Source organism: Scleropages formosus, chromosome 9 (genome assembly GCF_900964775.1).
Source record: "Scleropages formosus chromosome 9, fSclFor1.1, whole genome shotgun sequence".
Classification (NCBI taxonomy): domain Eukaryota; kingdom Metazoa; phylum Chordata; class Actinopteri; order Osteoglossiformes; family Osteoglossidae; genus Scleropages; species Scleropages formosus.
In genome coordinates, this window is record NC_041814.1 from 23,657,490 (window position 1) to 23,729,578 (window position 72,089).

General features: G+C 43.0%; 2 protein-coding genes across 2 annotated transcripts; both read left to right on the forward strand.

Moving 5' to 3' along the window:
- The first annotated feature begins 10,123 nt into the window (after positions 1-10,123).
- Positions 10,124-37,092, forward strand: trpa1b (transient receptor potential cation channel, subfamily A, member 1b). The gene is made up of 27 exons (XM_029255039.1): positions 10,124-10,219; positions 10,994-11,164; positions 11,888-12,097; positions 12,297-12,404; positions 12,832-12,940; positions 13,354-13,499; positions 15,622-15,758; positions 20,403-20,451; positions 22,963-23,062; positions 23,225-23,325; positions 24,057-24,226; positions 24,931-25,095; positions 26,412-26,526; positions 27,380-27,546; positions 27,900-27,990; positions 28,088-28,147; positions 28,278-28,376; positions 28,683-28,753; positions 29,317-29,470; positions 29,847-29,936; positions 30,756-30,925; positions 31,058-31,187; positions 32,545-32,727; positions 32,829-32,897; positions 33,056-33,160; positions 34,478-34,593; positions 36,900-37,092. The coding sequence occupies exons 1-27, from the start codon at positions 10,124-10,126 to the stop codon at positions 37,090-37,092; spliced, it is 3,375 nt and encodes a 1,124-aa protein (XP_029110872.1).
- Positions 37,093-51,106: 14,014 nt separating this feature from the next.
- On the forward strand, positions 51,107-52,962 carry msc (musculin (activated B-cell factor-1)). Its single transcript, XM_029254853.1, has 2 exons — positions 51,107-51,538; positions 52,758-52,962. Exons 1-2 carry the CDS (start codon positions 51,107-51,109, stop codon positions 52,842-52,844), a joined length of 519 nt encoding a protein of 172 aa, XP_029110686.1. The 3' UTR covers positions 52,845-52,962.
- The last annotated feature ends 19,127 nt before the right edge of the window (positions 52,963-72,089 follow it).

Consider the following 72,089-nt stretch of genomic DNA (forward strand, 5'->3'; position numbering starts at 1 on the left):
TGGCCACTATGTAACCTGCCACCCAATATATTTGGAAAGAACACGTTAACATTTACAGATACAAAAATGTAATGTCGTAATTTACAGCGTCCAACATTCATGATGCATGGATGGCAAGCACTTTTTGTGCTGTAGTCTTTGTCTTCATTTCTAAACGTTTTTTTTTTCTTTCCAACCCCAGTTGCCTTGTTAGTAAGAAGTATTTTAACATCACTGAGCTTACAGTCAACGCACTTTGCAACTAGCTGGTAAGCGATTCATCGAGGTGATGGCAGTATGCATCTGCCCGGCCTCGTGGCTTTTCTCGAGACTGCCGTTTTCGTACGCTTCACAGAGCCTCACTGCCATGCAATCACTTCCCCGCATGACTGAAAACATGTTCTCGCGCTGTAATTTTGATAGCTACACACAGCAGCACCCCCCATGACAAAACATTTTTATATGCTTTTTAAATTTTCCTTCGTTGCACTTTTGAGGCTGGAATCAGGGAGCTGCATGTAGTACAGGACTTAAAAATACATCCTTGAAACCTGGTGGTTGCCAGTTTGAGTCCTAGGTTGGGTCCCACTGTCAAACTCTATACATCCGTCCCTCCAACCTCTTGTCTAGAGCGGGATGGCTTTGGCTCAAAGCCTATTGTGGAAGCATTAGGTACAAGGCAGGGTACACCCTGGATAGCACATCAGTCCATCACGGAGCAACGACACACTCGTTCACTCACACATAGACACGCATCCAAACCCACAGCCCAAGAGGTGTGAGGCACCAGTGCTACCTGCTAAGCCTGGTCACACCCAACTCTCAGTAAAACAGTCCTCTGTTTAAATGGTTAACTCCATAGTTTGCAATGGATAAAAGCCTTAGCTAAGGAGTGAAATCATAGCTTACGTGGAAAGAGTGGGAGCGCATGACTGGGGTCTCTGTACAAAGTTGTGGGAAAAATGAAGCTCATATCATAATGGATGCAGACAAATAGACCACTTGTCTCATTACAGCTGCCATTAATGACAAAATATTATCATCAATAAGTAACCATGTTTGCTCCCTCTACACTTAAGTGGTGGTGCCACAGAAACTTGGAATCTCTCTCCTAAGAGCATCTGCGTTTGAAGTAGCTGGTAGGAATGTGACCACTATGTTCGCCACCCTCACCCATTTGTCTAAGCAAAATTTTTTATGGCAAACAGCTGTCTGAGGACACTGATGTTTTACATCCTTGTTTTACTCATATCTCTACCAAGTCTTGTTGACTCATAGACTGGTCTGTCTTTGAGCAGCAGTTTCCTTATGTCACCATGTGCTGCATTTGACGAACATCTCTTTGATTTCTGTACATGCGGTGGGGCACTCAGTTCATTGCTCTCCAAAGCATTACCAGATCTTCAGCATCATGAATTCTGCATGCTGTCAATTACGACAATGTCATGCCAGCTGCAGTCGAACCATGTTCATATTTTCTCTGTGACATCAATGATTTCTCGCAAGTGGAGAATGCTCTCTTTCTGTAGGACCAAATCAGTCACCTCTGGTTACATGACCATTTCCTCACTGTGGGACTACTCTGAGCTCCTAGCCCTCCACCCTGAGACCTCACTGGTGAAATAAACTTACTGACACCGGGCGGGAGCAATAAACCTGGGCATCCTCACTAGTCTTTACACTGAAGAATCTGAAGCATAAGCCCCTTCTTAATTATTATTATTATTATTATTATTATTATAGATTTTTACCCAGTCATACAGTTAATTGCTTTTTTTTTTTAAACCAAAGCTATTCATGATATATGTGTTACTCAGAGACACTGAAGTACTCATGGGGGTGGGTTTCTCAGCAGCTTTTAAGTTACAAACTATTTTCATAACCTCTACATTAGATGGCTCCCTATCTACTATCATGGAGGGGAAACTGGATACTGGAGTGTATTACTCCCGTTCTTTTATTTTGCAGTTTTTTTTCTGTATGTTTCTGGTATTGTTTCATGCTGTTGTTCACTTGAGATCAGTACATTTTTACCTTTTTAGCAATCTTTTATCCTGTGACCACAAATTCAGCGGAATAAATACAAGTGTGCTGAAGGATTAGAAATATAAAATGACATTTTATGGTCATAGGGCTTCTGCTGCGAAGAGCACATATAATTCACAAATGTGTATATTTGTAATGTGTCTTCACAGTTAGGATTCAAGCTTCCTTAGTGGTTTAAAACAGTACAACATTAAAACCCTTCGTATCAAATGAACACCTCTATCTCTCTTACAGAAATACAGAACTCCTGGTGCTGTGATGCCTAATCTGTTTCACTTCCTTGCAATCCACACTCAGTTTTTGGCTTACAGTTACATTTTATTTATTTATCTGAAGCTATTATCTACAGTGAGTTGCATACCCACGTTGGAAGGAAGCAATAAGTGAGAAAAAAGAAAAAAATTAGACTGAAACAATATCTGCCCTGCTCGTTTTGAGCTAAATAGACACATTAGTGGATTGTTTCGGGAGGCAAAGTGTTGTAGATGTATGTCAGTAAGAGCTACGCACAGTTTCTACAAGACTAATAGTGCTGATCAGATGTTGCTCGGCACTCTGGAGAGTAGAACCAAACTTCCGAAGGACAAAGGGGCTGTGGAAGGGTGTAGGCTGTGCTGTGATTAAGCAGCGACGCACTCCTCTAGCACAAAAGAACATTTCAATGAGATCCGTAAAATCTTTAATGCTACTATTATGTATTATGTGTCTTTCTGTTTTTCTTGTTTTGACTGCAGGTTGAACTGCCTTAAGAAGGTTACAGAAGAAGCCAGAAAGCTTCAAGGTAGAGGTCTATGTCCTTAACCACCTTGGTACCTTCTGCTTCTATTATGGACTCTATGCCTGTCCTCCTGGACTAGATAAAGTTCTCATAACCATCTCCTCCCATAAGTTTCTGCATGAAGATCCATCGTTACGCAAACTGAACTGCCAGCATCTTGCAGTAACTTTTGACAAGGGCCCTTCAGTGTCTTTTCAAGTACATTATGGCTTTAATAGCTTTCATTATGTGTACTGGATTTTCCCTGGAGATTAACCACTCCAACAGAAGAAGAAACAACAATGATGTGTATCACTGTAACTTTGCTTTTGGATCAACTATTTGCAAAACTTTTCCAAAATCAATTCATAAAATAAAGATTCATGTTGCTACCCAGGCTATTACTCTGTACTGTCTTGCCTGACATACTTTACAGTAAAGACACACCACTTGGCTACAGTATGGAACCTGACAGAAACAAATCCTTTCCTGCGTACTGCTGTCTTTCTGTCACTGCGATACGTACATACCGAACATAAATCCTGCATTTCATTGTTTTATACAGACATCAGGTTTTGTGAGCCGGTAATCTTGTTTTGTCTCTCCCATTGCTATTAGATTAGTGGGTCTTCTGGGAAGAGTAGTAGTCATTTTTATGGAGGAAATCAACCCTTTTCATGCTCCTGTACCTACTCTTCCATTCTGTGAGTCCACTTCAACACAGGCAACCTCAGGCAATAGGGCAGTATTTATCATTTACACCTATCAGCCTATCAGCATATTAAAATATAATGCATATATGCTTTTGGTGGTTTATTTAATGATGATATTTAGTGACTGAACCCTACTGGTGATATAAATCAAGTGTTCACTTATATTACCTTTCATCGTTGTATTGCTGATTATGGTCTATAACCAACGCTTTCTTGTGATTGGTGTACTTAGGGTATTTTACATGTTTATTTGTGGCACCACATCCATTATAGCCATTTTTCAGCTCTATTCCTTTAACTGTCCACTGGGCACTGCATATTGCATGTCATTCTACATATTGCAAAGGTTTGTTAAATAAATAAATGGATGGTAAACAGAGATAAAAGCCCACAGTCAATGAACTGGCATGAATGTTAAATATTAGTGTAAAAATATCAGATCTTCTGCTGCAATTGTCCCAGATGCTTTCAATGGCAGGTATGAGCTGCTGCCAACTTGAAGTATCGATGATTAACGATGAGTCAATAAACAGATCACGTGTAAAACACGACAAAGGATGAGTGGAAACTGAAGGCTGACAAACATTGGCTAAGAGAGCTGGCCAGTGCTGGGGAGGCAGGTGTGGGATGAATGAGACAAATGACAAATGGGTTAAACAGGCGGGGGAGCTGCATGACACATTTTTTCATGGATGTGAGCTACAATACAGATGTTTAACAAATTCATTCAGGGATGCAGGATAACAGAACTGTTGAGCAGTCCAACAAAATGAAGTAAGAAACAAGAAACCTTGAAATTCTCTAAAAAAAAAACTAAATTTGTTGAAATTCCTCTTCAGTTTTGATTTTAATTTTAAAATGTTTTATATTTGGGGGCACGGTGGCGCAGTGGGTTGGACCGGGTCCTGCTCTCCAGCGGGTCTGGGGTTTGAGTCCCGCTCGGGGTGCCTTGTGACGGACTGGCGTCCCGTCCTGGGTGTGTCCCCTCCCCCTCTGGCCTTACGCCCTGTGTTGCCGGGTAGGCTCCGGTTCCCCGTGACCCCGTATGGGACAAGCGGTTCAGACAGTGTGTGTGTGTGTGTGTGTGTGTGTGTGTGTGTGTGTTTGTGTGTTTGTTTTATATTTTGAAAATAAAAATTTTATTGTAAGCATCTGGACTCGTGTGTAAAACAAATACTATGCTTTAAATGAGGGACAGTAGGACGAAGCACAAGGAACATCCATAATAGAGAAGGTTAACAAGTTCATGCAGAGATCTAAGGGACCAAAACCATGGATAAAACAAAAATGAGGTAACAAACAGAAATCTTAAACTATTGTTTAAAAAAAGTATTTATTTTGATGTCAATAAATTTTAAATATTATAATTAAAAAAAAAAACATTATTGTAAACATGAGGACTAAGAAATGTAAATCAAAAATGGTTTAAAATGGGAACAGTAGCAAATTTAATAACCATGTCGCCCTTTGTAAAGTCAATTATAATTTAATTCCAGTAAGAATAATGATATTACCTCCTGATACAGAAGCTATCTGTCAAAATCAGACCACAGCATCTAGAATGTAAACTTTGCCCATGAAACGGCAGATTACTACAAGAGATTACATCAGGCATTGTATGTTCTTAGCTTTTGTTGTATTTATACGCTAGATTTTTGTGAACATCATAGACTCACACAAAATGAAAGAACTTGTTAAAATGAAAGAAGAAAATATACACAGCCATACAACTTAATCCAGAGAAAGTGTTTGAGCTGACAATCAAAAGATAGCACTATTAGTGCGTGTGTGTGTGTACCCAAGGAAGACTGCATCAAATGCTTTTTCATCAATGTACAAATCTACAAAGGCTTACGGAGCATAACAGAAAAAAATCACCAGTTATTGAGATACAATATGTATGAAGAAGGATTTTTGTGCAACTATTAATATTAATCCCTTTGTTAGTCTTGTTAAGCATGGGAACATGCATACGAGGATGAAGTCCATTAACAGACATGAATTATTGATGGATGTTTCAACTTGGGGGGGAATGAAACTTGCTTGAGGTGTTGTAGGAAGCAGGTTCCTGTTCTGGGAAAAAGAAGGAACCTATTTAATTCTCGAGGTGGAACTGGACCTGCAATTGCAAGCAGATGTAAAGCTTGGAAAGCAGGTAGCAAATTTGATTGAGGACAAGAAGGGAGGGGCTCTACTGTTGTACCCTAGAAATGGCACTTTCATTTTAAGATGCAAAATACCCTGCCGTTTAAATTAGTAAAATTTGAAATCACTTTGGATGAAAGTGTCAACTAAGCAAAACCTTAATAATTGTGAAATGGTACAAAAAAGAAAAACGAGGTTTTACACATTTTTTAAGCTAATATATTAATGTTACTCGTAAGGGAATCGTTATTTTTAATTATACTGATTGGTGAAAAATTTTTTGAAAAGTGCAGAAGATCTCAGATGATCCTTACCACAGATTAAGATATGAAATGAAAGAATGAGAGGTGAGGAAAAACTGCCTGATATTTTAATTAATGATACCCCCCACCTGGTCCCACTGCTTGAAAGCATATGCCATCTCATTCAATATTTTGCACACCCTACCAGCAGAAACTGTATGCTGAAGTACATCTTCACTTGATCTTGTGTCAATGCACTCATTTGTAAGCAGCACAGGAACAGAAGGGACTCACAGTTACTGAATATGTGCGGAAATGAAGCTTCATCCTATTGCCTGCTACAAGTATTGGGAGTTAATTAACATTACAGAGACACCGAACATGAAAAAAGTTAGGTTCATTAGTACAGGAGGATAATGAATTATCATGTTAAAAACAGAATTTGTTCGGGAAAAGGGGTCAAAACATAACTGAAACCGAACTCGGATTATCATTTCCAGATATGACAAACAGTTTACGCTTTACAGTCATGACAAGATGGTGATTATGTTTAGTACAGCTACTGTTGTCATATCAAACACTTTTAAGTGCTAATACCTTTTGAGTGCTTTTTCTTTTATTGGGGCTCTTGATGGGTCCAAACAATGTGACTCTCGAAAAAAACTCATGACTATATATTGCGAGACACAAAACAGCTCTGGAAAAAAATTGTCCTGATATAGTGATTAAATTATAGGGCGGAGAGGAAGCATTGTAAGGACAAATGAAGACACATCACGTGGTGCAGTTGCATGAGAGCGCATTACTATGTGTTTGTGAGGCAGGACTGCTTTCCCTGCGAGGCTGGATTTTCTACATCTGTGGTGGAGGTCGGGGGGGTGGGGGCACCGGTAAGATGTACATACTAACCCCAGTGCGTCTGCCTGAGAGCTGCTGTAATTGGATGCCTTTGACCACTCGCACTATATAAACTGCATCTCACGATGAGGCTCTCGAAGTGTCAGAGCGACTCGGTGAAGCGGCCCCTCGGCGCACTGCCATCTGACAGGTAGGAACCACGGCGTCGTTCTCTTCACTTCTCCACCACCACAATGTGCTGTGGTCACATCTGTGCGAGTCATGAATAGGATCCGTTGCTTAGTCACTAATCATGTCGTAGCATGATCTGTAAATCAACAAGATGCAGTTGATGCATCTTTCTTTCATAACGCGCAGAGAAGAAAGCACAGACATTTAAGATTTAAAGCTGTAAGGGGGTTGGTTTTTAATTATGGTTTTAAAATCTACCGAGTCCCCAGGACTGGTTTTATATTACTGTCTGGATGCTGTGCCATTACTTGTCTATAACTGATGACAAAAGTCTAAATGAAGTTAACTAGCAGTTTTTACTTTTATCAAAGATGTAACAATTGTTTACTGTTTTGAAATATGTACTGCATTTAATTCTAATAATTCAAAAAGTAAAAAAAACTCAAACATCTGTGTAAGATTAGATTTATATGTTGTCAGCCTTATGCTAATCATGAAGTTCTGAAATGAAGGCTTTATAACTTTGATCATGGTTGTATTATCATGTAAGTTGAGAAAATATATTAAACAGATGCAAAATTAGCAATTAGCTCTAAGTAGTTTGGAATGAGTTTTGATTGAAAAATGTAAATTTAATGAAGTTACATTAAAGGCAGTTTAATTAAAATACATGACAGATTTAACACAAAATAATGTGGTTAGGGTCTTTCGTTTAGTTCATTTTTAACATCTGTTGCAATGTTTATGTTTATGACATAAAAAAATGGAAAAAAAAAGACCATAGGATGCATCTGCTCAGGTTAAATTGCTTAATATGCAACACAGTACAATTATCTGAGAAAAAAAATAGCTGCATATTCCACTGAAACGTCAATCCATTCCAAAAATCAAATTTAATGTTTAACAGCTGTCAGCAGGCATTGTGGGTTAAAAGTATTTCGGCTGCCTTCACACATAAACCCATGCATATGTAGGAAAAAGAAAAAGATTTTTATCAGTCATATTTCTTTATTCTGCTGCTCAAGAAAAAGGTCATTACTCCAGATTAACCATTATTTCATGTTGCCTTTGCATGTAACTCAAATATAGCTCAGTCATAAACACCAGTTTTGTGAAACTTCCCTGTATATCTGAGGTTGAGATACAAATGCGTTGATTAAGCTCTGTGGTAATTTTCATAGTTATTTGGTTGGTTACTTCGGTTATTATGGTTAGTTGAGTTCTCTCCTGTGGTATTTCCAGTATTTTGTGTCCCCTCACTGTTAGTTTCTTCTAATCAAAACTACTAAAGTAAGATAACTACAACCAACATAAAGGCCTTCCTGTGAGAAGTAGGTTATATACAATGTGCTATACTCATGGATGTGTCTAGAGCAATTACATAAGTGATTCCTACATGCATCGCTGGCGAATAAATAATAGGCCTTTACAGGATATCCAATAGACTTCTAATTATTAGATAATAAGAACATGATGGAAAGCACTTTGTCGACACTCTTTAATTGCTTCTTCCTGCCTTAATTGTACATTAGTGAAGTGAAAAGATGTTTCACCAAAGAAATCCAAACCACTTTTTTCTCAGGATGGAATTTCACTTTTGATTATTTTTTTAGATAACAGCCTGAACTTTTACAGCTCACCCCATGGTAAACTGTTGTTAACTGGGTAAACACAAAGTAATAAAAATATATGAAAACTTGATTGGTTAATACTGTATGCTGGTCCAAAAGACATACAGTGCATTGTAATCATTAACACTCTAGCTTTCTAAATTTGTCATTTACGGTCAATGTGAATGGAGAGCTATATGATAGTTATTACAATGGTTGGTCTATGACTTGCTTATTAGTCACAGTTGTCTCCACAGTCACCAGGCAACAACGTTGACAGGTTGTTAGGAATAAGAAATGACTTCCGGTGATCTTATGAGATCCCAAACAGATGCAGCACCCCTAGCTCTTTGTATCTGAGACCCTGCGTGGGTGACAAAAGGCTTGCAGTCACATCAGACGAAATGAGACATCTAGCAAATGACCATGTGCTTCTAGTTCTGCATCACACATGAGAAGGAAAATATTGCATAGCCAATTAGCAAAGTTGTACAATTACCTATTTGTTGACTAAAACAACTTGATGGACAATGACTTGTAGCAAAAATATTTGGAAAGGTCAGGGTAATTAAAAATATACTGATCCTAGAGCATTAACAGCAGAAGTGCTGTATTTCTCTCCTTCTGAAATTTAATTTTCAGATGACGTACGCACAGTTTATATTATGTTTTTGTTAAGGGAGCATTCAAAAAGGTAGTAAACATGATAGTATTGTCAATAATCTTAAACTAAATTAGACTATTTGAGAATTACTGTCATTATTTACTTCTCATCATTTGCAATTTATCAGCGTGAAATAAGATTAAATGTACTGTTCTGAAAGCCTGATTGGAATGGCATTAGGACCTATCCCTCTGAGCTGGTGCTAGTGACTGAACCAGAACTTGTGAATTGTTCAGTTTCCACTCTCAGGGCTGGGTGATGGAAATGGGCTTATCAGAGAATTTAAGCCTTTACCAAAGCATTGCAAGCTCCCCAAGGTGCAGGTAAAACCCTTTGGATTTAAATACAAATGACTGAAAAGTTTTGCAAGTGCAGAAGTGAACATTTTGAAACTACTTGAAGGATCACTGGACTGTTATTTAGGTAAGTTATTAAGGTTTTCAGAGAGGGAAACACAGCTGAGGCTAGAATAAAAATTTTTACAAGTCATTGCAATGGGTCCTCACAACGTTATCTCAGAGTGGGGTCCTTGGATTTGACTCACCAGCTCAGAGGAAACCCATCATCCTGTTCCGCAAAGCCGATCCCAATGGAGCACGAAACGAGTTGAAAAGGATGAGTCCCTGCAGGTCACCTAATTGCTTTTTCAACAAAGTGGCTTCAATTCAAAGGGCTTCAGTGTGCCCTTTGTTGGCTGCATAGTTTCAAATGTTCCCTCCAAGAGAGAGAATTGGCAGAGGAATTTAAATGGTGTAAAAACTTTTTCCTAACTTTATTGAACGCAATCAAGCCAAATGGCATACGCATAAACTGAAACAAACCGCACTTTGATAGAGGAAGCAATAACAGGTGTTCCTGGATTTTTCTTGTAATTCACTGCTATTTCCTTTCACTGGTTCTCTGTGTCATTGCAGGGTTCTTTGTCATAGCGAGGACTAATGCATTATACCAAGGAGCATACGAAGCAGAACAATTTCTACAAATGTGTGATAGACGAGGAGGAAACAGCCCTGGCTTCCGCTAATGTTTTCGAAGTAAGTGCAAGACGCCATCTTTTTGTGTTTGTTATGTTCGCAAATATGCATTTTTTTGGATGTGGAGGTGGTGAAGGGGGCGGAATGAGAAACTTTCATAAACATTTACCTTAAAAAAACAAAAAACAACTACAAGAAACTGCTTTACATAACAGGAAAGCAACCACAGTCTTTGAAAGGACAAGGTTCAGCATTGGATTTTTTGGAACTTTACATTTTCCACTTCAGTCTTTTGTTTTTCTAAAATGGTCAAGATTTCAGTTCCGTTAAGTTTCCAGCTGTAGTACCCTTGAGAAAGGTACTTTATCCGAATTACTCTAATAATGTTTAATAATTTCTTAACGTTTAATAATTAATTAATTAAATATGTTATTACTTATTAATTTAACTGATACTTGTCTCCCAGGCAGCTTATACAGCTAGGTTTACAAAGTGAGCTGCTTACAGTTTTTACCCCTTCGTACAGGTGGGTAAATTATACTGTATCGGCTCACACTTAGTACAGCAGAAGCAGGAATTTGAACCCCTGACTGCAAGGTGATGGCTCTAACTAAAATTCTGCCATCTTATATATCCAAATATCCCTATATAATTAAAGGTGTCAAGAGAACAACACAATTATAATAATAATGTTACATGTGCAGCAAACAGAAAATAACCTGAATTCACATTCTTTGGTCATTTTTGATTCTACCTTTAGATCCCTTAGTATTGTACAGTACTCTATTTTATCATTAAGATATCCTGCAATTCTTTTCCCCATCGTGTCACCAGGAAGCTCTCCATGGCAATGCAGCTCTGCTGGAAAGCCTCTCGAGGATACAGCCAGAGTCCCTGAGCTCTCGAGATGGGGCCGGAGCTGGTCTCCTGCACCACGCCGCATTGGGGGGAAATGCCCATGTCATACAGTTTATCGTCAATGTACTGGGCCTTGGAGGTGAAATTGTTGGACAAAAATTAGCAGTTTCACAAATTGTACCGCAAGGTTGTTGTATTGGTATCTTTGGCCTGATTGATCATTAAAGACTGATATATTTAACAACCTACAATACACCGTATACTGTCCTCTGCAGGATACATGTATCACTTGGTGAAGTACGAAAGCATGTCAGTGTCATTCACAGAGAGGTTAAAACTCCCTTTATACTATCCTGATGCATAGATATACAGTGCAGTATATGGGGAATCAGCATGTAAAAACAACACTCTTGTTGTTAAAAAATGTTCTGACCGTCACTGTTCATGACCTTATCGACTCTTTGTGCTCAGTGATTCGGTGAAGAGTAATATGCAAATAAGCGGCTCTTATGACGGAGAAACACAACCTGTGTGTACATGACGAGCTTTCACACAGATAAGGGTTTATCGCAGGTTGCTTCGTGGCATTATTGTTTGTTTGTTTACTTACCCTCCAGGAAATCCATGCATAATGACTGAGAGTGATTGAGAAGGCAATGAGGATAATTTAGAGCGAGTTGATGCAACACCATGCAGAGCTGTAATTCTTATTGCCGGATGCATAATTAAATACTTGGCACTGCTCTCTTTTCTCTCTCTAAGACACAGATACATAATACTGTATGACAAACTGGGGAGTACTTGTGGCCGCAGCAAAATCCAACCAATCTTAACCATATCTCACTGAGGCTTCAGGGGTACTGCTTTCAGTTTATGACAGGTGGATTTCATAACCCCTTTCCAGAACTGAATGCCCAAGATGATCAAGGGAACACAGCTCTTCACTGGGCTGTGAAGAAGAACCAGAAAGAGAGCTGTGCCAAGCTCCTTGAGCTGGGAGCTAACCCCAACATCCTGAACAACGCAGTCATGTCCCCCTTGCACCTGGCCGTCTCTCTGCATCACAACTCCATGGTTGACGTGAGTTATCAGAGCCGAGCGCTGACTCACTCTGACATATTAACATAACATTTGTAATCTGCACGCAGCAAACGAAGAGACACTCGGACACCCACATGTTAAACAGAATGTTCGACAGACTTGTTTTGGAAATGGAAGGAATGATAAAGTCTCCGCACGCAGACGTGATTGAATGAAAATGCCGGATGTTTTGGCGCAGCTGCTGCTGTCTCACAGCTGCACAGACGTGAACTTGGAGGGCGACCTGGGAAACACCCCAATAATACTGGCCTGCTCTGTGGACAACTGTGAGGCTATCAGTATGCTAGTGAGTACATTCATCTTAGCATGGCAGTCGCACAGGGGAAGGGAGACAATGCATGTTGACCTGTTTCTTTTACTTGGCAGAAAACAGGTTTGCTGTTCTTTGAGGTGTGGTTGAACTGTAGTGCTGCTGTTAATGGTTTTGTTATACATAGTCAATATTTGGGATTCTTTCGAGCACTAAACCTAGCATATGAAAAGTAGCACAAAGTGATTTCAAATATGTATCCAAGTCTCTCCTTCGGTTGATGTAATGCACTCTTTGTATTGTCCTCTGAGATGTACGTCACTTTGGAGAAACGTGTCTGCTAAATGAATAAATGGAAATGTAAGTAAATCTTTAAAAAAAGACTAACCAGGATTGAAATATACTTGTAAAGCCATGAAAAATCAACAAAGGACAAAGGATCCTATTTTTTTATTCATTTTAGTTCAGGTTTGGTGCCAGGTTGTGTCACCAGAACAAGCTAGGACACTTCGCCACCCACGCCGCAGCATTTGCCGGGGCCAGGAGGGCCATGGAGATGGTACTGAAAATAGGTATGTGGGCTCCACTTGTTGAGAAAGCAGAACAAATATTTACTTTTCCATGATGTTTATCCCTGTGACATACAAAGCCTTGCTGAAACTGTGCATGCAAACTGTATGTAAACTATTGCAGCTTTTTTCAATATCTATCCTTTTATCAATACATTTTTTTACTCAGATGAAAATACTTAATCTTTTTAGAAGTCATACAATGATGAAGTGAATTTGCAGTATGGAATTCACATGAAATAGCTGATAAACAGTATACATGTAACTATTTTTTTCTCACAATACAATCCAAAATTTTAATTTTGTCAGGAAATAATTGACATACTGACAGTACATTGTGTTCAGTTTTTGCTTAGCTTTACATGTGAGTTTCTAAACAAAGCTAGTTTGATATTGCCTTGTTGCATCTCATGAAGGAGAGGAGATTGGCTACTCTGTGGAAGTGCAACTCAACTATCTGGACAAGTCAAATAGCAGTCCTCTTCATCTGGCTGTTCATGGAGGAAACCTTGACGTGATAAAATTCTGTATTTCCAAAGGAGCCAAAATTGACCTGCAGCAGGTAAACCATCATTTAACTTTATTATAGCAATTTATGTACTTATACCTAAGCTATGTACAGTTTTATTTAGTTAAATTGTTACAGTGTGGTTTTCACTGTATCCCAGTTCTTCGTGGCCACATAAATATAGTGCCTGGAGAATGTTCTTTCCTCCACTCCTCTTGTTAGACTGGAGAGAGGTGCGTCATTGTAATTCTAAATGATACAGTGCATTACCATTTTTATTTCTGTATTTTTTTGAAAATATAAATGTCACTGTGACACACTGGGGCCTGTCTGGTTCAGGAAATTACCAGGCATGGGGTAGTAATGGCTGGAATTCCGTTTGTTTTTGTCAACAATTTCCATATTGACAAAATAAAACAAAATGCTGGTCAAAAAGACTGAAAAAAGAACTAGAAAAACAAAACAAATTATAAAGCAAAACTAATGCAGGACAGTCTAGTATATGAGTCTTAAGAATCTCAAAGCACACTGTAAAGTTGACAGAAGGCGGAAGGCGGAGTCCAAACTTTCATGTCATGTTATGAGTGAGTTCGCGTTGTAACAACTTCCCGCTTTTGTTGGAGGCTGAAGAAATTTTAACTCCAGCTTGCTGCTGAGAGAAGATTAACGTAACATAAAAGCAACGGTCCGCACAAGTGTGTGAACGACAATTAGTGATACGTTGCAGCATTCATACTTCGTCATTACTAATAACATTGAATAAAGTGCAATTCATCATTTCTTGTTTTTACTGATGAACCAGAATGTAATACGTTCTGTAACATTAAATGCACTTCTCGCAAATTACATTATTACAGAAATTTACAACAAAAGCAGACTGAAGTTGATATTGTGTAAATAATTAAATAGGATTTTACAAAGTTGTTTTATACGAGTACATTAACTAAACTTACTGATTACGTTGTAGATTTTGTAAAAATAAAAAGTCTAAGGTGGACTTTTATCTCACATTTGTTTTTCTTTGGCAATTTCCATGATGGACTTTAGATGTAGGATGTGAATTCTGTCCACATTTTCGGACTCTAGCCACTGAAATGCAATATCCATGGCTGCTAGAGCCTCGGTCACTTTAGGTGGTAGAGAAGCTGGAGTGAATCTTCATCACTACTATTAAAAACTCAGCTGGGACTTGAGATCTGTGTTGTACTAATCGCTATATTACATAACTTTACCTTTGGGCTTTAAGAATTGTGTATGGGAACCACCCAGATCTGAAACACATGGAAAGGAATTGACTGAAAAAAATCTGGGGTCCAAGCTCTGACTCTGTTACATGCAACCCCATGTTATATCGAGCCGCATTATATCAGGTCTACAGTGTACATATCTCACAAAATCTCTATCAACACCTCTAAAGTCTAAAACTCAGCTTATCAATAATTCTTTCCCAAAGGTCAAACTCCTCAGTTCCAAAATCCAGTCTTTTACGAGAAATCCTTAAATGATCAGTTGGTTGGTGCTCATTTCGCCCAAAAAAGGCATGGCAATATATATTGTATTCACTTTCAAAGTAATGAAAGTGTTAGCATTAAATTAGGGCATTTATGATCCAGTGAATGCAAAGAGCAGAATCGGAAACTCAGTTTAACAGCTCGTGAATTCAGTAAAAGGCTATAAGATTTGTAGCGCTATTTTCATGCTTGCTAGTAAATCTTAGTCATCCTCGGTGCCCAGGGAGCCAGTATACTATATTTTGTTAATTGGTTGCCCCCGGTAAAATACATTTGTACAAAAACATGGTTGTCTTAAAGTAAGTATGAATTTACAATTTACATGGATTTTACATGGCTTCTTATTGTACTGCACGCTTCAGGTGAAACTGCACTGACCACAAGGAAATACTTCCAGCAACTGCTGTCAGCTGGGAATATTTGTATGAGGAGTAGTGCTAGGAGATAGCTAAATTGAGACAAATCACACCCACTTATGTGCTGGAAGCAGTTGGAATAGCGACTAAGCGACTGTTCGATGTACAACATGAAGACTGGGCTTTCCAGCCGGGTTGCGTTATTATAGCGGTGATGCTCGTGTGGAGTCTGACAGGTTTCACACAATGTCTTTTCTGTGTCTTTCTCTTATTTCCCGTGGTTTCCGCATGTCGTATCTTGTTCAACAGTGCGACAAATCGACGGCCCTCCACTTCGCCTGCACCCAGGGAGCGATCGAGGAGGTCAAGCTGATGCTCGCTGCCTACAGCAGGGTGGAAGATATCATCAATATCACCGACGGTGCTAACCAGACACCCCTGCACAGGTCTGCTTCACGTCACCGCAGTTACATTTATAGTGCTAACACTGTCTCGGAGTGCAGCTGAGCACAACTAATGTTTTTTCATACACCAGCCATTAGTCACCTCATGGCTACCTCTGTGCCGTAAAACAGAATTATGAAGCGGAAACCAAATCATTTCTTTTTTACCAGCATTTACCTTTGCTTTGTATTTGTTGAGAGATCATTAGGGAAAATACTTTTCACATCACTTACATTTTGTCACCTAAAAGCCTTTTTAATGGGAAATCCATTAATGTATTTTTTTGATAAAGTAGCTTTTAATATACAAGTGTGTTGTCATAAATCAAAGATATCATATTTTATCTTCAGAAGCAAAGGCATCATAAAAGTCATTAGTCCTACAAAACCAACATGATACTATAAAAATTATTGGAAAACACAGACACACATACATAGATAATGCAGGTTTGTTTTTATAACCGTGTCTTCTGTGTGTATGTGATATGGTTTGAATTAAATTATGGGTGGCTTAAGGGCATTACCTTGACAGAGCAATTTATTATTACAACACGGTTATGTAATTTAAGACAATTACAGCTTTAAGTCACTACACAAAAAAAAACATACATGTAGGAAAGCAATTCAAAAATGTTGAGACTGAATAAAAGACTGAATGCTATACAACGAACATGTTATACTGAACCAGTACAATTTTCCATCTGGATGACAAAATACAGTAGTGAGAAATTTGTGAATTCTGTGGAATTTGCTGGATTTCCACATGAATGGCTTCTAAAATATTATCTGATCCTCATCTAAGTCTCAGGAGAGACATTAGACAATTAGATTTATTTAACAAACCAACACACAGCATTTTATGTGTATATATTTACTGGACAAGTGGTTTAAACAACCGATGTCATTGATGGAAAAAGTATGTGAACCATTATAGGATAATGAAATTTTTAAAAGCGTAAATGCAGTCAGGTTTTCAAGTCAATGACTCAGGAGTTTCACTGAGTTCAGGTGTGGGTTTGACCTACTTTACTTTTTAAAAAAAAGAACTTACAATTTTGATTACCTACTTTCCTGGACAGATTTTTTTGGAAGTCCACCATAGCCTCATTAAAAGAGATTTCAGACAATCTTAGAAAAAGAGTTGTTGAATCTAATAAGGCAGGAAAGGGTTGCAAGGGGATTTCTAAAGACTTGTGCTTCCATCAGTGTACAGTCAGGCATAGAGTTTACAAATGGAAGAAATGCAGTACCGTTGCTACTCTCCATAGAAGTTGGCGTCCTACAAGGATCAGTGCAAGGGCACAGCATTCAATCCTCAGACAAGTAGCAAAGAACCCTACAGCGACAACATCTTTTTAAAGTTTTATTTTGGAATTTTAATTTAAACAACAACAGCAACAAGAAATGTAAACCCCTCTACTCACCCCAAACCCATAGACCCCAGGCAGAACCTTAGGGGAGAGAAAAATAAGACACAAAACAGGGGTGAGGTACAGTTGAAAATAACGAAATAATTGGTAAAATATAGTTCTGAAACAAGTGTACATTAGGAAATATAAATAAATGGGACCGTGTGTGGAAATCATTAATTATATAATGTACAAGATCAGTGCAAAACAGAATGAGGCTTCAATGAAGTTCAACCAAGTCCAAGGCTCCACATTTATACCAGAAGTAGATCTAAGGCATCAAAATATTAGATAAATGAATTCCAGTTAGTGTAAAAAAAGATGTACAGATCTTTGCAAAGTGAACTTTTTTACAATCTGAGAAGGAACAAGATGTCTCTGAGCCAGAGGGAGAAAGAAGGGGATTGGGAGATTTCCATGTTAACAATATCAAATCAAAATAGAAAAATCTCCTAGCTAATAGTGAAGCAACAACAAGAATGTATGGACTGAGAACACAGCTGACCCTTGAACAACACAAGTTTGAATTGCATTGGTCCAGTTACTCGCGGATTTTTTTCAGTAAGCATATTAGAAATTTTTTTGGAGACTTGCAACAATTTGAAATAACTCGTACACGAACCGCATAAATATCGAAAAATTAAGAAAAAGTTAGGTATGTCATGAATGCATAAAATCTAGGTACTATTCTATTTTATCATTCACTACCATAAAATATACACGTAATATGTATAACATCTACAGTGTTTTGTATCATTTAAGACAATATTGATGCAGGTACTGACAGACAGACAGACAGACAGACGTTTCATCTGGTAAACAGACGACATAAACTTACAGTATCAATAAATACAGTACAGTACTGTAAATGTATTTTCTCTTATGATTTTCTTTTCTCTAGCTTACTTTATTGTAAGAAAACAGTATATAATACATATAACATACAAAATATGTGTTAATCGACTGTTTATGTTATCAGTAAGGCTTCCGGTCAACAGTAGGCTACTGGTAGTTAGGTTTTTGGGGAGTCAAAAGTTTTACGTGGATTTTCGACTGCGTGGGGTGTCAGTGCCGCTAAACCCAGCATTGTTCAAGGGTTAATTGTATAGTCTGTGAATATAGGCTGTTTGGGTGTCGGTAGAGAAAGGTTTTCAAGACCAAAGATTAATACCACTGGGCTTGGCTGCAAATCAGAACGGATAAGTTTTGACAGCACCCCTAAGACAGAAGTGCAGAAACTCCTAAGTTGATGGCCAGACCAAAACATGTATAAGATCAGATAGAGAATGAATCCAACAGTCACAGCTGCTGTCAGCATCCAGATAAATATCAGATAGTTTAGGCTTGTAGAGACAAACTCTGTGAAGGTCCTTAAATTGGATCAGTCCCAGCAGAGCACACAACATTGATATATTAACCTTGTTGATGGCATCATCCCACCATTCATGAGTAAATCCAGTGCCAAGCTCTATCTCTCATTTATTTTTAATCTTAAATATTGCGTTGTCAGCCCAGTACAATAAAATGTGGTTGTAAGTAGACAATTTTAATCCTCTCTGGTTTGGTGCAGATTTCAGCAGTGCATCCTGTGGTGGCTTAGAAGATAGTTCAGGAAGAGGTGAAAAACGATGGCCTGAAAAGTCCTTAATTTAAAAAAAAAAAATTGAGGTCAGTCTGTAAGATGCTGATCTTGGCAAACACACACAAACCACTAAAATTTTATTTTAAAAAATCCAGAATCTTCATCAAAAAACTTCTCAAAAGAGAATATTTTCCAGCTCTCCCAAGACAGAGGGACGAATTAAGTAATGACATTAATAAAGACATACATTTAAAACTTCTAAATTTATCTAAAAGTAAGCCCAAATTCTAAGGGTAGTAAAATGGGATGTGACGAGTATCACGTAAATGGTACAGCAAAGGAGGAATAGACCAGAGCAGGAGGAGGTGATGAACAACATGACAGGGCTTGTAAAATGCACCAGCCAGTTTCAGTGGCAGGGATTCACAGAATTAGTTTCTGTAAATTAGTTGCCAAATAGTAATAAAGGAGCTGAGGTCATTGAAGTATCTTTCGATTAACTCTTGGTGGTTTACCATCCCATATAAAAGTTAAGGTCAGCTGGTCTAGGGCTTGAAAAGATAATTTTGGAAGGAACAAAGCCATGCATTCAAAACCTTGGCAAGTACTGATTTTTTTACAGATTGTATTCTTCTCAAAAGAGATTTTAGCAAACTGCTCTGTCTCTGAACAAGATGACTGCTAAGGATATGCAGGCATGTCTTACACTTGATGTTTGTGTTCATGAGTCTACCATGAAAAAACAATGAATGGTTTTCATTAGAGGTACCATTGAGGAAACAACAAAAAAACCATGTTGCTCATCTAAACTTTACTAAAGACCACCTGAATGTTCCACAGCAGTACTGGAATAACGGTTCAACAGTAAACAATGTTTGCATGGGAAAACAAAAAAAAAAAAAAACATTACATACTCATACCAAAACCTCATTTCAAATGTATGTAAGTATGGTGGAGGGATGATAATGATGTGGGTCTGTCTTGTTACCTTAGATACAGCTTGCAATCACTGAGGGACCAATTAATTCCAAGTCATATCAGGAAATTTTAGAGCACAATGTCAGGGCCTCTGCCTATGATCCAGCACTCAAAAGAAGTTGGGTCATGCAACATAAAAATTATTGGAAACACAGAAGGAAATCAAAACGGAGTGGCTCAAACAGATGAGATTTCATATTTTAGAACATCTAACCGAAAATCCAGACAAACTGAAATGATATGGAGTGATCGGAAACAGCCGTTCTCAAAGGACATCCCAAAAATATATGTGAAGTGAAATAGTTTTGTGTAAAGGAAGGACCAAAACACCTCTTAACTGCTGTTCAGGTTTGAACAACAGGTACAATAGGTGTTTGACGGACATTAAAGGCAATAAAGGAAGTCGCACTAGTTATTAAAAACAAAAGTTCAAATGCCTTTTCCATCAAAGACTTTGATTTTAAGCCATTTCTTCAAAAAGATATGGCAATGTAAAATGTTGTATCTATTGTTTGTTAAATAAGACATTATTAAGACTTAGATGAAGATCACATCACATTTTAGGAGTTATGAATGCGGGACTGTATTGATGTATATATGCTGAATGAAACAACATATTCTGTTCTCATTACAACTGTGATTACATACATGACAATATTTTGTATTTTTTTCCTTCAGGGCAATGATATTTGATCACGTTCAGCTGGCTGAATTACTTATTTCAAAGGTAATCATGTATGGTTTGTAATATATCACAAAATCAATAACTACTGCATAATATGATGCTGGGACAAATTAATTTAATTTTTAGATTTCTCCCTTTCAAAAAAAGGAGAACTAAGAAGTATCAGAAAAGCTTAATCAGACATTGACATTATTATAAATTTAACCTGGCAAACATTGTAATCTACAGTAGCGAATCATGGCAATGAAATTTGACCACAGAATTGAATTACATGTAATCCACTTGGCTCAGAATACCATAGAAATCAATACCACGCAGTGCATAAAAAAGCCACATGGAGATATGATCAGGATCCAGAATACCCTCCAGTGCCTGGATACTGCAGTGAGAGAAATACAAGTAGAACCTTGAGCTTTTCTTTATAGTCAGGGCTTCAGCTGCAAGCAGCTGGAGAGCATCTGTGAAAATCTGCAGGGGTGGACTCCAGAGTAAAGAATTACGTACAGGAGTCAGGACAGCCATAATAGTGCAAATCAAGGGCTGGAGTGTCTATTCAGAATGACTTTCGGTTCTTATAGAGTGGTGTGTGCTTACTGCGGTAATCCTTCATAAATACCTCGCTCAACACACAACAACAGTAGTGAGGAGTGCAGCTGGAACGAGCTGCCTTCAGGTTATAAGTCTTCACTGCAATATCGGCGGACGTACTTGGAATTTAAAACAGGAAACCACAAGGCAGTTATAAGACTGTCCAAATTGTAGAAATCTAAATTATCCCTGTGACCAGCCAAAGAAAGGAGATGAACAAGGAAATTTGAACAGCAAAACCAAAATCAATACTGAGAGCAGAGAATATGTAGTTAGAATTTCGACAAGAGAATCTCTTGAGAATTAGTTAAAACTGAGTGCTGAGTGTATATACTTGTGAGTAAAAACACCGCCAACAACTACAGCTAAAAGTAATGCTGAAGTGACTATAGTACTTCTCATAACTTGCACTTTTTCATTTTATGTGCGCTGCAAAGTTATACTTATTATATATATAGCACAAATTCAGATCCAAGCGCACTTCAGAGCAAAAATCCAAGACAATAACAATTTTAAAAAACTGCAACTCTAAAAGAGCAGTTTCCTTGTACTTACAAAATAATATTAAGATTATTCCATTACACCCAATCCCATGCTAAGAAGTGTCTCCACTTTTTAATTACAATGTCAGGAAAAAAAACACAGAAGACGTGGTCAAACTGGAGTAAAATAAGAAATAAAGGGCTTGGGTGATCGAACCCCCCCTGTTGTAGGTATGATTTTGGAACGGCTTTTTTTGCTTATTTGTTTTTGTTTGTTTGTTTCTTCATTTGTTTCTTTCGTTCATTCATTCAATTACTTGCAATAGTGGATTATGAGTGATAGCATAAACAGTCTGAATGGAAAGAAATCAGATGATAACACTGCTATTAAGGATTTTGAAGCAATGAAAGGAGTGCACATTTTAAACTTACCGAAAGACATTTTCTTTGCCAACCGGATGAGTTTTGGCAGGTAAGCCTTCATCAGCATACCTGTACGTTACAAAATGAATGCCACATATACATGTCTAAAGTCATTAAAATGGGAAATGACATCAGACACAGTAGACTATAGTGTGCGAGTGACAGAGAGAGTGTGTTCCACTGATGTGTGGATGAGTGACCCAGTGTAAGTAGTGTATCTAGCAGTGTAAGTCACCACGGTGAATAAGGTATGTGGGCTCATTACACTACACAGAGTTCATTGGAAGTCACTTTGGAGAAAAAAGCATCTGCTAAATAAATAAATGTAAATGTAAATGTAAATATATAACACTGCTACTGGAATTATAAAAATGAAACTCAAATACATCACGCTTAATAAAGAACCAGTAACAGACAAATACAGACACAGAACAAATGGACCATTCTAAATAAAAGGATTACTTGAAAGAATTGTAAAAGCAAAAAATAGTTAAAATATAAAAGCCTTAAAAATACGCTGAAGTAGGTTTCCTGCAGAAATGCATCCATCCGGAAAAATAAACATCCTTCTCTAAAGTAGAAATGGGCTCACCTCTCAATGCGGAAAATCCTTAATTATAGTGTTACCACCTGATTTCTTAGCATTCAGATTGTTTATTCTCTCACTCATATTGCACCACTGCAAATAAAGAGTGAATGCAAAGAACACATAGCACATGTTCCTAATTTTAAAGCTAAAAACCCCCATAAGAAGTATTCAGCAAAAATATTCTTACTTCATTCGACAAAAAAATGAGCAAGTGTTCTGCTATGATTTGAGTCGCACGGCTCTGTTTCCATGTCACAATTTACATTAAAGAAATAAGTATCTAAAGATAGATATGTGTGTAAATATGTATTCTGAAGTGCTATTGTGCTATTGTGCTATTGGAACTGAAAATGTAACTCGTTAATAATTAAGTGAATGCATTAACATGTTAAAGTAATTAGAATGTGACCATCTTTTTGTAACTCAAGCAGCCAGAGCAACAATCGTTTGCATGTTTGTGTATGTTTGCAGGGTGCGGACATCAACTGCATTGACTGTAAAGGTCACACCCCTCTGCTATTAGCCACAAGCTGCGGAGCGTGGAGATCAGTCACACTCTTGCTGTTGAATGGTGAGTAGAAACACGGGTGGCTGTCAATCCATCCTCACTCTGGGGCTCAAGACACCAATAGGCACGGTTTGTCGTGACGAATGCATATGTTTTACACTTTCTTATTAAAACCTTTAGGTCAAATTCTGTTGGTTTTTTTTTTCCTCTGTGTGAATGTTTCAGGAGCAAGTCTGGAGATAAAAGACAAGCTGGGCCGTAACTTCCTGCATCTAGCTATTTTACAACCGAAGGGTCTTAAAAATCTTCCAGAAGACATACTGCAGGTGATCATTTTGCTGTGAACTACTGCTATATTAATGGCTTCAGTTAGTGCCTAAACTACATGGAGGAAATTAGAATGGAGTCACAAGCTTTTAGCCATATAGTGTATAACATCTGTGGACTATATGTTTTTCTATATCATTGACAATGTCTTGCACTAGGTCAGTAGTTTGAGCTTTTTTTTGCTTTCCTTCTTCACCACATAGTTCTCGTACAACTTTGAGGTACGCTATTGGTTGCTATCTTGCTGAAGAATCAAGGAATGACCAACTAACTGTAATCTTGATGGAAGAGCATGTCTATGAAGTACGCTATGATTGCCACACTAGTTGAGATTACATGTTCTTGTTAAAAATCACCAGTCTGTGACCAGAAAATCATCCCCACACCATGACACTGCCTCCTCCAGGCTGAACAGTGGGAACCACACAGGCACAACTCATCCTCTCAGTCTTACAATACCTGGTGATTAGACCCATATATGTCAAATTTTGACTCATCAGTCCAAAAGACTGACTTTCACTTCTCAAACATTGTTTTTTTTGTGTAGTTTCTAACAGTTCTACTCAAACTTTTGACTTGTGTTTTAAGTACAATTACAATGTTTCTCAACCTTATGGGGCTAAGTAATTTACGTCTACCTGGAAACAGAAGCTTTGGCCTAACATGTGGCATGGACATGGACATGTTTTGATGTAGAGCCAAGTGTTTTGTGTCCATGTTGCTCTCTCAGCTGGAGGGCGTGCGGGAGCTCATGAGCGATGAGGATGTCGAAGGCTGCACACCTCTGCACTACGCCTGTCGTCTAGGCGTGGCCGACTCCGTCAAGAACATGCTGGGCCTGCAGGCTTCAGTCTGCCGCAAATCCAAAGATAAGAAGTCAGCCCTCCACTTCGCAGCACAGTGAGTGGTCCCCCGAATGAACCCTTCTGGGGGTTATCAGCTTCTTTTCACATCAGACAACGCTGCTCTGTAGCATATAACTTAGCATTGAATGTTGGGGAAAAATATAAGTAGGGAAGGCAATAAGAGATCATGTGAACTGGCATGTATATAACATGAGTTCTTGGGGTTTGAACTGGCTTTTAACTTCTGCTGCTGTGGACTGCCTGGATCGCTTCCACAAAATGAGTAGATCACATCTGTAGCCCTCCATAAAAAGCCCTGACAGGTCTATTAAAGGCAAATTTTAAAAAAAATGTGCTTCTTCTGATGTTCCTCTTGGTCAATGTCATACTTCAATAAAGCAAGTAGTGTAGTGAGTAGAGCTGCTGCCTTCGGATACAAAAGCCACAGGTTTAAGTCTCACCTCCTGTTATGGTACGTTGTATCATGGCACATATCTTTAACTAACAGAGTGGAGATTTCCCAGATATTAAATCATTGCAGGTGGCTTACCACCATAAGCTGCTCTGGAGAAAAAGATCAGCAAAATGGATTAATGTAACATGAGTAAAGGGAATCTGATCCAAGGTACACCCTACCTTATATCCTATGGTTCTGGGGTAGGTTCTCAAGTACCATGGCTATCAAGCTCTTATTGAAGATAGATGTTGTGTTTCTGGTAAACGTGTTTGCCATTTATGATGATATCATTTTGTGTCTAGATATGGACGGCTCAACACCTGCCAAAGGCTCCTGGAGACTATGGTGGACTCCAAACTCCTGAACGAGGGAGATGAGAAAGGACTGACACCCCTGCATCTTGCATCCCGTGGAGGACACACCAAAGTGGTGGAGCTGCTTCTCAGAAGGGGGGCCTTGTTTCACAGGTCTCACACACACACACACACACACATACACACACACACACACACACACACCAGTCCACCAGGAGTCAATTACCACACTTAAGTTATGCAGAAATCACTGCATGGCACTGAGTTAACACCATATCTATAATTTGTCAAAGAGTGCCACTTTTACACAAAACAGTACTGAAAGTCTAAATTTTTTCTTATTCTAAATGCTGGATTTGAAAATAATAAATGTTAATATATGCCAATGAACTCAGAAACAGCCTTTCACAACATTCCCATTTCTATTTAATCATTTAGCAGATGCTTTTCTCCAAATGCAGACATGCAATTGAGAAGTTGATTACTCCAGTACCATTTTTGGCAGAGAATTTTTTATTTTAAATGATAATGGGAAATACATCGAATTAAAAGAGCACACGAGTGTTCAGGATAGAGGTGAGCCCCTGTTCTGAGAGCCTTCTGGAAGTTTGAGAGGAATACAGCAGTTCTGAGTGAGCGAAATCTCTCCGCATTCAGCATTCATCACTGTGGATTGCAGGTACTTTTAGGATGGAGTTTTGCCAGCAGCAAAGAAATCTGGGAAATGGCTGATAGACTGTTGCTATGTGTGGAGGTATTTGCCTGAGATGAAGGTGTTCCCTGTTCAGTGTAATCTTAAAATAACTGCACAAAAAGCAGAAAGTGTGAACGATGTGTTTTTCTGGCTCTAGGGGCATATCAGTTAATAAAGCTAATGCATATTTTTTTTTTTTATTTATTTCGCAAGAACGAAGCAGAATTATTTTGGAGACCCAGTTACCACTCTGTTACATTTCAAGATGCTACTGCAGTACTCAAGCAGGACCTTTTTCCATTATTCTATATCTGCAGGCATAATAATGCAAACATTAGAGCCTATTGATGTACATTTCTGAGATTTTAATTCTTAAAATAACACAGAACAAGTTTGAACATGAAGTGCATCGCATCTGTGAAGTCTTTTGATTTTGACAAAGAAGCAAATTCATGCGAAATTGTTCTTCAAAATTTTTATCTCAGATTATTTCACGATTATCGTAGATTCTATTCTATCTGGTGTAAAATATTTACTGTAAATTCTTGTGGGCACTGAATTTAAGATCACAATGTGATTATGTAAGCAAAACAATATGAATTTTAATTTTGTTAGTAACAAACTTGTTTTAGTGCATATTATGGTTGTAGGGGCCATTACAGACATTAATATTAAGGCCTGTTTATGTGCAGTAGGTTCACAGCACACAGACTCATTCTCTCCAGGAGGTGTGCGTATGGTGGGGTTGATCTTTCTCATGACCTGTGTTCTGCAGCGATTATAAGGGCTGGTCTTGCTTACACCATGCCGCTGCTGAAGGATTCACGCAGACCATGAACATCCTTCTTGGAGCCAGCCTCAAACTGCTGGACAAAACTGACGAAGACGGGGTGGGTGCCAGTCCCTGTTATTTGCGTATACTGGTGAAAACTGTTGGGCCGAAAATGTTTTCATAGTTGGAGCAAGTTTCTCAAAGGTAAATAGTGGATGGTGTGAATTTGATCGTATGGCAGCGGAAGTGCCGGATTCTGACTCAAACAGGCATAAGTTAAAATGAGCTAGTTATGGAATGAGGGCTTATTTAATTATACAGTTTCTATTATATAAAAAGAACATTTGCAAAACTGCTGTTATTTTTGCAATTTGAATAAACATTTCCATTAAAAGAAATGACATAGAAAAGTTAAATTGATTATGTAAATAACACTTGAGATGCTGTTAAGTATACTTCTCCAGTTTGCTTTGCATAATCATTTGGTATTCCTTATTTGGTTTGATTATTGATGTCTAATGCTTCTGTATTAACACACACACACACACACACACACACACACACACACACACACACACACACACACACCATCTGAAACTGCTAGTCCTATGCGGGGTCGTGGGGAGCCGGAGCCTAACCCGGTAACAGGGCGCAAGGCTGGAGGGGGAGGGGACACACCCAGGACGAGACGCCAGTCCGCTACAAGGCACCCCAAGCGGGACTCGAACCCCAGACCCACAAGAGAGCAGGACCTGGTCAAACCCCCTGCGCCACCACAGCTCCCCCCTTTTGTATTATCATACATAGTAAAATGAACAGTTTTCATATGGCTTGTATGGTTCATGAATTTTCTGAATTAACTCACTTTCAAGGTAAATTTACTACCCTTAGTTTATTTTGCATTCGTTATTTTACTTTGTATCACGTTGAGTATAATGATTGTCCTTGTTACACGGGTCGTAAAAAAAAAGAACACAGCTCTGCACGTGGCTGCAAAGGAGGGCCACGTGTCTGCTGTGATGCTCCTCATGAACAGAGGAGCCGAAATCCTACTCAACAAGAGCGACGCCTCCTTCGTCCATGAGGCCGTGCATCACGGGAGGAAGGAAGTGGTCATGGCCATCATTGACACCGACAGGTGGGCATTTTCATGCTGCCAGCACGAAATCTACTTCCACTCATTACTCATATGGAGGAAAAAAAAAATAACAGAGAGGGAAAGCTCTTACTCTGTAAATCATTTTGGTATTACTGAACCAGTCAAAAGTTTGAGTACACCACTTGAACACATATTTCTCAGGTTGCCCATCAATATGCAGATTTTAAAATGGTGCTATAAATACAGTATGAATAAATGCAATGATAAATTGTACTAGCGCAAACGGAGACCTCTGAAAAAATTGTCTGCAATGTGAAATGTGCAGAGACTGCCTACTCATGGATGGTATGAAATATTGCTGATTTGTAACAAAGTGGAGTCTCTGGTTTCAGATGTACGGAGGCACTGCAGACGTTCAAGTACGGCTCAAGTCAGCGCTGTGTTGTTTTGGATATGATAGAACTTCTTCCAGAATCTTTCAAGGTTTTTGTTCTTTTGCTGTTCACAGCTATATTAAATTGCATTATGTATCGAAGGAATTTAAGGACTTCTAACAAAAATTGTGTTCTGTTTTCACCAGTACCTTTTGGACAAATGCGTTACGGAGTCTGATGATGATGTCAACAGTCCTGAATACCACGTAAACTACATTTTACAATTTACTTGATCATTTCTCACTCTGTCCTCTGTCACAATGTACTATTCTTGCACAAAGTGCACTATCAGGATTTGTCTAAATGAGGTCTCCTCCCAACCCCCAAATTCAACAGCTTGAGTACAACTTCCAGTGGCTGCAAGCGCCAATTAAGCTGAAAAAGGAGTCAAAAGCAGACAAAATGCTCCAAGTTCAACCTCTTGTGGCACTAAATGTGAGTACGTTTATCTCAAGTAATTTAAATTTAGAGTCACTGAAGAAACACTAGTCTAATTGTGTAAACAAAATAAACATCTCCCTGTAAAATGGACGGAAACAGCAAAAAAAGAACAAATAATGTGTGGCTCCATTAACATTAGGTTATTCAAATATTCAGTATGCTTGTTTTTCAAATACCGTTTATAAAGTTGAGATGTAACAATGATTAATATGCCTGTGTAATTGTACTAAATAACTAATTTGTTTTGGTGATCTCTTCATGCTCTCATTATGATGCACTGGTCACTTTTATGTTCTTAAGGCGATGGTGCACAGTAATCAAATAGACCTTTTGACCCACCCTGTTTGCAAGAAGTACTTGGAAATGAAATGGTGAGTATATGTAAATCTATAAAAGCATAACCTGTTATATTCTGTGCAAATATGTTATAGTGCTTATAACATTGTAACGACAGACTAGAGAACTTGCAGGTTTTCAGTTTACCTAAGTGGCAAAAACACTCAATTCCACTAATTGTTACTGTAACTGAACTCATTTAACTCTTTAAATTAACTTAGATGTGTGGATGTTAGCAGTTTAGGAAGCTGGAAATCCTGGTCAGACTTGGTACAGTGGTACTGAAGCTTTGTTTCATGGCTCAGAACTCTAAAGTTTTACCTACTGTTCCTTTATCCCATCTGTAGGTGGTTGTGGGAAAGCATCTTCATGAAAACCAAACTGTAACATGTCACATTGGTCTCAGTCCTTCAAAGGCCCTTGTAGATGAAACATGCCAAACACTTTAGACAAGACTCTACAGTGTGATGCCTTTTTGTTAGACAAAGAGTCCTTCTCCACCATGTGCTATGGATCAAATGAACTGAAGGCAATGAAGTTCTCTCTTTTACCTTCTCTGTGCATCTGTGTGACATTCCCACTTCTTCTCCACCTCCAGGAATGCCTATGGAAGCAAAGCCCACATCCTGAACTTGGCCATTTACTCACTTGGCCTGCTGCCTCTCTCCCACGTCATTGTGAGCATGAGGCCTACCTATAACTTCACAAGTGACGGCATGTCCATCAGCATGGTTTCCCAGTCCCTGGACAAGGTGCAGTTCAGCTGTCAACATAAGGATGTGCTCTTCTCTTTATAACAGACTCCTATGGAGTTTCACAGTACATGTTTTGCTTGGGTTCATTTTTAGTAGCACACAATGCCAACATTCATTGGGTTCAGCTCATAACAATTATTTCTCATGCCCTAGGCTTCCAGGACAGACCAGCGCTAGAACAAACAGTCATTGATAAATGAATGAATGAAGTTCTAGGTGGTTGATTCCTGCTCTTTGTACTATATACGAAAAATGCAAGAACAACAGAGAAATAAATATACTATGCCTACTTTTACAGTGCAAACTTTTGACACTGTCTTCGCTAGCAATGTACATTCCATATTTTTTCATGTATGATCTTTCACCCTTACAGCAACCCCATTTGCTCACAAGCTGCATGTTCCTGGTTTTGGCCATGAATTTGTATGCAGTTGGCAAGGAGCTGGTGCAGTTAGTGCAGCAGGTAATGTTCATGCCACCGCTTTCTTTGCTGCACAATGAACAATCCTTTTACCTTGCATTAGAAAGGGCAGTCCACTGCAGAACTGTGGTGTTAGTCAACAGGTAATCAGATATGATCCTATCTATCTATCTATCTATCTATCTATCTATCTATCATCGTTGTTGTTGTTGTTGCTGCTGTTGTTGTTGTCAATAATAATAATAATAATAATAATAATAATAAAAATAATGTTTATTTACCCAAAAGATAGTTGGGCCAATAGTGTATAGGGTGTTTAGCATTTTATCTCTCCTGCTATAGAAATTTTAAGAGAGGACAAAGATTTGGTCCAACTACAGCAAACACAGTTGAATAAAGTGTGCTGAATATCACAAACTGTTTAACAGCTTCTATTCTTGCCATAATTTATTATTAATTCAGTTTTTAGCTGACACAGCAGCTTTGCCGACCAGCCTTCACATATCTGATAATAATAGTAACTGCACCGCACATACTGCCAGTCTCATGAGAAAAATAATTTTAAAATAATGATATTGTTACTCTATATGTCACTTAAAAATGCCTTCAATATTTAAATTTGTTAAGAGGGAATCCAAACAAATATGCAAATAGTCAAAATGCATATCCACATAAATATCTGCACTTAAGAAAACTGAACCAAAAGTAGATTCTTTAACTCACTGCCCACCCATCTTCTGCAGTTTAGTATGTTTTATTTTCATTTTTATAGTGTTAATAATGTCAGTCATATTATTTTCTGTCTGTGACATGTGAGCTTTGAAAGAACATACCACGGTAACTGGACTGCCTTTGCCACAGCGCTCGAGTTATTTCAGGGATTCCTCCAACATCCTGGACTGGGGTGCAGCCATCTCCTCGCTGATCTTTGTCACCTCCTTGCTGATGAATGCCCAGGGTACATGGCACTGGCAAGCTGGAGCGTGGGCCGTCCTGCTCTCCTGGGTCAACTTCCTCCTGTACCTGCAGAGGTAAAGCATGCCTTGGGGTCGGGGAAATGAACAAATGAACGTCATATACTTACGTAGCAAGGAGAACACGAGAGAAGCCTGTCGCCTCTTGTTCGCTGAACACAAACGCTGTTAAGATCTTCTTCACCCCAGGTTCGAGCATTTTGGGATTTACGTTGTCATGTTTGGAGAAATCTTGCGCACACTCATCAGCATCATCATGCTCTTCTTCTTCCTGATGCTCGCCTTCGCTCTGGCTTTCTACACGCTCATGCTCGGCCAGGTACGGAACCACACTCCGCTCATATCAGGAAATACACGCTTCTTCACTCCTGGATTCTTTCTAACCCCTGCAGTGTATTTTTCTACATTGTCACACTCCTCAGATCAGTTACTTGCATTTTTCATTACTAGCTCATCTTCAAGATTAAAATCTAACTGATTTAAAATGCACTAAAAACCACATTAACTTTTTCTCTGCCAGTGATCTACAACACTGTGTCCGAGCGGTAGGCGGCCTCTTGGTCACTCCATGGACAAATGTCCTTCTTACTTGGTTGCTTACATTGCCTAGACAGTTTGACTGAACAGGGTAAAGCCTGGGTTGTGCCATATCTTTCCATTTTTCTGTACAGCATATCAATGAGCTGCAGGGAAGACTCAGTGTTTTGCAAATCTTTATATCCGCTAAATATTGCACAGTAACAATTTCGTTTTAAAGCTCCATAGACAGTCTGCAGGCTTTGTGTCACTACTAACTGATGTGATCTGCAGTTTGACTTGCGAGAATATTTATTCTCAATTCAGCCACTTGACAAAGGTGGATTCCAATAAGCACAAGAGGGCCAAATTTGCATTGTAATCTATATTCTATTGTGAAAGCAGAATACAGTTCCCAGTTTATAACGGGCTTTGTAATACAGTAAGATTTTTATAACAGGGGTTGATTACTTAAAATCAATTAAATGATTTTATTTTTTAAATAGTTCTCAAAAAACATTTTAATACTTTGCATCATTTACGAATATATGAGGAGAAAAATAATCCCTTTAAAAAAAAAAATCATTTCGCTTTGCCAAACTGGAAAACGAGAAACAGTCAGTGAGGAGCAAAACTTTCCAAAGGCAATTTAGCGCTCCATAATTTGAGGTGCTTTGTACAGGACAGTAATAAATGTCCCAGTAAAATTAAATTTTCTGTGAATTTTCACTCTTTTCCTAACAGTGCTTTGTTACATATCATCATGCATTTCTATGACTTTACAGCCAAGCTGTTGGAAGCAGCGGGATATTTTTATAAATGATTTAAAGTGGCTTCTGATATTAAAAGACATTTTTATGGGAAGTGTAAGGGTAGCTTAAACCTACTCAATTACATATTTTGGTACAACCAATGGATATAAAAATAGTCTGAGATATTGATGAAGGAAAACCATACAAGTAGAATTAAGGGCCCCAGTGAGAGTAAATCTTCTCTTTAGAGAGCCTTTGAATCTGATGCACAACCAGGCTGTGGGCGTTCTTTGATGGGTTCATCTGAACACTGGATGAACACCACTGAACTGATTCATGAGCAGTGATTGAAATGTCCTATAGTACTCTATGCATCATTGTCACGTTGTGCATTTTTGCATTTTTTAGCGGCACTTTGAGAGACTGGACCTCTCCGTGGTTCAAACTTTTGTCATGATGGCTGGAGAGCTAAACTACCAGGACAACTTCCTTGAGCCTTGTTTGAACGGCAGCCTTCCCTTCCCTTATGTGACATATTCCATCTTGGTCTGGTTTGTTCTGCTCATGCCTATTCTGCTCATGAACCTGCTGGTAAATGTCTGCTGCAACATCTTATACTTAGATGGCAGTTACCACCAGTTATGTGGAACATTATAAATTCCTTGTGTTGCATTTCCTTGTCTTGGCTCTAGATTGGTTTAGCAGTTGGTGACATTGCTGAGGTGCAGAAGAACGCTGCTTTGAAGCGAATCGCAATGCAGGTTTGTGAAGTGGTTGTTGATGATGGATAGATGGATGGATGGATGGATGGATGGATGGATGGATGGATGGAAGGATGGATGGTCAGAGGCATTCATCTGCATAAAATATGTGTGTAAACATGGAAGAAGATAAAAATGCACATTACTGTCTTGTATAGATTGAACTTCACACCAGTTTGGAGGAGAAGTTGCCCTACTGGTTCATGAAGCGTGTGGACAAAGAGAGAATCACTGTGTACCCGAACAAAATCTGTGGCTCCAAGGTTTGTAGATCAGGTTTCTTCTAGTTCATTAGGGTTCTCAAATCAAGCAACTTATGCTCCGCCTTTCAGTAAATCCCCAAGGTCATGCTGCAGCTGTGGCAATGTCAGGAATGCAAGAAACCTTATACCTGTGATTATCTTAAGTGCCTTCACATACACTTTATTTACACCATTTTTTAGCGGGAAAAGCTGTTATTTTCAAGGGGAGACCCTTGTGCTCTTGAGCATTGTGTTGTACAGCTTGATGCCTTCAGGGTCCATCTCAAGTCCGGTTTGCATGCACCATTAGGCTTTGAAGCTCCTGGAAACTTCAAAATAGCCAATCACATAGCAGAAATGAGCATCATTACTCATTTAAGCCTTAAATCTAAAAATGAAACAGAAGCTGAACGTGGGTGGTACGCAGCTGGTAGCTTGCTTGTTAAAACCGCTGCCTTTGGATTCAAAGGTTACGGGCTTGAATCCCACTTCTAGCTGTAGTACCCTTGAGTAAAGTACTTACCCTGAAATTGCTCCACTAAAATTACCCAAGTGTACAAACGTGTAAATAATCATTAATTGCTTTGGAGAAACGCATCAGCTAAATGAATGCGTAAATGTAATGAATATGACTGTCACAAACAAGCTGCTGAGGCTGAGAGATGATGTCTGGATCCGCCTAGGAAATAAAGCACAGGCTTGTGTTTCCATTTTGACCGTGTGCTTAATGTTTTCAGTGTGTTTAGTGAATCAGCACAGGGTCTTCACAGGGCCGCAAACTGTGACCCTCGCAGGCCGCATTCCTGCAGGTGTTAGAGAATACATTTTAATTTCAGCCAGCTTCATACCTGAAATACAAACAGTCCAGATAAGAATTTCAGCACAGCAATTGGAAGCTGAGGCTACGAGTAAAAACCTCCACAGCCCATGACTCTCAAGGACCAGAACTGTGCATGCCTCGTATACAGAAATTACTGAGCAATCACTGCAATCAATCAACTGTAATGCAGTCACAATTTTTAACTTGGTTAGCTGTGATACGGGCAGTCGTTTGCATAGTAGTTTCAGTTGCTGCCTTTGGGTGCCATGGTTGATGGTTTGAATCTCCGCTTCTGCTATAATAGCTGTGAATTAAATTTTTACCCTAAAATTGCTTCACTTCAGTTACCCTGCCTTAATAATGGGCAAGTCCTTGTAAGTAGTATAAAATTGTAAGTCCTTTGGGGGGGGTGTCAGAAAAATGAACTAGAACTGTGCCCATACAGGTTCTGCTTGCTAAATAATAGCATTTGTTCAAGCGTTTGAACAGACACTCATGCGTGACTTCATTCGAAACAGGCCAGTCTGTTTCGCATCCTGTTTCAGAGTGACACCAAAGAGGCTCACGCTCGTCTGTCCACCTCCAGCCAGCAGCTGACGCCCCTTGAGCATGAGGTGCAGAAACAGAAGTACAGGTGAGCACCTGGGCCACCACCACCGCTGTCTTCCGACTGCTTGCCGGTGCTTTCCGCAGCCTCCACCAGCCCGCTCGTATCGACCGATCCCATTTGGACCAAGTTTCTTACACTTGCTCCACAAGGGCTTGTTGTTTCTGTCCCTTTTCTATCTATTCCCCAAACATATCTGATCTATTATTGCTCCTCACATTTCCTTAAGGTCAGAGAAATGCATTATTTGTTAGATATGGGGCACAAAAGAGCTGCAGTCAGGCGTATTTTGCCATTTGGCCGAGTAAAATATCCAATAAAACGTTAACATGAAATATTAAAATATCCAATTGATTGTACTTACTGAATAATGAATGAGTACACACACACACTGTCTAAAGCCGCTTATCCTGAGCGGAGTCAGAGCAAGCCGGAGCCTAACCCGGCAACACAGGGCACAGGGGACACACCCAGGAGGGGACGCCAGTCCGCTGCAGGGCACCCCAAGCAGGACTCGAACCCCAGACCCACCAGAGAGTGGGACCTGGCCAAACACATTGCGTCACCACTCCCTCAGTAAATAAATGAGGAATCATACCAAAAGCTTGAGTTCTTAGTGTTATTATTTTTGTGTTTAAATGATGCTTTTTCAAGATGACTTCCAGTCTCAGTGTTAGAAGAGAAGAATTAACAGTCAAGTACGTCTGATGAGAAGAGAGACATGATTTCTGTAGAAAAAGCTTCATATTCCTACTGTAAGCCCCAGCAGTGTGAAAGCTCAGAAAGTGCAGTGAATCGCCACCACTAGCTGGTTCCAGCAGAACGGCGTCCTGACCGCCGGAGTTGAGATCATGCTTCCAGTGCCACCTTTCTGCTACATATTACCTTTGGTGTATCTCTAGATCCGGTGCATCTCGGTGTCTCTAGAAACCTCCCAGGCTTCCACCCATACACATGAAATTGGTTTCATTATCACAAACTGTAAAAAGATGAAGATGAAAAATATGAGAACTGGTCAAGTAGAAAGACAGGGTTTCTTCAACATTCCTTGGTCAGTGTTTGAGCACCGTCTAGTGTTAACAGTTCAAAATGCACGTACTCTTGAAATACACCCTACTGTTACAACACAGCTACTGTTAAAATACACCCTGCTGTTCAAAAAAAAAATCTTACGTTAAAATACAACAACTTTTAAAATACACTCTATTATTATAAAAACATTTACTGTCAAAAAAAAAAACACCTATGGTTCCCTTCATACAATGTTTTCTTTCTCATGTGAAACTTGTACTCAATGTCAGAAAAAAATTTAATTACCCTTTTTTTTAAGAACTACCACAACTATATACATTTACATGTGTTTCTTTAGCAAACACTCTTCTCCAAAGCGACTTCCAATGAACTCCATGTAGTGTTATCAGATCACACACCTTATTCACTAAGGGGACTTACACTCCTAGATACACTATGTCACGCCCCCGGAAACAAGCGGAGAGGTAACACCTGCGGCCAATTGATGACACCGGGGATAAAAGGAGCTCCGAAGCCAAGCCACGATGCGGACTCTTGCAACCGCCCTAGTGGTCTTGCAGCTTCAGCGGTCTCCTCGTGCTCTTCGCATCCTGCCTGGTTACCTAGCTCTTGGTTCTTGACCCTAGCCTGTTTTCACCGACTATCGAGTTTGCCTTGCCCGCATTGTGACGTTCGCGCCCCAAAGACCTTCGCCTGTCCCTGACCCACGAGTTTTGCCTTGTCCCATAAACCCAGTCATGAAATAAAACCCTCACTTGGGTCCAACGCTCACCTGCCTCCAGTCCGTCTGTCCCGGCGATGACACGCTACTTACACTGGGTCACTCATCCACACATCAGCGGAACACACTCTCTGTCACTCACACACTATATATGCAGAAGGCTAACACTAAAAAAAATAATGAAAACAAGGTGTGGTCACTTGGATCACTGTAACTCTGGATAATAAATTAGACCAACAGTGTGGTCCACTGGTGAGCTGCACTTTTTATAGTGCCCTTTAAAAGGCATACAGCGGAGGCCCACATAATTTACTGTACAGAACAACAGCTAGCAAAGGCACATTAAAACTGATTAATCTGAAATGCAGTTTTCCCCACCTTATGAAGGTAATGCATTCCTGAATAACCCTTCGAGTACAAATCTCCGATCTTTGAATATTCTAACAACAGTTGCGTCTGTTCTTTTAAAAGCCATAACGTTTACTGTCGCACGCCGTTCACGTGTAAAGCAGAGGCCGGAGAGTGACTTCTGCTCTTCTCCCGCCGTGTACACAAGGCTCACGTGCGCTCTGTCCGCCAGGCTCAAAGAAATCTCCAGCGTTCTAGAGAAGCAGCACAACCTGCTGAAGCTGATCATCCGGAAGATGGAGATCACCTCCGAGGCTGACGACTGCGACGGCCCTCAGATCTTCCAGACTCTTCCAGAGAAGCAGCTCCTGGCCAAGAAGAGCAGGTGGATCCCGCTGGTGAAGGCCACGACCCAGAAGCAGTGACCATGACACTCATCCACGTGGCGGATCTGCAAAGCTCCTCCCACTGTAGCATATACAGTAACTGCTGCTTTTTCACATTTTATGAGCGGACCATCATATCCAGAGCACGTGTTATAGGTGCACTGCTAAAGTGGCAAAAATTGTAACAGCCAACATTTAATCGATCAGCAGGCAAGGGTGAGATAGCATTCCATAGCTTTGACTGGACATTGGCCAGTAGGTAATTACCCTTTTGGAATTACCGCATTACTTCTACAAGTGCGTGCGGGACCTGTGTTTAAACATTGCTCCAATTTCAGAAAAATGAATGGTCACTTATTCAAACACTCAGGAAAACATTTATCAGACTTTATATACCACAGCAAAAAGAACACAATCATTTATATAAGAACCGAACACGATTACAAACATTTAAATTTCTGATCAAACCTACAGTTCTTCATTTTGTGGTCATGCTCCTAAGCAGGAAGAAATGACACTTCAGGCCCTTTAATAACAACACGACAGAAAGCTAAACATGCTGTTGATACATTTAAGTAATCTATATTAAGCAAAGGCTCATATTTTAAACATTAACAGTTTATAACTCATTTAATACACTGCACTGTTCATTAACAAAAAGAAAAAAAGCATACTCTGATGCCTCATATTTGAATGTAATGTTTCTAAGTCGTAATTACTGCCACTACGTTACCAATAATTGTATTACTGGCATTATTTCATTTTTAGATTAATTGTCTGAAGAGGATTGTGATCTGTATTGCAGTTTGCCTGGCTCAGTTAAGATGAGAAAATTATTTTATTCTATAAAAAGGTATGTCTATCTATGCATATTTGGCAAGTGTAAAATGGTCCGGTGTATTAACTACATATATTTACATTTAAATATAATCAGCCTAAACAGTGCGTTTTTCTTGCCTTGCATTATAACTGTTTTCAGCTGTTTTACATTCTTTTGCAAACTTTATTTGCATAAAATTAAATACACACAGGGGGGTGCGGTGGCGCAGTGGGTTGGACCACAGTCCTGCTCTCCAGTGGGTCTGGGGTTCGAGTCCCGCTTGGGGTGCCTTGCGGCAGACTGGCGTCCTGTCCTGGGTGTGTCCCCTTCCCCCTCCGGCCTTACGCCCTGTGTTGCCGGGTAGGCTCCGGTTCCCCGTGACCCTGTATGGGACAAGCGGTTCTGAAAATGTGTGTGTGTGTAAATACACACACACATAATTGTTTATCAGAGTCGGCCAGCCAGGCCTCTCAGACTGGCAGTAGAGTCACAATCCAATGAAGACACTCATAATTAATCATTACTCACACACACACACACACACACATTTTCAGAACCGCTTGTCCCATACGGGGTCGCAGGGAACCGGAGCCTACCCGGCAACACAGGGCATAAGGCCGGAGGGGGAGGGGACACACCCGAGACGGGACGCCAGTCCGCCGCAAGGCACCCCAAGCGGGACTCGAACCCCAGACCCATCGGAGAGCAAAACTGCGGTCCAACCCACTGTGTCACCGCACCCCCTTAATCATTACTCATTTTTGCTATATATTTACATTATATAACAGAGCTTATGGGCACGTCCTACTAGTGAACTACTTACTAATAGGTGACTTCTTCCTAAACTGGGGACAGCTGGTGGAGTAGTGGTTTGAGCTGCTGCCTTTGACTCTGAAAATCACAGGTTTGCTCCCCACCTCTGGCTGTAGTACCCTTAAACAAGGTACTTACCCTAAGTTGCTCTAGTAAAATTATCCAGCTGTATAAATTATTAAATAGTTGTAAGCTTGTAATAAGTGTAACCTTAACACTAAGTTCCTTTGGAGAAAAGTGTCAGTTAAATGAATAAATGCAGTTGCGTGTGTAGGTCAACCTGCTCAATGTTTGTCTTTTGCTGAACATTCCAGGTGAGGTCCTTGCCCACAGCAGGCCTGCATGAAGGCATCGGGGCTCCGATTCAGTCCAACCCCCGTGTTGTTTACTTCCTCGGAGTGTTTGTTCCTGTGTGTATTTTGTGTGTACGCCAACACATCTATAACCCGTACTCTAGTGTAGAATCGTGCAACCGCTCAAGCAGCTACTCAAACGCTTTCTCGGACAAGAGCCAGTCCACTGTCGCATTTCTTCCACAGCTTTGCAGCTCGCTGGTTACGAGCATAGGACTGTTAATCAATCTTTCCAGGCCTTGCAAGGAGCTTTGCATTTCTATATTCTCATAGTATATCATCATGATCTCGAGCGGCTCGCTGTGAGCGGAAAAATAACGGCATTGTACCGACACCAGTTCCGTAGAGATGACTGTCGTTCGTTATTGCTGAGGATATTGTTTTTTGTTTTTGACACTTCCCCACTTCTCTCGACTTAAAAAGCAGCTGTTCTGACATATGCCAGCAGCGCGAAGCAGTTTTCCTTTCAACTGCAACGCACAGGGTGCTTACGATGACAGATGTTGCCCTCTTTCCGCCGCCCTTAAGGTTTCTTATTCCTCAAACTGCACTTTATTAAAAAGAAAGATGAGGGGACAACCAGGATCCAGCACTCAAGACAAACCATTTATTGCTGACCTGACAGATCCAGTTTTTTCATTCACAGACGTTATGGAATGAGAAATGTGTAGGTAAACATGACCATTGCATTTTTTTTTTCTTTATTACTGTTACTGATGCTGAGTCTCAGGTGAACCAATAACGTCGTGGAAAAAGCCGTGACTTGAAGAGAACTGTGTTTTCGAAGTCGGGGGACGAGCAGGGAACGTGTCTCAGCCGGAGAAACTGGAGAAACCGCTTGCCTTAAGGAACTGAAGGCATTTTTTCAATTTGTTTGAGCTTTGCCTAAATAAGGCTGGACTTCACTAGGCTGACGGGAATTCTTCTATCATTAACCGCCCTTAATAAATTCAGGTCTTGCGAGAAATGCATTGTGATCCGAAAACAAATTAAATGTGTTTGAACGAGTTTCACTTTTGGTCCTTTGCAAGGGGTGCGTTGGTGCTGAATTCTGCATTTCGATGTACATGAATAAATCATGACGTATGTTTGAGGGGTCCCAACTTGATTTATGCACGGATACGTCCCTTCCGGCACATTCAGAGACTACTCCTCATGCTCTGCGAACCGCCACAGAAATCGAATTAATAACTACAATAACTCAGAGCGGCTGCAGAATTAGTATGTACGTTCCCACTGGCCTCCCGCCCAGGCTAGATATGCGTGTAAGTCTTTGTCCTGGCGAACGGCAAACTCATGATTTTCCTACTCAAAGGGGTGGGTGCAGGGAGAAAACATAACTTTAATTTATTACAGTGTCCACATGAGTCTGAAACACTGAGATGGAATTCCCGCGAAGAGGACATTACGTTAAATAAGCTCATTGATCAGCGCTAATGGCGATTTCACAGCGCGTACGCAGCCGTTCTGTCCGAGGGTATAGGGTGTCGCACCGAGCACCTGCGCTGCACGCTCGGGCCTGGGCGCTGTGATGGGATGTGATCGAAGCTATTAGTCAACAAAAAATCCAGTGCTATAATTGTTTTCAGGATTAGACGGCCATTAAGAAAGCCTGTGTATTGCTTACGCCGATCAGAACTCATCGATCAGCCCTGTTTAATGCTTGTTTGTGTCAATATCACTCAGGACACAATGAATGTTTGGCTCCTTTCGGCAGTGCAAAAAAGCACTGGCTGTTTCTTTTTGTCTGCAAACTTTTTTGCTCCAGAATCTGGTATTGATTTTTGTTTTTTATAGGATGGGGTTATTTTTACTGAAGATTCAAAGTTCCTTGATCAGGGGCACAACAGCAGAAGGTGGAATTCGGAGCCGGATCCGGATCCAGATCCAGACCTGGAGTGGAAGGCAGCAGCTCTAAAGACTATAGCAGCTGCTGCCCTGTTATTAGGGAAAAATAAATAATTTGTATAGTCATCCAGTCCCCTTGTTCTGTGGGGAATCGACTTGGAACAACCTTGTAAAAAACATTTCCTCCAAAATTTCAAACATATTCAGAAATACATACATTTCAATTACAATGAAACTGTTCATTTTTTTTTTTTTTGCAATCAAAGATCGAGGCCAAAATTGTACCTGCGCTTCGGCCTGTTCCTACAGAGATTCCGAGGGCCTCCAAATCCTGCGTCATATTTCATCTAGATGCTCACCATAATTCCCACGGCATTCAGCCCTTGGCTTGGGACCTGCAGATGGACTCGCTTTCAACGCCGGCTTTTGAGGCAAATGTGGTAAAAGGAAAAAAAAAAAAAAAAGAAAAGAAACACCAGTGTCCCTGCATCTGTCAGGGATCAGTCTAGGCACTGCATTATCAGGGGGAACCCTGTTCCAAGACCCATCCCCTTAATTTTCCCCCGGGGTGAGCCACATCGTTGGGGGAAGGCCATTGGGCACCTCCCCTACAGAGCCCCTCACTGACACTGTCACTGATGTCATTCCTGAGGGTCAAGAACTCATGTGCAGCAATTTAAGTAGCCTCACAAGGTCCAGTCAAAGTCACACATATGACATGAAGAAGCACTAAATATGGCTTTATGAAGTGGGATCCATTTAGAATAAAACACTTTACATTTTGCGCTGATTAACATGCATCACGAACATTAACTTTTTAGCAACACATTCTGACAGCTTTGTGGTGACTTAGTTTCTCTGAGTCCCAGACGGCGGACCAAAAGTAATCTTCGTTATTGAGATTGTATGCTCTAGATCAGAAGGTTCTACCCGAAAGCTCATCTAACACGAATACTGGGAAACTGGGTCTTTTTTAATGCTGAGATGCCATCCTGCTTAAGCATGGTAGTAAACGCTGTGTGAGCTTTAGTTAAAATAAAATGTTAAAATATTGCTTAACTACAGAGGATGGACGAGAAAACAGAAAATCAACAAATTGATATTAAGGATCCAATAAGGAGGGTGAAGCACGGTGGGGTAAAGCTGGGGACTCGCAGCTCCTCATCTGCTTGGTGGGTTTGGGATTCGAGCCCAGCTCAGTTGTGTGGAGTCTGCGTGTTCCTCCCTGTGTTTGCATCCCTCAGGTGTGTATAGAAAAAGGCCGTGTAAACCATGTCCCCCCCGCTTAATAAACCATGAAAGTGATTTGAGCCGAACTCCATCTGATGGCTGCTATCCCATAAGGAGTATGGCCATCCTTTGCCTTCAGAACAGCTACAGCCCTTCTTGGAATGCTGTCATACTAGCTATGAGGTGGGGTGTTCATTTTTTTAATAGACTAGTCAGTCTGAAATGACTCACATTTGCAGCTGCTCTGGAAACTGTTTAGTTACTTCTAAGTTGAACTCCATTTTCATGCCATGTTTCTGTTATTTTGGCCACACCCTGCACAAGATTGGAAGGCTTTAATCCACTTTCCCAGACATACGACTGTGGTAGTTGTATTTTGTCTGTATTTCGTTTTGAAATTGCTAGTAACTTAACCAGTTTAGCTGTCTTCCAAAGTTGAGTTTATACAGATAACTTCCAGGTCAAGTTTTAAAAGATAATTTTTAGTTACAGTGAAATTTAAGGGAAAAAAATACTAATGACTCCTTGAATAAACATTGAACCTATATTAGCACATACAGTTAATTTATTTAAATTTCCAAATTATTATGTCACCAAACTTGCCCCATGTTGGAAAAGCAGTTTTTGACAATGGCTAGATGGCATAATATCACAAAACTGAACAAAAAATTGTGTTTGTTTTAAATCAAGAGCGGCAATGTCGTTAAAAAGGTGATTAAATGTGTCCCAGTTAAATTGTGTATGAAGAGATGTGCATATAAACACATGCAACTGCTACAACCACTTCTCTCAAGTGCGGGTCACGGTGAGCCAGAGCCTAACCCAGCAACACAAGGCACAAGGCTGATGGGGGAGGTAACACATCCAGGATGGGACACCAGTCTGCCACAAGGCACGCTAAGCAGGGCTCGAACCTCAGACCCACCCCACAGCAGGCACGGGCCAAACCCACCGTACCACAACGCCCCTCTATCAAGTGTATGACAGAGCATTACTCATTATGTATTGCATCTAGTACCTAGTTGGATTTAACCGTCTCTAAGGTAACATTTTGAGCGGCACAGTGACGCAGTAGGTAGTTCTGGTATTTCACAGTGCCTGGGCTGCGAGGTTGGATGGAGGATAGATCCCTGTCCGGTCTGTGTAGAGTTTGCATGTTGTTCCCGTGTTGATGTGGGATTTTTCCAGGTGCTGCAATCTGACGCCCGATCCATAGATGTGCACGTATTTCAGATGCACGCTTTTCACCGGTGACTCATGTTTTGTTAAAGAGTGTGTGTGATTGCCTTGTAATGGATGGTGTGCTTTCCAGGGGGTACCTGCCTTGTTCCATATGCTCCCGGGAGAGTCGCTGAACCGAATGAAGGGACAAACAAACAAACAAACAAAGTAACATTTGTACGAAAATCGTTTCTGATTCCGAGAACGCACTGGTCGCCTCTCCCATATGTTAGAGGCCAGTTTAGCTTCTTCGCTGAGTCACATCACTACATAAAGGTGGGAAGTGCAGTGAGGAGAGGAGGGCCAGGTTTAACGCGTAACGGTTCCGCTGCTCGGCCTGACGGGAGACACGCTCGCTTCATTTTGAACCGAGATCGCTTGCTGCATTTTCGTTTTAGTTTTTAGGCAAGCGCCAAAAGCGGCCGCTATATTTTCTTTAACCCGTTAGTGGCTGAAAATGTGTTCCTGAAATTTGGGCGGCCCACCTAAGAGTCTCTGAAACAGGGACACATGGCAGTGAGTGATGCTGTTCTTTCAAAGCATTTTAATTATGGGGCTGTAAGGAAAGCACTATTGTTTCAGTTTGTGTGTGTGTGAAGCTTGAGAGGAAGGCTGTTAGTGAAATCGGTCACAATTATGCGCGTCGGCTTCTGCTAACGACCATTTCGGCACAGTTACACGCCACTTGTTTTACCCCGCAGCTGCCAAGGCACAGCGTCCATGAGAACCGAGCTGGGTGGAAAAGCCAGATTGCTCCTGATGTCATTGCCCCGCACCTGTCCCGGCTCGGACCCGCAAGGGCCATGGGAGAAAGAGCGCGGGGAAAACAATCCCTACAGCATGTGACGGCACACTAATGTGGCACCCATCGCAATAACGATGGGAAGCGCACTTGTTGACAAATACGTTTGCCTTCAGAAATGCTCACGATCACTGTGTTTATTGGGAAAATGTTGGCTACAGTCTGCATTTCCAGAATTATACTCATTTTGTGAAACCTTCTGTTATTTATCATGCGGAACTGGCTTTTTGCTTATGTCTGTTGTGTGGTGAAAAGTGTTATGTACTGGAAATGCAATTATTTGCAGTATGCCTCTGCACCTGGTAGGTTTCTAATGGTTCAAAAAAAATTTTCTCATGTTACTTACGGTTATTTCGGAAAATTGTTATTGTTAAATTGACCTATTTGCTGTTACAATCAGAGCCTGAGAAGCCGTTGCCAGAGCCACGTAATATGGGGGCCAGAATATGATACTCCAACAGATGACAAGTTCAGGGATGATCTTCTATTACTGATATCCAGCTGAAGTGGAGTTTTCATGAGAAAGAGTTTAGAGCTGCTGGATTAATGCAGGGATGGGAATGTGTCCTTGGATTACAGAACATTCCTATAGAGTGAGTGAGACAGGGAAAAGGGAATGTGAGAAATACGGTATGGCGGTCGCGGCGGAGCTCTGAGGACTGTCTCCCGTGTGAGAAAGTGGTGTCCTCCACCAGGGTCACCATGAAAAACAACACGCTGCAAATGATATAATGACATAATGATATGGCTCCTCTAAATGCACTTACGCAGACCGAAAAATTTAAGTCCGATGTTGCTTGGTCTTCGTTGCGCTGTGGTAACGGGCTTAGCCCCAAAGGTCTATGGGGTCAAGGTCCAGAAGGAGCTCTACTGTTGAACGTTTGAGAAAGATACCCTGAGATGCATCTGTCTTAAATAAATTCATGTTTAAAATTGCTTTGAAAAAATGCCCAAGAAAATTAAATACTACGAAAAATGTAATACACAGTAATGTGCTTTCTCTCATAGTGTTCCTTCATCGCTGACTCCCTTGTTACCAATGGGAAGCAATATAGGGGGTCTGCACATCCTCTACAAGCCAACACTGTTGTTCGCACTAGGAACCACAGAGGAAGAAAGAAAAATCAGTGTTTGTTCGTTCCTTATGAAAAAAGAGGTTTTTAGCAGGACAAACCGGTTAGGTTCAGGGGGTGACAGGATCACCAAAGTGGTCTCACATAGACCCATAAACCTCTGCCACACAAGGTAGTGTCGACTTCACATAACATCTACAACCCAAAGCAAGACTGGTTGTTGATTACCCAAAAAAAAAAAAAACTGTAGTCATGAATTGTCGATTACTCCGATAAACCTTTATGCAGATACTCGTGTGATGAACATTGGTTCATATGGTGGAAAGTATCAAACTACCTGTACTTTAGAATCACACGTTTGCATCCAAGTCTCGCTTTCTGCTGATGTAATGCACACATTGTATTTTCTATGAGATGTACATCGCTGCTAAATGAATAAATGTAAATGTAAATGTGATGATGTCACGCCATATCGGTCTATGGCCGGACATCGGAAGGGGGAAACACGTATGCCTATAAGATGTCCTTCTCGTTTTCCTCAGCTCCTTCCAGTGTCCTTGGCAGGCCTCCATAACAAACACGACGAGTTTCTCAGCTGTGCTGTCGGATAATCTTTGGCTGAGGGTCACTATTGTCAAATAAATCAGAATTTCACACGAATGGAAAAGGGGAACTATCATCTTTACTGGAAACATTTGGAGTGGAGTAAGAAGGATGTTTACAGTTGCTTCTGGGTAGCAAATATTCATAATTTAAACAAATTCGAAACCTCTAGTGAGTGGGATAAACCCAACGTGCAACAGAGATTATGAAAACAAGAGTTTCAGAATTCTGATTCAGGAGAAAAGATTTGTGGAATATTTCGTCACACCGTATGAATCATATTCTGTGGAAGTCCAGAACAAAGCAGACAGTTCCTCGTTTCGGCTTCCCTAGAAGATGCGACCCTAAGCATTTGGATCCAGTTGGGCCTCCCAGAGATTCCACAAAAGTGTTTCCAATTAGGCAGCAGGAAAAGTTGCCGCACACATGGAAAACAGCAATCAGCAGGAACAATTAAAGCTCTGAACAGCACGACTCGCTTCACCTAATCCACGCTATTAAACTTTCCTGCCCCATCCTTTGCCTAGGCTCAAGAGCTCTCTGGCCTAAGTGGCTGATTGACAGAAGAGCCAGGATCTCGGCGTTAGCACTGTGGGGTATCTGTTTACACTAGAACTTTCTTCTGGCGCCAAGAGGAGTTGAAAAAGTGAGCGGAGCTATTCCACGGGGAGCCTCGCAGGAAGAGACGTGTACCTGAGCGGGACCGCCTTCCTGGGGGGGGGGCTCACAGGGGGCGGCTAATGAGGCAGCACAATTAATGATTGCCCCCGTCTCCAGGAGCTGTGCGGAGCTTCTGGTCTTGTGGGATTTCTGAGTCGGGATGAAGGGTGGTTGAATAATCATGAGAACGTGCAGTTACCCAGAACGCTGCTGCGATTATTCACACGTGTAATTTGCTCCCGGGCAAATGTATTCATTTTATACTTGGATGGAAAATTAGCGTAGCATTTAAAGTCGTAAACTTTGCCGGTCCAACGGGTAACCTTGCCGTATTACTGCTGGAAAAGGTGCTTAACTTGAATTGTCCCAGCAAAACATCCAGCTGTGTAAATGGATGAAATTGTGCAATGCTGTTTGACAGTATGTGAAGCCTATAGGGATGTTCATTATTCTTGCATCAAATACACACATCATCTGAAACCGCTCGTCCCATACGGGGTTGCGGGGAGCCACGGCCTAACCCGGCGACACAGGGCATAAGGCCGGAGGGGGGGGGACACACCCAGGACGGGACGCCAGTCCGTCGCAAGGCACCCCAAGCAAGACTCGAACCCCAGACCCACTGGAGAGCAGGACCCGGACCACGCCCCCCTTCTATCAGATATTAAAAGAAATTTTCAAAATCTAAATCTTAACCTTATAAAATGAATAAATGGTTATGATTTACACACCTGATTCTACTTACCTACCTGGTTTAACCAGTGTGACTTTGGGTTCACTTATTATTGTAACTGCACTACTTCTGTGTTTCAGCCACACACGATTTTCTCTAAAGCAACATATGGAATTAATAATTACACACCTATTATGTCGCATGAGAGAGACTGCTTTTCATTAAATTACCATTTTGGGGTAAAACTAAGGGACACAAGGGGTTCACATACTTTCAAGCAGCACGGTACACTGCTTTGGGTGAAGTGTAGCCTAAAAAACAAAATAACACAACCATGAAGTTCCTCTATGCTGTTACTGTATTCACTATATTTGCTGCATTCACTGTAATCGCTTGCAGTGCTGCAGACGGGCACTGCTGTGAGACGTTTTGTAGTCTTAACTCCTGACGCTTTTTATTGAGCAACACAGCAACCCGGAAAATTCTGTAACGTTTAGGAAGTGCTGTGCAGTTTCATTTGTGCAAATTCATGCCTTTTCCTTGCACAACGCTTTTCAGTCCTGCACCCTCAGCAGCTGGGATGGGCGGAGATCTGGTAACTAGTGCCTTCCCACGTAATGGCATCCTTTTCGGTCAATGACCGGCTGACATGCGTAATAAATAAGGGCCTTGGGGTGATCGATATGGATGGAGCAAGAACGACGCCTTCTCCTGCAACTTGGCTTTAAAAGTGGAGTGCTGGGCTTCCCTCACCAGCTGAGGGGAAATTAGAAGTTATTAAACAAAGAATTAATATTAATGATAGTGATGACACAATGATAAGCGTTGACAGCAGCCCTGTTTCTGCGAATGGGTTCCACTACTTTCTGCAAACTCCTGTTATTTATCAGGTGCTATAAAATTTTAATAAACTGATCTAAATTTAGTGTGCTGTGGAAGTGGGGGGAGGGGGGGGGGGCGCTGGTGCCTCGGGGTGGTGAGTTCAAGCTGAGTTCAGTATGTATAGCATTTGTGTGTTTGCATAGGTTTCCTCCAGGTGCTCTGGTTTCTTCCCACAGTCCAAATGCCCATGTTTCAGGTGAACTGATGACTCTAAATTGCCCTGTGTGTGTATGTGTGTGTGTGTGTGTGTGTGTGTGTGTGTGTGTGTGTGTGTGTGTGCCAGTGAATGAATGTATGTGATTTACCTGTGATAGGCCGTGTCCTGCCTAGGGAGTACCCTGCCTATGACCATATGGTTCCAGGATAAGCGTCAAAGTGTGTGGACTCTGTGTGGACAAGTTCTTGCTCCTTAGCTTACATAGTTGGGACCGGATGGCCTGTAGATCCTAGTAACAATGAATAAAAATGATATCAAACAGACGCCGTTTCACTTATTCACCAGTTATTTATGCTAAAAAACTTCAGATAACGCTATAATTATGTTTAAATAAATAAATATACCCTGAGATACTTCCATCCATCCATTATTAGTAACTACTTGTCCAACACAGCGTCACGGTGGACCAGCATCTATCCCCGAAGCGTAAGGCATCAGGCAGGGTACATGGGACACCAGCGCATTGTAGTGTAACACTTTTATTATCTTTCTATTAGCTGTAAACAGTTAATAAATTGTGACAAATCAATGACAAATCAATTGAAGAAAAAAAAATTAAAAAACGTCCTTAACAACTCATTTTCTCAAGTTTTTTCAATCACGACCACCAGCCAATTTATCACACAAACGAGTGACACATGTTGATGATGTATATATCTAAAAAATAAGTTGTACGTTGTTCCTATGTTGTATTCTGTATGCAGCTACCCGTGTGTTTTAATGCTGGTGTAAACTGCTGTTTCGGACCCGCTGACCGTACCTTAAGAACATCTCCATCGGGTGGAGAAATGCACGTTTGCTTTCTCTGAGCTGTACCTCACCTTAGAGAAAGGTGTGTGAAAATGAATAAATGTAAATATATTAAAGCTCCTTCTTAAAGGGCCGTGAGGCTCCACCCGAAACGTTGGGAGCGCGGAGTTTGAGGACGCAATGGGAAACCTCGGTGCCGTCGTACTCAAGCGCTTGTCCACACCGAGTGCCGCCTGTCAAGCTCTCCGCAGGACCAGTACGAAGCACTTTCCCAGGCCGGCGAGCTGCGGCCTCCAGCAGCAATGCCAGGTCGCCAGATGTAATGGGAACCGCTGACAGCTGTGGCCAATGCACAAAGCCCTCGTGTGGAGCGCTCCGTCGCGTGTGGAGAAACGCCATATCTCTGTGAAATGCGCAAAGCAGCAGGCGTTTTTGAAGAGACGCCGTGACGGGTCCGCCCCGGCCACAGCCAGGCCTCGGAAAGTGCCCGTAAGCCTCTGGGCTCACTTTGTTGCGCCGGGGGCATCTGGCTCACATGCGAGCGTGGACCGTGACAACAACAGCAGAGCCCGATCGAGAGGCACCACGTCAACGGAAGCGCTTCCCATGTGTTACGTCTTCATCCTCTAAACATATTTAATGAAGAGGTCGTTCAGGAGTCGCGCAGTGATTTTTCACACCGTGCTCGTAGGGCCAGGTGATCTCAAAAGAGCGGTACGAGTGTGTTATATCTGGCGCTATAATATGCGCCACGGGAGAAATTTCACTCAAATATAAAGTATTGAATAGAGAATGTTTCAGCTGTGGGGTGCAGTGGTGCAGTGGGTTGGACCGAGCCCTCCTCTCCAGTGGGTCTGGGGTTTGAGTCCCGCTTGGGGTGCCTTGTGACAGACTGGCGTCCCGTCCTGGGTGTGTCCCCTCCCCCTCCGGCCTTACGCCCTGTGTTGCCGGGTTGGCTCCGGTTCCCCGGAACCCTGTATGGGACAAGCGGTTCAGAAAGTATGTGTGTGTGTTTCACCTGTTGTGAATGGTATGAAGTGCAGAAAATCAAGGTACTTATGGAGCAAGGTGGGAGGGCCATCGTCATGGCGACAGCTTCAGTTCTGCCTAAAATGTGGTAATAATGTAATACAGTTGGTGATGTTTAGCAATGCTGAACATAAGTTTATTTATGTGTGCACATTAAAGAACTGCCTAAGCATTTTTCTGTTGATCTTATGGTCTTTCTTATAACTGGCTTGGTTTTATTATGTTGACTTTCTGTAATTTTCTTTTACAAAATGATGGCATCTGTTAATAAACAAGTACATAACAAATACTACTATAATAACTACTGTAATAAACAATAATTAATAAATAATAATGGTTTTGTGTTACTGTTGCAAAACAAAATGTCACCCTGGAATGTGACCATGTCATTAGCCTGTGACACTGTACAAAGTGCTGTACTGTACAAACCTTACAGCAGAAGTCACCCTGGACACCAGATGAAACTGGGTTCGAACACCCCTGCTGCTGCGGACCAAAGTGGTCAAAGTAGGGATGCTAAGCTGATTCAATAAAAATGAAGCAGATGTACATATGGGCAAATCACTGTAAGTCATTATGGGAAACTGCCTTGAAGAAAAGTGCCAGACATATGAATGAATGAATGAATGAATGAATGTGACGGAAGAAACAAGAGCAATAATAATGAGAAGTGGTCACTCTGAATCGGATGACACATGTGAGGGGTGGAGACAAGGCCCCCCCCCCAAAAAAAAAATGCAAAAAAAAGTCTCAGCACTGAACACCTGCCAGCGGCCGGACTCTTATTAAATGGGCCCGGGTGCGCGCGTGGACAGAGGACCGCGCGCATCGCCGCTAACGGGGACGCCACGGCGCAATGTCGCTCCGCGTTGCCATGGAGCTCTGAGTACACAGCTGGAGACAAACGGGGCTCCTTTCCCGTGTGTGGCGCCGCACATCTGTCTGAGTCGAGTGGAAGCTCAGCTGTACTTCCACTGCTTGTTATTACCAGTGTGTTCTGAGGCAGGCAGGACAGGTGACGGGGGCGGGGGGGGGGAGCACTCGCTTGCTGGGACGGTGCCTTCGTCACCGCCACCATCATGTCCACGGGCTCGGTGAGCGACACCGAGGAGCCCCGGGACCATCAGCGCGGCGCCCCCAAGCGCGAGCACGAGCCCTACAGCTCGGCCGACCTGTCGGAGGACGAGCTCGGCGCGCACAAGCCGCTCGCGGGCGTCCGCAAGAAGCGGTCCCGAGGCGCCGGCGGAGGCGGCGCGGACGCGGAGCCGCGCGGCGCGCACAAGGAGGGCCGGCAGTCGCAGCGGAACGCGGCGAACGCCCGCGAGAGGGCGCGGATGCGCGTGCTGAGCCGCGCCTTCTCGCGCCTCAAGACGAGCCTGCCGTGGGTCCCCGCGGACACGAAGCTCTCCAAGCTGGACACGCTGCGCCTCGCCTCGAGCTACATCTCGCACCTGCGGCGCCTGCTGCAGGAGGAGCGGCTCGAGAGCGCGTTCGCGCAGCCCGTCGGCCTGGTACGAGCCCCGCGAGCGCGCGCCCGCCTGGAGCCCGCGCCTTTTTCCTCCCAGTTATTATTATCGTCCTATAATAATGATGTCGCACTTTACCACGTCGCGGCTTTTGGAACTCGTGTAACTCCACGGGACGCGGGAAAGCAGACGCCGCCTCTGCCCCTCTCGCATCGTATTATGTATTATTAAACAAAAATGCTCTTTTAAATCACTGCGTTTTACTCCATTAGCTTTTCTTCGCAGAGTTTTGCGCTGTTGTTGACAACACAAGGCACTTGTCATCATTCGCTGTGTAGTTTCAAACTTTTCCCCGAACTTCTGTATCAACTCCCTACAAAGAAGTTCATTTTTCTTTGATGTTACTTATCTGACGCGCTTCTCCAAAGCGACTTACACTCATTTACCCATTCGTATAGCAGCTGGGATACTTTTCTTTTTCCCCTACTTTGTCAAGGTACTCCGAACCGAGTGTGAGATTCGAACGTACAGCCTTGGGCTAGCCTAAGGCAGCAGCTCTAACTACCAGCTCTTCCATTAAGTTACTCTCATAATATTAGCTCAAAAATTATATATTTATAATATTTAATTGCCTGCAGCTTCTATAACTACGTGAAAACGGGGAAAAAAGAGAGAAAAAAGGATTCAAAACTACCTGCCCCAAACGAATTCCGAAACTAAATGATTGGCTAAAACTATTAGTTTTATATTCATATTGTTAGCAAAGTTTTCTGCTTGTCTTATTTTGAATATTTGGAGCTATTGTGTATTGTATGTTCTCATTCTCTTAAAGTAACCCTATCCTTTTCACTTACCTCTAAATTGGTCTGTTATTCTTGTCATCTTTGTTAAATTACATCTGTTCATTTAGCTGACACTTTTCCCCACAGTTAAGGTACTTTTAGTTATTTTACTCATTTACACTGGGTAATTATACTGGAGCAATTTAAGGTAAGCAGCTTGATCAAGGGTACTACAGCAGGAGGTGGGATTTAAATCTGCATCCTTTGGGGCCAAAGGCAGCAGCTCTGACCAGGACACTACCAGCTGTCCCCTGGCTCTGTCTGAGGTCACTTACCATAGTAGAAGTGCTTACAAGGTTACAAACTAACAATGATACAGTGAGTCTCCGTCATTGTCTTTTCCGTAAGAGTCTTTGACCGATGGAGTTCAGGTCTAGTTCCACCCCACACCTGTAACCCGTCTCTCGTCCTCTTATCTGCAGACGTGGCCCTTCATGGTCCCTGGACGCCTGGAGGACACCAAGGACACTTCTTCGCCCACTTCCAGGCTCTGTGGAGCTACAGCGTAGAGCTCAGTGTGTCCTGCTTGCTCACTTATTTATGAGTCCTGACTGTGCCGCAGAGTGTCGGTTCGATACGTCTCTACATGAGGCCCTCGGTCTGAACCCGGAAAGAGAGGTAAATTCACCCAGGAGCTCCATACAGATCTGAAGACTGATGACGGACTGTTGTCCTCAAAGGAAATACTGAACGTGGGAGCCGGCGTACCTTTACACCGAGATAAAATGTACATATTTTTAAGAATTTAATACCTATTTTACTACTGTAAAAACACGTTTTGATACCCATTGCTTTTCCAACAGTGTACTTAACCTCATTTCACTTTGCTTTACATAATGTAAACGTTTAAGTGTGCGTTCTGCGAATACATCATGTGTGGCCGGTCAGCGAACAGTACGTATCTGGATATTGTGGAGCAACAGTGTTTGTCATCCAGCGAAAGACCGCAGGTTCCAAAACCACCCCGGTACGGTAATTCTGATCAAACTGAACGCAGGACTACGGACACATGTACGTGTGAAATAATTGGTAACGATGTCACATTCCATCGTTATTTCATTGCTGGGTATCTGCTGATACGATGTGTGTGAAACTCGTTTGGACCATGTGCTCTATCCAACTGAGATCTCCGTGATCATCTGTTCCTTTTCCCTGCTTTGATCACCACCGGCACAAGGATATATTCATATTTCAATCTGTACTGTACCTTTCAGTGCCTTCATCATAATACTGTATTTATTTCGTTGCCTTTCCGGACTTTAGTCATACGCGGTTTAGCTAGTTGCCGTATATCTCGGACACTCTGCGGTAAATCAACATGTGTGACTGTAACTGTATGCTGTCATGCACCGTGAACATAATGACATAATTTCGGTTTGTTTCACTCTGTCATATCATCTGTACACTTGTTTTGTTTTGCATTTGACATTTACTGCAGATGACCATTTAGACCGCTGGTGAAAGTGTGCGTTAAATTTCAGTGTGCGCAACCTAGTCCTCGTTCCGAACCGCCGCACTGCAAACGTACTGGATTTTTACAGCTATGTTGGAAAATATACGAAATTACAATTATAAAGTGCTATGAAGACATGACTGGGGAAAGAAAAATGTGGGTTCTCGTACTTTTCGAGACGCTTTAAATATGCTTGATCTGAAAGTGTGATTTCAGATAGTGCCTCCCTTCCAGTGCGGACGTGTCTGGAGGCCCAAGTCGTGTTTGAGTCGCTAAGTGATCCCGGAGGGACCGGGCGAAGCTCACAGATGTGCGCTTAACGAAGGCCTGTTTCAGACTAAACACAGAACGTGTTGACGTGCTTTGAACCTCCGTCAGACCCCCCCTTGTCATCCCGAACCTCCATTAAAATGCCTTCTGCAAGTCGAGCAGCGCCGTGTCCCTCGTGTCCTGAGAGCTTCCTCGGTGAGCGTGGGATGTGCAGGCGTTTCGGGACGGCGCGGAGGGAGCCGCTCGGGTAATTAGACGCGAGGCCATTTGCGGAAGGCCGCTTTTCATCGGGATGCTGCGAGGAGGCAGCTGTGGACGGGTTCGTTTCCCACACCGCTCTACCGGGTCCCGGGGACGCGGGGCTTCCGGGAGTTTCCCTCTACTGGGCTGTGCTTCGAACGAACTCGTTCAATGGTCAATGAATTCATTGCCCTTGAAATATGCTGACTCAGGCCTCCAAAGTCACGTGGCAACACATTATGGTGGCAAAGTCGGTCTCCATTCAAAAATACACGTAGATTTTACATTTATTCATTTAGCAGATGCTTTTCATCAAAGCGACGATTTAAAGTACCATTAATTTGTTCCCTTCCACCATATGAACCAATGTACATCACATGACTAGCTGTATAAAGGGTTATCCAAATAATTGACAATTCCTAATCACATTCATTACTATTTTTTTCTTCATTAAACATTTACCTGTATTTTTGCATTTGACACACCTTTATTGTATCTGAACCTGGGTGTTATTGTTTCTATGAAGTGTGCCTTTAAAAAAAAATCAATTTTTCATTTATTGCATATTTTTTAAAAAATTCCTGGAACTCAAGCCAACAATGCGTATGTTAGAACCTCTAGGCCCTTAACTACGAAACTACCTGCTAACAGTCATTTTATATGTGTCGGCAGATGTTTTAACGGTAGGCTTGTTGACGATTGTTACAGTCTTCTGTCGCATTTACTGAACTCTTGGTAATTTTCACACTCTCACAGGGCAGCTGGTCACTCAGAAGCCATGGACACAGTTGACCTGTGCTGGTAGCTACCCTTGATCAAGGTAGTAAACCACACAAAAAAAGCCTTGTAGAAAACGCATTAAAGCGTAATCATTATTAAGAACATAATTAAGAATCAAGGTCTGTTTTTCTGCTGGACTTTCTATAGTGAAGTATCAGTAAAAATGCAACTTCATCAGAGACCCCTGATTTTAGTCACAGCAAGAGCCCCATCTAGTGTCTCCCAGGCAGTGAAACTCAGCCACAGGAGCCTCATGCGGCAGCAGTGCGCTACTCCTGTTAAACAAACACTCGCAGTACGAACCATAATAAAGCACTCAGACTGCACTTGTACCATATTTACCTTCGTTCATTTATCTCTCGCTTTTCTCCAAAGTGACTTATGCTGTTAAGTTACCTATAATTATTTACCTGTTTATACAGCTGGGTAACCGTACTGGAGCAATTCAGGGTAAGTGCCTTGCTCAAGGGTATGACAGCTGGAGGTGGGATTAGAACCTGCAACCTTTGGGTATAAAGGCAGTAGTGTGAACCACTACACTTCCAGCTGCCCCGTTATGCTCTGAAATGTGATGAAACTCACAATAGTGCGGTTATACATGGTGCATTTAGACCCACAGGTTGTTGGTTCAATTCCCATCTTTGACTGTAGTACCTTTGAGTAAGGTGCTTGCCTTGAACTGTTCCAGTAAGGTTACCTGCTGTGTAAAGGGGTGGATAATTGGTACCTTAAGACTGTGGACCTTGGATAAAACCATCAGCTAAACGAATAAATACTGACAGCTTGATAAACAGGATATTGTGTGTAAATACACACACACACACATTTTCTGAACCGTTTGTCCCATACGGGGTCGCGGGAAACCAGAGCCTACCCGGCAACACAGGGCGTAAGGCCGGAGGGGGAGGGGACACACCCAAGACGGGACGCCAGTCCGTCGCAAGGCACCCCAAGCGGGACTCGAACCCCAGACCCACCGGAGAGGAGGACCGTGGTCCAACCCACTGCACCACCGCACCCCCCTTGTGTGTAAATATTACAGTGTTATTCACTGTGTTTGTTTTTGGCTTATTTGTAAGTGAACTTCCGTCAGTTCTGGAGTCATGGAGCAGCGAGTAGTGTTTCGTACTTTGGGCCATGTGGCTTCAACCCCTTGCTCAGTCTGTGAAGCTTTTGCATACAGCCCCCCTCCCCCCTTTTCCGTGAGTTTCTTTCCGCAGTCCAAAGATGTGTTTCAAGTGAACTGGTGACTCTGGATTTCTTGCAGTGATTGTGTTCCACTGGTGTGCAGATGAGTGTCTCGCTGTAAGTAGTGTGTCCAGGCACAACAACACATGTAAATTGGTTCAGTGTTTACGTATCTGGGTCATTTCTGTGCCAGCAGAGCATCTGCATTATTTATGGATTTTAGGAACAAACTACAAACGCCCAGAGAACATAAGGTACAGATCGGAAATCCTGCTGATTTGGCATCGTGGTTCGAGTCCTTGTCTCTGGACTAAGTGCTCATAGGTTTGAATCCCCCTCCTGCTGGAATACCCTCTAGCAAGGCACTTGCTCTGAATTGCTCTAGTACAAATTACCCTGTTTAACACAAGTCCCTTTGGAGAAAAGTGATACTTAAATGAATAAATGTGCATCTCTAGTGTGTTCGCATATAGAGAAGCAGTATGTCTGAAGTGTCACGTGAGGTGATTGATGCTGAACATAGCGTAGCACTGACCCCTTCCGTTGGCACTTTTCGGACCCGGTGCATTTCAGTTCTTTCGTTTTGTTTTTCCATCCGTTTTTATGAATCACTGACATCTGCAGACAGACTGACTGTAGTAAATGTTCAGCCTTTGTCCAGCAGAGGACGGTACAGCCCCACACTGCAGAGGGTCTCGTAGCTCAGGATGATTCGTCTTTCGACACTGCTCCGTGACTCAAGTTTCATTCGAAATTCTCAAATTAATATTGACGCTCTGAATCGAAAGAGCTTTAAATGTGCTTTTGAATCGTTTTTGTATGTGTGGTGTGTGTCACTTTGGAAAAAAGCATCTGCCGAGCGTGAAATGTTAAAACATTAATAAAGACAATGAACCTCAGTGTTATTCATATTAATATGTTGGTATGTTAATGGCAGTTTTTATACTTTTTATACTTGCAAGTTAAGATTAAATACAATAATGCAGACCGCTTCATCTCGTCCGTAGTCGATACACCGAGAATAGCAAGTAAATATGAATCATGATCTGCCACCAAAATGCCCTCACATATTCAGGTTGACACAAGAGTCTAAGAGGTACCTTTCAATACTGTCAGTGCGAGGCAGGCCTAAGTAGTACAAGAGAACCTGCGTTCGATAAATGCTCTCCTCTGTGTGGAGTTTACATGTTCTGCCTGTACCTTTTTGGATTTCTAACAGCTGCTCTGGTTTCCTCCCACACTTCAAAGACATGCGGTTCCGGTGAAGTGGTGTTTCTAAATTGTCCTTAGCGGGTGAGTGACTGTCTCTGTGCGGCTACCCTACAAAGGACTGGTGTCCTTTCAGGGGTCTACCCCTCCCGGCCTTGCACCCAGTGCTTCCGGGATAGGCTCCGGATCACCGTGACCCAGCTCCGGACCAGTGGTTAGTGAAGTCGGGCGGATGGTGTTAGTAGCCGTAGGCATTCTCGCTTTGGGCTGGAAGTTACGCCGAGACTCGTCAGCGCACTGTTATGATGACCTTGAGCTTTTCACCCACAGCTGTTAGACTGTTCTTGCTGAGAGATGCAGTACAGCAGCGGGGCGGTTTGGTCAAAATCTAAACCAAAGAGGCCCGTGTCGAAGCAGCGCCAAGAAGACTGCGTGGTCCTTCCCCCTTTTTAGACAAAATTTGCTTTCAAATCGAGTGTCTCAATACTTTTCCTTGGCGGATGTGAGAACTCTGGCATTTCCTCCTCTAACATCTTTCAGCTTTTCATCGGTGTTTTGCCAAAGCGGAGAAACCCGAAAATTTCAGCGGTCGGCTCCTGCGGTGCGGCTTCCAGCACAGGCTCGGCAGCGACATAATTATACCGGGGTCATGGAAATGGTCAGCAGCTAATGAGATCATTCAGTGCGGGCAACCGAGGACACATGCGCCCTTTTGGAAACAACGCATTCCTGACCGAACCGTGGCCACACGACCTCTGTCGATTCGTTGACGTGTCTCGGGATCGAGCCGCCGCTCGATCGGTCGGAATTCCGAAGGGCATCTTCACCGGTTCAGATTTAGAATTTAACTGGCAAAATAAAAGCGTGTATTGGTACTGACTTAAAGTCTTCCAGCTTCGGTAGAATAAGAAGCTAAAATACGAGGCTGTGTGAGGCTCTGCGGACTCTGTGCTGCTGTGGAAAACCGATGTCTGCAAAATGTACCATTACGATCCTCACCGAGGTTGAGGACTGTCGCTGCGGTTCAGGATGGACACTTGCGGTGACGCTGTTTGTCAGTAGTGAGGTGTGGCACTGATTCTGAGGCTTGTCACTGGATCAAGAGCCACCACTGTGCTCGAGGCCTCTCGATGACACTGAAGCCAAAGGGTTCTCATCACTAGTGAGTATCGGCGCTGCTGTTGAGATCTTTTCTGAGACCCATCACTGATGGCAGTGAGACTGGTCACTGTTGGCGGTGATGAGACCTGTCTTGTCGCCGCTGCTGGTGCTCTAGTCTGTCACTGGTGCTCCAGCTGAGGTCTAGAGACCTCAGAGACAAGTGACACCATGAACTGGGCACCTTCACATCAGTGTTATTCGTTAAGACACGGCTGTTCAGTTTCTTCCTTCAATTCTTACACTCTTCAGTTAATCACACACACACACACACACACACACACACACACACACAAACCACTTATTCCAAGCAAGGTTGCAGCAAAGCAGAGCCTAACCCAGCAACAGAGGGCACAAGGCTGGAGGGGGAGGGGACACACCCAGGATGCAGTGCTAGTCCATCACAGGGCACCCCAAGCAGGACTCAAACCCTAGACCCACCAGAGAGCACAACCTGGCCAAACCCACTGTGCCACCACCCCCCTCTCTTCAACTAATATACCCACACACCATCTGAACCACTTGTCCCATATGGGGTCGCAGGGAGCCGGAGCCTAACCCAGCAACACAGGGCGTAAGGCTGGAGGGAAGGGGATACACCCAGGACGGAATGCCAGTCCATCACAAGGCACCCCAAGCAGGACTTGAACCCCAGACCCACCGGAGAGCAGGACCTGGTCCAAACCACTGCATCACCGCGCCCCCTTCTTCAAATAATACTGAAGTCAAATTATTGAGTTCATAATTACCAATTACACAATTGATCAAGATCAAAGTCACCACTTATTTTCTGAATGTAATCGATGAAATGTTGGTCTCTCTACAACTGCTCCACCTGTGCACCATGACAGGGTGAGTTTTAACTTATAAATGGTGCGGATACCCCAGCTCAACAAGGTAAAGATCTTGATATAAGTGTACTACTGTATTTATATGTTCATCAGCCAGGGCCCATTGTTTTACCCTAACTACCCCTTTAAGTAGATTGATTGATATGGGATTATTAAAGTCAGAGGGTAATTAATTTTCACACCTGTGACTGCACATTTCATTGTATTACACGCCAAGGAAATACACACACACACACACATCTTCAGAACCGCTTGTCCCATACGGGGTCACAGGGAACCGGAGCCTACCCGGTAACACAGGGCGTAAGGCCGGAGGGGGAGGGGACACACCCAGGACGGGACGCCAGGCCGCCGCAAGGCACCCCAAGCGGGACTCGAACCCCAGACCCACCGGAGAGCAGGACCATGGTCCAACCCACTGCGCCACCGCACCCCCCCGCCAAGGAAATAATATAAGAAAAATTAAAATGTCATTTTGCTATTCATATCTGATCAGCCTGATCAAAACAAACTGAATGAACTGAATGTGAAAAAGCTGCAAAAAAAGAGGGCAAATAATTTTTTCACAGCAGTGTAAATAATGCCTTCATATTGCAATGACACAGGTTCAGACATGTGCGATGAATCTCCCTTAAACATGTTTTATTGACAATTCTTCATTTTTATTGACAGTTCTTCCTTATCATAACCTTGTTGTCATATAGCAGGAAAATGTACACGTAAAATGTATAGCGAGTTTTGCTCTCTCCTTCGGAACGTGACCTTTTCCCGACCTCGTTCGAAAGTTTTGAAAAAATGAAATCGCATCATGCGAAGAAGAATTCTTTGTACTTCCACGGCTATGAGAGCAAAAAAAAAAAAAAAAAAATGTCACAGTTCTTGAACGATTTCACAGATATCACTCAGAACGTGATGTCTGTGAAAAATCTCGTGTAGGGAGGATTTGGTGAGTAAGACGCCACCGTGGAAGCTCTCGGGTTTCGCTGCCTGTTGTTTTGAGCGGATCTGGAGAGGGACCAGAGAAGCACGGCTGTGTCTCCCGTTCCGAGCCGAAAACTCAAAATACACCTAAAATCCAAGTTCCCTGGAACCTCTCAGTCATCACGATACTTTTATTGCAAACCATTTTCCCCCTCAACCTCAATTTCTCTTTCAACCAACATGTGTCATTAAAAATAGTACCATCCTTGAGTGCAACGCCACCATTAGTAGCATCCTGCCAAGAGCTGTAAGTCCCAGTCTTACCGTAAAATAGCCACTGGTGTCCATTTCAATATAATGCAATTACCTCAAAAACGACGAATTTACAGTGGTATTAATAATTGACACAAATTTAATTACACAGTAATGTTCACTTGCGATCCAAGTACACAGCAGTCCCGTTAATTTGCGTTCTCTAAGTCTGTAATAATAGCTTGTTAGACCGTTTTGCAGACAATGTTTGTTTGTCTTTTCGTTTGTTTTCTTTGTTTTCCAGAATATAGATGAAATCGGCACGGTGAGGAGATGCAGCCGACCTCCGTCGTGTGTTTTCATCAAAAACAAAATTGTGCTTACGATTTAACCGGTCTACGGAGGGAAGCGACTCAAACGGGTCGTTGACGGCGATGCACAGTGTGTTTCAACTGAAGGGGCTGGGATCCTGGGATGTGATCGCCAAGCCACGCGCCGCCCAAGGTGTCATCTTTTATTTACCTGTGCTCATGAATAAGTCAACATCGCTGGGCATGGAATACGTGACACTGGAGCACCACTCAACTTGGGTCTCGAGTTAAAAAGACCCAGAGACATTTAATTTGGGCCTTTTGGGGGTCTTTGTGTCACCGAGGGGGAGTGTGGGGGTGGGGTGGTGGGACTTGACCTAAAACGAAAAACTCGGCGTTGACAGTGCGACCAGTTAGCACCCCTGACAAACTATCCGCGCTGCGGCGGCGTCGGAGGCGGCCGGCCCTCGTCCGGGAGGGCTACTTCAGCTCATCGGTGTATCGAATGGCTTGTTAATTACACGGGCCTTCGCAGGAAGGAAGGCGCTGATGTCCCGGCGATGGGCCCCTAGGGGCCCCTGGACACAGGGACAGAATGCGAGCGAAGAGTGTGGAGCAAGAAGACCCACGTGGAAGAGTTGGGGATTAGCCAGTTGGGCCAATCAGCCCCTCGGACCCCCAGCAAGGCAGGGCGGGCAGGACAGGTAACCTGAGCTCAAGATGAGCTGCGACATGTTCCTTTTACCGTCTCCACGCCTCGTCCGCATGGAGGTCAAATCCGTGCCCTCCGGCGTGCGTGGTCTGACCACCGCTCGGTCGCGGTTGCCCCGATGTTCAGGACGAGTGAGCTAAGACACGTTGACCGGGGAGGCACCCGATGGCACAGAAGTGACCGATCGGGAGAAAAAGACGAGGGGACGAAGGGGGCGGCGGGGCATCTGGAGGGGGACTGGACGGACTGAGGGTTCTGACCCCGGGCCCCAGAGATCAAAGCTCCCTCTTCAGACAAGTGGAGGACAGATCCACAGCTCCCCCCTGCACCCCCCCGGAAGAGCAGCAGGGTGGCTGCGCAGCCCCGCAGCGCTCGGGGAGAGAGACAAACAAGCGGACGGCGGGCGGCGGGCAGCTGCAGATTGACTTCCAGTCCATGGAGGATTGAGGCGCCTGTCACGGCCCAAAGACATCCATTCTGCCTTTCATCGCGGAAACACATTTGTCACTTTGGCCCTCCTCCACTGGCCAGTAAAGGCTTGATTGCTCTTAATCGAAAGGGCACGTGGAACTGGTGGAGGAGAGCACTGTCTAGCAGGGCGCACCCTGACCAGCGACACACACACACTACGCTGTGCGCTCGCTGATGTGTGTGCTGTTCTCCATGCCCCCCACGCGTATGTTTCCAGCTGTGTGTTTGTCTGTACTGGTGTGGATGTGACCGTGTCCATGGAAAATGTTCAAGGAGAAACACATTTACAGCACTTGATTTTAAAAGCAGTGATAGGACTATTATCAAATGATACGCAAATTATTTGCAGTGCGTTGAGGTAGCAGGTGTGATTAGAGTCGTCACCTTACAGCTGGGGGTTCTGGGTTTGAATCCCTCCCTAGGTGCCGTGTCCGTGATCATAGTACTTATACAGAATCGATACAAAAATACCGAGACGACCTAGAGAGACACACCTCCACCTCTGCCCACTCGGTGGTCTAATGCTCAAAGGGTCCAACAACAAAAACAAAGGAACCTGCTAAATGAATGCGGTAATACTTCGCCCTACGTCGTTTCGTGTTGCGTCGATTTCGACTTTACGTCGGTTTTTTTGTTAAATATATATGGAAAAATAGAATTTGTCTTTAGTCGGCTGGCACGACTTTACGTTGGTCGGCCGAAAATATGAAAAATTGTTAAAAACTTTAAAAAATCACTTAAAAACACTTAAAAACAATAAAAAAGTGTAAAATCAAATAAAAATAAATGTTAAATATATAAAATAATATATTGTAAGCTATAAAGTCAATAAAAAGCTTAAAAATAAAAAAAAAAATATTGTCTTATTTACCTGTCATTTTTTTGGATTTTTTTTTTTACTTTAGCATTAATTGAAGTGTATACACTTAAGGGGAATGCTTATTAAGGGTTTATAGGGGTCTAAATCGGTTTTTTAGGGGTTATTTCGTTTTCCGTCGTTTTTCGACTTAAGTCGCGCCCTTCGGCACCGATTAACGACATAGGGCGAGGTATTACTGTAAATGTTAATGTTAAAAAAAAACATACCCAGCTGATAAATGGATAAATACAAACCTAACATTATAATAATAATTCACCCTGGACAATGCATCAGCTGCAAGTATAAATAGTGATAAGACTGAACTGTTCTGCTCTGTTATGTGATCTTACTTTTCTCTGAGTCAGTCCTCTCAGCTGGACTTTGTTTCATGCATAATTCATTCTAGCATTCATAAACAACCATCGCCCACTAACTGGTCCTTACTCCTTCCTCAGTACCGTGCTCCATAGGAAAACCAGAACAAGATAATGAAATTACTTTTTTCCGTTTTTTTATTGGGAAAATTCCACTTTGATTCAAGCCCATCCCAAGTTCACCTCAAAATCACCCCAAGATGCCTGATATCATAAGGAAAAAACTTTGGGATGCACTAACATTTAACACGGTTGTACTTTTTCAGTTTTTCCCCCCAAAAAAGATTTCTGCAAAATTTTGAAAATCATTTTTAAATTTTTAAAAAAAAATTCCATTTCTTCTGGAAAGCATGTTCGCATCACACGTATGTCTGGAAAGAATTTTCGAATTGCATGCACACTTGTGGTAGCAAACACGGGCCTGTGTCTGAAGAGCTTCCATTTGGAGCAGAAGTAAGAACAATGAATTTTCATGCATTAATTTGTAAATAATTAAAGAAATTAATTTGTTATGGTATAGTTATTTTTTCCTCTTGATTCCTCATTGCTGCCAGTGGTGGCACCAGGACCCCCCATGGAGCACACGCTCGGGGTCTCCAGGTTAAGAGCGAGCAAAATATTTTTTGTAAAAAACTGATGATTTCATAAGGTAAAGTTACAGTGATAGTATGGATAGATTCTTGAGGGAGATGAACACTATATATCACATTAAAATAAATGAGCAGCGACTTGTTCCAATTTTTAAACGCCGACTTAGATTATTGCATCGGACCGAACGTGACGGGTCAGGTAGGTCCGGATGTGGCAGACCTATAAAAGACTCTGGAGAGATTAATAATGTATTAATTTATTAATAGGCATTTAAAAGCACTCGTATGGACAGCTGGTAGTACAGTAAGTAGAGCGACTGCCATCGGACTCAAAGGTTCCAGGTTCGAATATCAACGTAGTACGAAAGAGCAAGGCACTTACTCTAAATTGCTCCATTGAAAATTCCCCAGCTGGATAAATGGGTAAATCTCTGTAAAGTAGCTCAAAGTCATAAGTCGCTTCGGAGAAAAGCGTCAGCTAAATGCACACAGCTATTAATAATCTCGACTCATATATGTGGACGACGGGGGCTGGGTGTCCTCATGTCCTGCCTTCGTGAAAGAAATGTCGCCACCGAAACAGATCTCAACTAGAACGCAAATACCCTTCAGAAATGCGATCATAAATCTGTGTTATGCGAGTTGATAAAATATTTTGGAATGTATGGCTATGGAGTGCTACTGGAAAGGGGCAGCTGAAGGAAAGCACAGGAAGTGCCATCTATCACGACACACACCGCTGGGCGCGCCGGGCCCCTGGAGGAGCGCCGCTGTGCAAACATTTGTTTAAAGGATGCGGACCCGGGGACGGCCTCCCGGCTTCGGGGAGACACCTCAGGAAGCGAAGCTTTGAAGGATCCGTGGGCTGAACACACTCGTCCTCGCTGCCCGCAAGGTGCGGCTGTCAGTACGCACACACACACACGCACAGCTCAGAGAAACACCCGAGAGACGCTGAGCCGGGACGTACATTATGTAAACCTTTAATTCCGTTGCTCTTTGGACCAAATGGAGCGCCGGCTCTCCTCGTTTAATAGCTCAATTCCTTAGGTGGCGACAAAAAGTTTGGTTTTCTTTCATTCTTTTTTCCTCCGTTCTGATGGATTCCCGACGATCCGCTTCCCTTTTGTTTCGCTTTACGGGGTGACAGAGCTTTCCTGATGTCTCCCTGCAGCTGACGTGCCTGTAAATTGCGCCTCCCCGGTGATCTGTATTCGCTCTACATATGATCTCCGCTGGGGCCTCTAAAAGGCCGTATGCCTTTTCCACATGTCCCGCTACAATTTAATTATGCTCCTCGACCGCGGCTCTGCCCCACGTCTCCTCTCTGCTCTGTGGGAAAGACCCAGCTGCTCCGTCCTGCTCACCGTGCGTACGGGAACGAGGCCCGAGCTTGTTTTTATTTCCCCGCAAAATGTGAACATATGCCAGTTTTACCACTCACCCCACCAACACCTTTGATGTAAAAATTAACATATGGATGGATTATTATAGGAAAGAAATCCTTCCTCCGTTTGTGCGGGTACCGTCAAACAGGGCACGGCGGTCCGCCATATGGTCACGGGTTCTAATCCGTTTTCAAAGCAACGATGCTGTTTGATGACTAAACATTTTTGTAGTAAATCAATCAGTGGACACAGATTCAAACCGGTCCTTAGTTGGCTTTTTTTTTCTAATGAACGCACGTATAATGAAGAAGCGAAACAGAAAAACTGACAGGCTAACCAGAGGTCAAATGAAACGGCTGTTGTACGTTCTCCAGTCGATGGGCGCTGCTGTTTGTTTGTTGCAAAGAAAGCTCTTTGAAATAGCAGGAGGAAATATGAAGGTCAATAATCCAGATAGATTCTAGGTGGAATTCATTTTTTAACAGCCCTCTGAGCTGAAATAACCAGACAGTAATAACAGGGAGAAGTGAGTTCTTTTTTTTTTTTAAAACGCTATATTTCAGCTGAATTGAGTTTCACTTGAACTTTATGAGGTTCTGTGTCTGTGTTTGAGGGCATGAAGACCAGACAGCGGGGCCTTTCCGCCGGACCTGCTGAGGGCGAAGGGTGCGAGAGAGGGAGGCTCGCGGGGAGGACGCAGCAGCAGGGGGCGCCCGAGGGCCAGGGAATGCGCCGCTGGAATGGCGGGCCCATCCGGAGCTCACATGTTTTAACAATTTACTCCATCCTCCACGAAATTATGCTAATATTTTAGTTGAGTTTCCTTGAGTCTGGAACTCCAATTAAGGCCGTCTGTTTCACTTTTATGACGGCCGTTGAAGCCACTTGCAGACAGACTTCACTTGATGTGAGGATTTATACCCGCAATGGCACAGAGGTGAAACTCATCCCGGCCGATGTTCCTCAGCCGTCGTAAACCTTACGGTGTCGATTGGGAGTCAGGTTGGTGCTCTGGTGTTGATTTCATGGAGAGCTCCTTTCTTGTGTCCCAGGTCCAAGTCAAAAGCTGAGCCTCCTCCTTTCACATGTCACTGCGAAAGCAAAAATATGGATCCGTTTTTATTTTTTTTGTACCTTTGCGTACTGCGGCACTATCCATGGGGCTGTTCTGATGTTAGACGTTGAGCTGCGGGTACCGGGTAACTAATAAAAATGAAATGTGTGGCATATGAAGATATGGAACGTGGGTTGAGTACTCCTACATATCTGACAAGAACGTATATCTCATTGCTGTGGAACACACCAGAAGCTCCCCACACAAATATATGGTCGACTCCAGTGTCCAACTCTGTCCCACTAGAAATGTTTGCATTTGAACTGCAAGATAATTCCAATGAATTGTGGAACATCTAGTCTCCTTTTGAAGCTTCAACAGTGCTACACGACCGGCCCTCGAAAAACACTCTCCTTCGTCGCTGTGTTGCGTTACGCGTCTCTGTCGATTCGCAATTTCTCGGCGAATTTTTCCCGTCTCCGCGCCGCTGCAACCAGGTTCCGTTCTGAAGTCAAGAAAAGGGTGAAATGCACAAAGTGGAGATGTCGACGAACTGGCAATGAGGATGGAAAGTGGACACGTAGAGACGAAGCAGATGGCACTTCGGTTCCGACATTTCGCTGTTAAAAGGCCCTACGTTCGGACTCAAGGACACTTGTAATGGGGGAGTCTTACTGTCCCGCCAGCTGGGTAGGAGGACACGTCCTAGGAGCACACGCGGTCAGGCTCTTTATTATAATTCGGTCACAAATGTGCATTTACACGTGGGAAAGCACCGGAGATGAAGGGAAATCTCCAGAAACATTTGGGAAGCACAGCTTCACTATAAAACTCGTCTGGCTCCGCAACACGCCGTCTTGTTGAGAAAGGGTATCTGGGGATTAAGCCCGGAGCGGCGCAATCGAAGGTCACGGGGATGTAGGAGTAAAATGGATGTGGGTCATTGCGTGAAAGCATCCCCTTGAGTTCAAAGGCAGATGGAGAAACACGTCCGCGGCGGAAATTCATCTCGGTCGTGACGAAAATCTTCCGAAAGAGAGGCGCGTAATCGGAATTAGGAGCGTAATGATTCGGTTAATTGCTAATTGATAACGGCTCAAGAACGTGCCATTGTGTGGGTCACGTCGTCGAGGAAGCGAATCTATTATTGTGAAATTTGAAACTCGTGCTAAAGGTTTTTTGTGAAAGTTTGCAAGCAATACCGATTCAGCCTTTTTTTAAAGGTCAGTGTGTCGAGTTTCATCCATGGGAAAATCTATAGTTGCATCAACTGGTTATTCTGGTTATGACAAGGCAAATATCTGCACTGGAGCAGAGGTAAAATTAAAAGTTTTACAGTGTTAAGGAGATTCTTGATCGTGAATGCCGTCTTGTTACATATACAAATAAATTAACATGTCCAAAACTCACACTCCCTGTCACAGGTAGTGCAAGGGTTGCAGTTGCTGCCTTTAGACCCAAAGGTTGCAGGTTTGAATCCCACCTCTAGTTGTAATACCCTTGAGCAAAGTCTTACCCTAAACTGCTTTGGTAAAATTGTTGACTGGATAAACACTTGTGAGTACCTTAACATTGTAAGCTGCCTTTCGGGAAAGCGTAGTGTAACTGAATAAATGTACGTTCCGACAATGTTCCCACCGTAATTGCGGGAATCTGCATGGGACAATTCATGACACACACACACACACACACACACACATTTTCAGAACCGCTTGTCCCATACGGGGTCACGGGGAACCGGAGCCTACCCGGCAACAGAGGGCGTAAGGCCGGAGGGGGAGGGGACACACCCAGGACGGGACACCAGTCCGTCACAAGGCACCCCAAGCGGGACTCGAACCCCAGACCCACCGGAGAGCAGGACCCGGTCCAACCCACTGCACCACCGCACCCCCTCACAATTCATGACAATAAGTTTCAAAGCTCAACAAGAAAAGCTGAAAACAAGAAAAGACATCAAACCATCTTCTGCGAAAAGGTGCAGCAGAGACATGACAGTGTGTTTGGTGCGATGGTGCGTCTGTAGCTTTATAAATACTGTGAGACTTTTTCCTTGTCTCGTCCTCAACGTGAGCTGGGATGTGAAGGAACAACCCCACCAACTGCTCCATGGCTGATGTCACCGATTCCCTATACCCCACTGCGTCTTTAGCCATCGACCACATGCATCTCACTCAAAGATTTACCGTGTCAGCAGGGTACGCCGCACAGATTCGAACCCCGGCTCAGTAGCTGCGAGGCTCAGGCGCTACCCGCTGCGCCGCTGTGCTGCCGCGGGGCGCGCACCATAAACGGCAGCTCTGTGCATGTAAACAGCAGCAGCTCCTGCTCTGCGGGGCAGCGTCCGCAACACCACCTTCACACAGTGTCACTGCTGGTGCGGTGAGGGTTTCCGAATGTGTCGGCTGCCGGCCGGTTACAGTCTACGGCGACGAGCCCTTCCGTGCCTTCTTCAGGGGAGGCTGTGGCGGAGGGCAGTTCAGAGACCGCTCTTCTGTCATGAGCCCTTTCTTCACGGCCCCCCTCCAGGTGGTCCACAGCCACCTGGGCCCCTCTTTGTCCCCCTGTCATCCGTCTCACGGCAGGCTTTGTGCTGTTGCCGGCACGATGGGACAAGAGCGGCGCGACTCGATGATGGACTCGCCGCTCCTCCGCTCCGGCCTCCCCCCGGAGCCCGGCAACCGACGGACCTGTGGGAAACGGGGCTGTGCCGGATGGGGGAAGGGAGCAGGCAGCAAAGGGTGGCTGGGTGATGTGGGGCTCCAGAACTTTAGCTCCTTCAAAACCACACAAGGCCACGCCCCTGATGGATCACCTGGGAGGTAATCCACATACATCCTGTGATGAATGTCCATTTTCTTCCCGTGTGGATTGCGATGGTGGCTGTCAATGGCTTTTGTGCGAGTGGTTTGGGCAGAATGGAAGCATTCAGCCCCACGGCCACTGGGAAAATTCCACAGGCAGAAATCGTTACCAGGTTCCTGTGCGCAAGGAAGGCACAGGAAACCCAACGGAGGGCCTTCGTTTGAGTTCCAGCATTTGTGTAAACCTACGTGGCTTAACCTAAACCTGACATGTGCGTGTTACTATTCATTCAGCTGGCCCTGTCTGCTAAGGAACTTACTCCGATTTACCCAGTCATACCGATGAGTCTGTGTATTTTCCTAAGTCTATGGATTCACAGGAGGGGGGTGTGGTGCAGCGGGTTTGGCCAGGTCCCGCTCTCTGGCGGGTCTGGGTTCGAGTCCCGCTTGGGGTGCCTTGCGACGGACTGGCGTCTCGTCCTGGGTGCGTCTCCAGCCCCGCGTCCTGTGTTGCCGGGTTAGGCTCTGGTTCGCCATGACCCTGCTCGGGACATGCGGCTTCGGTGTGTAGCAGTTCGCAGTCAGTACTGCGGCAGGGGGTGGGATTCAAGCCTGTGTGATTTAAATGCAAGGCTATATCCCTAACCGCTGTGCCCCCTGCTGCCCCTACCTTGATCAAAGGCACTGTAGCGGTAAAGGGGAAGTGGGAATTGAACACACAGCCTTCAGGTTACAAGCCTGCGTCTTTAAGCGTCTCGAGCCGCATGAAAACACAAGAGAGGTGAAAATCTGTTCAGAAACAGAGCCTTAAGAAGCCCTCTGAATATCATGTGCCACGCAAGGAATGTGTGAATGTGATTAAAGAAAAACAAAGGTAGTTATGTCGGCGCTCAGGTACAAGACAGGGGTTATCATGTGATCTGTCGTGGGGTTTTTTTTTTCCCTCTAGGTCTGTCATCTCAGCTGGTCCTCCGGGGCCTTTATCTCGGCTGCCCTGACGCGAGCCCTCCTCTTGTGCGCGGAGACCTGCTTTGGCCGGAGTTATCGCCTCGATCGCTCGCGCACACAAAAGCATTTTTGGGGGGATCAGGAGATGCGTGAACTTAGCCTCCAGCACTTCAAAGGCAGAGCCCTAGCCTCGAGGGCCAACGCGAACGGGCTCCTCGAGGTGAGGCAACACCACGGCGAGGGGCTGTAACCCGACGCACGCCTCATTGTCTCGTGCTCCGAGGCCGTCGTCACCCCGAGACGCCGCCTTAATGAGCCACTCAGGCCTGCCGCCATTTTGCCCCGGTTCAGCGGTGAACTTGAAGAAGCTTATCCCCTGACCTGTCCCCGATGGACCTTCACCTGAGCGGCACCGCAGGCACCGGGCCCGTCTTTCGCGAGGCTCAGACAATGGCGGGGGGTGATGGCGGTGGCGGGGGGGGTGCCCAGGTAGGCGCACGGCGCTGCTCGAAACACTCGGGGTCAGAGACTTCAGAGAGAACGTGCGCTCCGAGGGCCGACTCCGTGCGTTAATGCGCTCCTTTCATCCCCCTTCTCCGCCAGCGGAGCCTCCAGGAACGGGATCGACTGACATGGCGCATAATTGCACGGCGGAGGATTCTCCATGAGGGTAATTAGGGACGTATGTAAAGAGGACCGCGTCGCCGGACAGCTAATACTCCCCCCGGAGCGCGTTTTGAACATTTGCGTTTCGGACTGCGAGCGGGTCTTCCGCGCACATCTTTGGTTCATTCTATGGAACCGCACACTTCTAAACACGTTAACATCGTGACACAGGCCTTGTCTCACAGGCTGCAGGTACGACAAGGTGGCTAGATCTGTGCGGAAGGTAGACGTCAAACACGGTGCAGACCCCGGCATAGCTATTGGTCATATTAAAAGAAATCACATTAATTTTACCTTGTTTTCACTAAGTGCTAAAATCACCCCATTATTTATTATTATTGCGTAATCTTATGTGCCTGAGACTGAGGTCCTATTATAAAGTTACTCTAGTAATAAATGAGAGCTATAACGGTTCTTCTGGGAAATAGAATACAATGACAACTAATTAAAGAACACTTGGTTGGGGAAAGTAATACGTGGCTGTTATGTTTCTCATTAAATATAATTGCGTTTTATTAAATATTGCTGAATTTGTTTAGCGAATATGCATATTCACGAAACCGTATGAGGGATGAACAGCACGAAGAGCCAAGACACAAATAACATTAAGCTACGCGGCTTCTATTTTCACGAACTCCACGTGTTCATCCATCCCTTGTCATGTGATTAAAGTGTTGACTTTGGAAAGGGCACACTTTTTACAGGGCGGACGGCGGAAGCTGTTTGCAGGCCGCTCATTAAAAGAGATTTACAGATAAAAGGGTCCAGGAGAATATATCGAGCATAAATTCTCTCAGCGCTGACACAACGGATTATTACACCCATAGGGCTCGAGGTGTATCGCGTTTCGGCCTACTATACACCTGCAGCTCCTGCGCCGCCGCCGCCGCCGCCGCTGTCCTCCGGCTCGCTGTTTCTGCTTTAATGGACAAACAACAGTTCGCTGGGGAGCAGGACCACGAGACCCGTGGACCCGTGTAGGGGATCGGGAGGACAAACCCAACTGGTCAGGTACCGTCTCAAGTTCATGACATGATTCCAAGCGATTTCAGTGCTGTACCGCCAACGCAGCACGTCCTGTTCAGATGTAAAAAATTTATATCTGGGGTGCTAAAAACTTTTTTCTTCTGGGAAGCCACAGGACCTAAGCATTCATTCACTCCTTTCATTTATCCGTTCGTTACCGATAACCTCTTGGCCGGCGCAGGTCCGTGGTGGTCCAGAGCTTTTCGTGGAAGGTCGGGCTGCGAGGCTG

What these genes read in the sequence shown, in the direction of transcription:
- trpa1b (XM_029255039.1), top strand. Translation starts at nt 10,124, where the DNA reads ATGCATTATACCAAGGAGCATACGAAGCAGAACAATTTCTACAAATGT. An exon ending in TGGGCCTTGGAGGTGAAATT is followed by an intron (nt 11,165 to 11,887) that starts GTTGGACAAAAA and finishes TACTGCTTTCAG; the next exon opens with TTTATGACAGGTGGATTTCA. An exon ending in ACAAAATCTGTGGCTCCAAG is followed by an intron (nt 33,161 to 34,477) that starts GTTTGTAGATCA and finishes CATTCGAAACAG; the next exon opens with GCCAGTCTGTTTCGCATCCT.
- msc (XM_029254853.1), top strand. Translation starts at nt 51,107, where the DNA reads ATGTCCACGGGCTCGGTGAGCGACACCGAGGAGCCCCGGGACCATCAG. An exon ending in TCGCGCAGCCCGTCGGCCTG is followed by an intron (nt 51,539 to 52,757) that starts GTACGAGCCCCG and finishes TCTTATCTGCAG; the next exon opens with ACGTGGCCCTTCATGGTCCC.